This window comes from Tamandua tetradactyla, chromosome 26 (assembly GCF_023851605.1).
Source record: "Tamandua tetradactyla isolate mTamTet1 chromosome 26, mTamTet1.pri, whole genome shotgun sequence".
Lineage (NCBI taxonomy): Eukaryota > Metazoa > Chordata > Mammalia > Pilosa > Myrmecophagidae > Tamandua > Tamandua tetradactyla.
In genome coordinates this window covers 46212370-46284458 of record NC_135352.1, presented here as the reverse complement: position 1 = coordinate 46284458, position 72089 = coordinate 46212370, and the positions used below count along the sequence as shown (strand labels likewise).

The 72089-nt window shown below is 39.0% G+C and overlaps 1 long non-coding RNA gene across 1 annotated transcript; it reads left to right on the top strand.

Moving 5' to 3' along the window:
- Positions 1–41828: 41828 nt before the first annotated feature.
- LOC143669728 (uncharacterized) lies at positions 41829–46971 on the top strand. Its single transcript, XR_013169020.1, has 3 exons — positions 41829–41958; positions 44410–44504; positions 46716–46971. It is a non-coding gene; the product is annotated as an uncharacterized LOC143669728 (long non-coding RNA).
- Positions 46972–72089: the final 25118 nt, after the last annotated feature.

Below are 72089 nucleotides of genomic sequence, written 5' to 3'. Positions count from 1 at the left end.
TCGTGAAGGCTGTAGCGGGTCGTTTGGCCCCTTTTCCTCCTTCCTGCAGAAGCAGCCTCATTCCCGTCCCAACCTCTGCTTCCTGTGGCACGTGTTCCTTTCTCCATTTCCTCCTGACCTCTTTCCACTATGAGGACACTTGTGATTACTTTCAGACCACCTGCATGACGCAGGGCACGTGCCCATGCCCAAATCTAAGTTTAACCTGATCTGCCCAGTGCCCTTCTCCAGCTGAGGGGGCATATTCACAGGTTTCAGGGAGTAGGGCATGGACATTTACGGGGGCTCCAATTTTTTTTTATATATCTTCCCTGCAGAAAATAAAAAGATTATAATTTTTATATATTTTAACCCCAAACCATCTATGGTTACACCTGAACACCAATTCAAAGATATCTAGGATTATTTCTGTGTCTCAATGGGTAGCAGTAATGTTACATTAATATGACTTCTTTGTTCTATTTTAAACTTTAATTTTCTTCACTAAACAACTTCATTCAAAAATCAAGATAAAGTAATTTTCAAGATTCTTTTGCTACTCTATCAATTCTGAAATATCTTTTTTTTAAAAACTTTCTTGCAGTAGAACTCATACAATTTTTTAAACCTGAGAAATAAGATGAAGAATGAACATCAGTAGCTCTTGGGAAAGAAAAGGAACAGACACATTTTAGAAAAGGAGCGAGGGGGTGGGGAGTAGGCAATCTCCAGGGCCTCAGCCTAATTTCATCTCAGAGGCAGTGCCACTGCAGGATGATATCAGCCTGACCTCAATACTGCAGCCCAGAAAAAAGTTAGCCAGAAACCTCTGGTGTTTACTCCATTCAGTGTGGAAACTCTGCATTGGGAATTACTGCCTTGAGGCAGCATGAGCAATTCGGGTCTTTATTTTTCCTGAAGATTTCCAGATTAATAACTTCATTTTGAGATATTTAATTTTAATTTTGCATTTCCCTCATTTGACACAACTGGATAAATGTAGTTTTATGATTCTAGCAGTAAAACTTTTTTTTTTTTTAATTTTTTTATTAACGGAAAGAAAAAAAAAATTAACACAACATTTAGAAATCATACCATTCTACATATGCACTCAGTAATTCTTAACATCATCACATAGATGCATGATCATTGTTTCTTAGTACATTTGCATCGGTTTAGAGGAACTAGCAACACAACAGAAAAAGATATAAAATGTTAATATAAAGAAAAGAAATAAAAGTAGTAGTAATAGTAAAAAACAACAACAACAAACAAACCAACAAGCAAACAAAAACAAAAAAAAACCCTATAGCTCAGATGCAGCTTCATTCAGTATTTTAACATGATTACTTTACAATTAGGTATTATTGTGCTGTCCATTTTTGAGTTTTTGTATCTAGTCCTGTTGCACAGTCTGTATCCCTTCAGCTTCAATTACCCATTGTCTTACCCTGTTTCTAACTCCTGCTGAACTCTGTTACCAATGACATATTTCAAGTTTATTCTCGAATGTCCGTTCACATCAGTGGGACCATACAGTACTTGTCCTTTAGTTTTTGGCTGGATTCACTCAGCATAATATTCTCTAGGTCCATCCATGTTATTACATGGTTCATAAGTTTATCTTGTCTTAAAGCTGCATAATATTCCATCGTATGTATATACCACAGTTTGTTTAGCCACTCTTCTGTTGATGGAGATTTTGACTGTTTCCATCTCTTTGCAATTGTAAATAACGCTGCTATAAACATTGGTGTGCAAATGTCCGTTTGTGTCTTTGCCCTTAAGTCCTTTGAGTAGATACCTAGCAATGGTATTGCTGGGTCGTATGGCAATTCTATATTCAGCTTTTTGAGGAACTGCCAAACTGCCTTCCACAGTGGTTGCACCCTTTGACATTCCCACCAACAGTGAATAAGTGTGCCTCTTTCTCCGCATCCTCTCCAGCACTTGTCATTTTCTGTTTTGTTGATAATGGCCATTCTGGTGGGTGTGAGATGATATCTCATTGTGGTTTTGATTTGCATTTCTCTAATGGCCAGGGACATTGAGCATCTCTTCATGTGCCTCTTGGCCATCCGTATTTCTTCTTCTGGTAGGTGTCTGTTTAAGTCTTTTTTCCATTTTGTAATTGGGTTGGCTGTCTTTTTGTTGTTGAGTTGAATAATCTCTTTATAAATTCTGGATACTAGACCTTTATCTGATATGTCGTTTCCAAATATTGTCTCCCATTGTGTAGGCTGTCTTTCTACTTTCTTGATGAAGTTCTCTGATGCACAAAAGTGTTTAATTTTGAGGAGCTCCCATTTATTTATTTCCTTCTTCAGTGTTCTTGCTTTAGGTTTAAGGTCCATAAAACCACCTCCAGTTGTAAGATCCATAAGATATCTCCCAACATTTTCCTCTAACTGTTTTATGGTCTTAGACCTAATGTTTAGATCTTTGATCCATTTTGAGTTAACTTTTGTATAGGGTGTGAGATATGGGTCTTCTTTCATTCTTTTGCATATGGATATCCAGTTCTCTAGGCACCATTTATTGAAGAGACTGTTCTGTCCCAGGTGAGTTGGCTTGACTGCCTTATCAAAGATCAAATGTCCATAGATGAGAGGGTCTATATCTGAGCACTCTATTCGATTCCATTGGTCGATATATCTATCTTTATGCCAATACCATGCTGTTTTGACCACTGTGGCTTCATAATATGCCTTAAAGTCAGGCAGCGTGAGACTTCCAGCTTCGTTTTTTTTCCTCAAGATGTTTTTAGCAATTCGGGGTACCCTGCCCTTCCAGATAAATTTGCTTATTGGTTTTTCTATTTCTGAAAAATAAGTTGTTGGGATTTTGATTGGTATTGCATTGAATCTGTAAATCAATTTAGGTAGGATTGACATCTTAACTATATTTAGTCTTCCAATCCATGAACACGGTATGCCCTTCCATCTATTTAGGTCTTCTGTGATTTCTTTTAACAGTTTTTTGTAGTTTTCTTTATATAGGTTTTTTGTCTCTTTGGTTAAATTTATTCCTAGGTATTTTATTCTTTTAGTTGCGATTGTAAATGGGATTCGTTTCTTGATTTCCGCCTCAGCTTGTTCATTACTAGTGTATAGAAAAGCTACAGATTTTTGAATGTTGATCTTGTAGCCTGCTACTTTGCTGTACTCATTTATTAGCTCTAGTAATTTTGTTGTGGATTTTTCTGGGTTTTCTACATATAGTATCATATCGTCTGCAAACAGTGATAGTTTTACTTCTTCCTTTCCAATTTTGATGCCTTGTATTTCTTTTTCTTGCCTAATTGCTCTGGCTAGAACTTCCAACACAATGTTGAATAATAGTGGTGATAGTGGACATCCTTGTCTTGTTCCTGATCTTAGGGGGAAAGTTTTCAATTTTTCCCCATTGAGGATGATATTAGCTGTGGGTTTTTCATATATTCCCTCTATCATTTTAAGGAAGTTCCCTTGTATTCCTATCTTTTGAAGTGTTTTCAACAGGAAAGGATGTTGAATCTTGTCAAATGCCTTCTCTGCATCAATTGAGATGATCATGTGATTTTTCTGCTTTGATTTGTTGATATGGTGTATTACATTAATTGATTTTCTTATGTTGAACCATCCTTGCATACCTGGGATGAATCCTACTTGGTCATAATGTATAATTCTTTTAATGTGTTGTTGGATACGATTTGCTAGAATTTTATTGAGGATTTTTGCATCTGTATTCATTAGAGAGATTGGTCTGTAGTTTTCTTTTTTTGTAATATCTTTGCCTGGTTTTGGTATGAGGGTGATGTTGGCTTCATAGAATGAATTAGGTAGTTTTCCCTCCACTTCGATTATGTTGAAGAGTTTGAGGAGAGTAGGTACTAATTCTTTCTGGAATGTTTGATAGAATTCACATGTGAAGCCGTCTGGTCCTGGACTTTTCTTTTTAGGGAGCTTTTGAATAACTAATTCAATCTCTTTACTTGTGATTGGTTTGTTGAGGTCGTCTATTTCTTCTTGAGTCAAAGTTGGTTGTTCATGTCTTTCCAGGAACCTGTCCATTTCTTCTAAATTGTTGTATTTATTAGCGTAAAGTTGTTCATAGTATCCTGTTATTACCTCCTTTATTTCTGTGAGGTCAGTAGTTATGTCTCCTCTTTCATTTCTAATCTTATTTATTTGCATCCTCTCTCTTCTTCTTTTTGTCAATCTTGCTAAGGGCCCATCAATCTTGTTGATTTTCTCATAGAACCAACTTCTGGTCTTATTGATTTTCTCTATTGTTTTCATGTTTTCAATTTCATTTATTTCTGCTCTAATCTTTGTTATTTCTTTCCTTTTGCTTGCTTTGGGATTAGTTTGCTGTTCTTTCTCCAGTTCTTCCAAGTGGACAGTTATTTCCTGCATTTTTGCCTTTTCTTCTTTTCTGATAAAGGCATTTAGGGCAATAAATTTCCCTCTTAGCACTGCCTTTGCTGCGTCCCATAAGTTTTGATATGTTGTGTCTTCATTTTCATTTGCCTCTAGGTATTTACTAATTTCTCTTGCAATTTCTTCTTTGACCCACTTGTTGTTTAAGAGTGTGTTGTTGAGCCTCCATGTATTTATGAATTTTCTGGCACTCCGCCTATTATTGATTTCCAACTTCATTCCTTTATGATCCGAGAAAGTGTTGTGTATGATTTCAATATTTTTAAATTTGTTAAGACTTGCTTTGTGACCCAGCATATGGTCTATCTTTGAGAATGATCCATGAGCACTTGAAAAAAAGGTGTATCCTGCTGTCGTGGGATGTAATGTCCTATAAATGTCTGTTAAGTCAAGTTCGTTTATAGTAATATTCAGGTTCTCTATTTCTTTATTGATCCTCTGTGTAGATGTTCTGTCCATTGATGAGAGTGGTGAATTGAAGTCTCCAACTATTATGGTATATGTGTCTATTTCCCTTTTCAGTGTTTGCAGTGTATTCCTCACGTATTTTGGGGCATTCTGGTTCGGTGCGTAAATATTTATGATTGTTATGTCTTCTTGTTTAATTGTTCCTTTTATTAGTATATAGTGTCCTTCTTTGTCTCTTTTAACTGTTTTACATTTGAAGTCTAATTTGTTGGATATTAGTATAGCCACTCCTGCTCTTTTCTGGTTGTTGTTTGCATGAAATATCTTTTCCCAACCTTTCACTTTCAACCTATATTTATCTTTGGGTCTAAGATGTGTTTCCTGTAGACAGCATATAGAAGGATCCTGTTTTTTAATCCATTCTGCCAGTCTATGTCTTTTAATTGGGGAATTCAGTCCATTGACATTTAGAGTTATTACTGTTTGGATAATATTTTCCTCTACCATTTTGCCTTTTGTATTATATATATCATATCTGACTTTCCTTCTTTCTACACTTTTCTCCATGTCTCTCTCTTCTGTCTTTTTGTATCCTACTCTAGTGCTTCCTTTAGTATTTCTTGCAGAGCTGGTCTCTTGGTCACAAATTCTCTTAGTGACTTTTTGTCTGAGAATGTTTTAATTTCTCCCTCATTTTTGAAGGACAATTTTGCTGGATATAGGAGTCTTGGCTGGCAGTTTTTCTCTTTTAGTAACTTAAATATATCATCCCATTGTCTTCTAGCTTCCATGGTTTCTGCTGAGAAATCTACACATAGTCTTATTGGGTTTCCCTTATATGTGACGGATTGTTTTTCTCTCGCTGCCTTCAAGATCCTCTCTTTCTCTTTGACCTCTGACATTCTAACTAGTAAGTGTCTTGGGGAACGCCTATTTGTGTCTAATCTCTTTGGGGTGTGCTGCACTTCTTGGATCTGTAATTTTAGGTCTTTCATAAGAGTTGGGAAATTTTCAGTGATAATTTCTTCCATTAGTTTTTCTCCTCCTTTTCCCTTCTCTTCTCCTTCTGGGATACCCACTACACGTATATTTGTACGGTTCACATTGTCCTTGAGTTCCCTGATACCTTGTTCAAATTTTTCCATTCTTTTCCGGATAGTTTCTGTTTCTTTTTGGAATTCAGATGTTTCATCCTCCAAATCACTAATTCTATCTTCTGTTTCTTTAAATCTGTCATTGTAGGTATCCATTGTTTTTTCCATCTTTTCTACTTTATCTTTCACTTCCATAAGTTCTGTGATTTGTTTTTTCAGTTTTTCTATTTCTTCTTTATGTTCAGCCCATGTCTTCTTCATGTCCTCCCTCAATTTATCGATTTCGTTTTTGAAGAGGTTTTCCATTTCTGTTCGTATATTCAGCATTAGTTGTTTCAGCTCCTGTATCTCATTTGAACTATTGGTTTCTTCGTTTGACTGGGCCATATGTTCAATTTTCTGAGCATGATCCGTTATCTTCTGCTGGCGTCTGGGCATTTAGTCAGATTTCCCTGGGTGTTCGACCCCACAGGTTGAAAGATTTTTCTGTGCAATCTCTGGGTTCTGTTTTTCTTATCCTTCCCAGTAGGTGGCACTCGTGGCACACGTTTCTCTACGGGTTCCACCAGTTAAAGTTGCTGTGGGTCCTTTAACTCTGGAAAATTCTCGCCGTAGAGAGTTTCGGCAGCCGAAGCGTCTTGGGAGAATGCCAGCCGGCCTGGGGTTCCGAATGCGGGGAGGGTCGCCGGCCGTCGCAGCACAGGAGAGCGTCCGGCCAAATTAGCTAGTCGGCCCGGGGCACCAAGCGTGGCAGGAGGGCGCCAGCTGTCGCAGCCCGGAAGAGTGCACTATTCCCAGCCGACGGGGGAGTCACGTGTTTGGAAGGGATCCCCCGGTCACTGTTCTCCGCAGTCTGGGGATTTCCGACCCAACTATCTCAGTTGTTCCGGGGGGGCTCGTGTGGTGGAGGCACCAGCCGCCGCGGCCTAAGGGGACCGCCTGTCCAATTCTACCAGCTGGCCTGGGAAGGTGGAAGGGAGGGACTCCGGTCGCTTGCCGTCCCACCCAGGAAAGCCCGTGCCCCTTGGTGATCTCACCGGAGCTGGTTCTCCCAGATAGTCAGCCGTTCCAGGATGGGGTACGCTGTCCCTTTGATCTCCCTCGTGGCTCCGGGAGCTGCTCTGTATTATCTCCACTCCCCCAGTAGCTGTTCTGGAGGAGGAAAGGTGAGAGCGGCAAGGCTGTCAAGGCTGGTGGCGGAGGAGCACGGTGAAGGTGGGGGAAGAGGGCACCGTGGTGGTTGGAGAGCAGCCGAGCCGCCCGAGAAAGAGAGGGGGGAAGGAGGTCGGGCGGCTCGGCTGCTGCGGGGCGTGGGCGCCGCGCGGCGGGCCGGCGGAGAAAGAGAGGGGGGAAGGAGGTCGGGCGGCTCGGCTGCTGCGGGGCGTGGGCGCCGCGCGGCGGGCCGGCGGAGAAAGAGAGGGGGGAAGGAGGTCGGGCGGCTCGGCTGCTGCGGGGCGTGGGCGCCGCGCGGCGGGCCGGCGGAGAAAGAGAGGGGGGAAGGAGGTCGGGCGGCTCGGCTGCTGCGGGGCGTGGGCGCCGCGCGGCGGGCCGGCGGAGAAAGAGAGGGGGGAAGGAGGTCGGGCAGCTCGGCTGCCTGATTCTAGCAGTAAAACTTTTATACAATATATAATTCTGAATATAGTTTTAATTGTCTAATCTATGTAACTCAGGGTTTCCATCAGCCTTGTGAGATGGAGAGAGAGAGAGAGAGAGAGAGGGAGAGAGAGATGGAGAAAGAATAGCATTTGACGTCAGATTACCTCTCAGATAAAGAATCGTTTTTTTCAGTAACATTTCATAATGCATCACAAATTATTGAGGGATGGGAAAGCCCACAACCAACACCAGTATATGTTCATCTCTTAGTATGTGTAAGGCTTACCTGTGAAGAGTACAAGGAACCCTTAAAAGATACAGAGATGAGAGCTATCCATTGAGCAGGACCGTCCCTTTGACGTGGTTGGGTGCCTGGTCCCGAGAAGACTCTCTGGAATGACCAGAGAATTGTATTAATTGTGATGCCCGATGCTCAACATGACGCTTTCGGCTTTGCTTAATAGAAATGTAACCCACTTTTATTCCTCACTCTCCAATTACAACTAACTCACGCATAGCGTTCAGCCCATTTTACCTTGAAGAAAGAACTTGGGCAGTGTCTAAATTGTGAAATCCATGGATCTGAAGAGAACAAAGTTAAGCCACCGGCCGCCTGTGGGTGTCAGGAAGCGGCCAGCAAGGCACGTGCCCGCAATGGCCTAAGCGCAGGAGGCTCAGGCAGGGACAGGACCAAAACCGCATGCAGCTCTGCGTCTCACACGTGTGTTATAGTGTAGTGTGTCCTTTATCCAGCGGCTGGCTGGAATTCCTGGGCCACGCCTCCAGGCTCCTCAGGACCCTCAAACACTCTAACTTCTTTTCATTCATGTAATTATTTTTCAAATTAACCTGTCACTTGGCTCTTTAAGCGTCTTCTCCTCTTGGATTCTAAGCTACCCAAAAGAAGCAGAAAAAAGTACTCTAAAATGAAACAGGATTTGAAAAATAATGAGGAAATATGCCTTTATTACAGTAGGAACAAGCTTGTACGTATTCGTGGGAAACTGTCTAGCTCCTCAGAGCAGGCGCGTTTATATGCCTCGCAAACCCAGAACTCTCATCTCATCCAACCAAAGAGAACAGTCTATGGTCCAGGATGAAGAATCATGCTAAGTATAAGAGGTGAGACACCTCTGCATGGCCGCTGGGATCCTGGCTGGGAGTTTGTCACCAGACAAGACCAGGTGGCCCCCTTAGCCTCTCCCTTCTGCCCCCAGTCCCACAGGTTTCAGCGTCCAATGTTCCCTCTCTGTGTGTGTCTCTCTCTGCTGGATTTCATTCTGCTGACACAGGGCAGGAGTGACAGGTTAGAGTCCACGCTGCTCCAGGTGAGCTGCCTCTTCACGGAAGGCACCTCGTCCAGAGGCCCACCTTGCAGGAGGTTCACAGCACAGGAGGGAACTGGATTCATGAGACTTTCTGGGGACATACAGCTTCAAACCAACACAGTGGGCGACAGAAACGTTCCCAAACTGGATTGTGGTGATAATCACACAACTTGGCAACTTTACTAAAAGCCACTAATTACAACCATGAAATGGGTGAATTTTATGGGAATCAAATTACAACTCAGTACTGATAAAAAGATACTCCTATTTTAAAAAGAATAGGCTTTTCCCCATCGATAGCCATTAAGATCCTCGTAAGGGAACACATTAAAGAACAGAAGTTTATAAAGAATAACAAAAAACCACTTAGAATATTCCTCACTCACAATTGCCTACAATTAAAATCATAACATCTATTCTCCATTTTTATTTCTATGATGCAGAAGTTTCCTTAAAATATATTGGTTCCAATACATCATGAAGTTGTTCTTTCTATCACGTACTATTATTACAGCATGAACATTTTAACTTCCCAAGATACATCTTTTTAAAATATGATTTAAATTGTTACATAGTTTTCAAACTGCTCTAATTAAATGCCCCTTTTCCTCAATTAATTAATTCCTCTAATTAAATGTCCCTTTTCATTTATAATGTATATAATATTTTGATTGTCTGTATGCTGATGAAATTAACCCCTTTGTGTTTGTTTACTGTGCATTTGTCTCTGATTATTTCTTTACCTGTTTTCTTGGAATAGATGGCGTATATTTAGAAGCATGTGGTGGAGACAACACCAGAGGTATACCAGGTTGTCTCTGGAGGCAAATGGTCCAGTGGCTCAGTTGGGAGGTGGAGAAGGACCGCCTGCCTCACATCAGGGATGGTAGCTTAACCCCACATCACTTATTCTAAATGCGTAGCATCGTGATGGCCAAGGATGCTGAACGTCCCTGCAGATTTGGCATTTATACTTTTAATTCTGAACAACACATTCTCATGCCCTCACATCATTTGTGCTTTCTTAGGTTTATCTTTATGTTATAACTATAAATCTATTGTCTATATGCTGACGGATGTACCTGCTTTTAACATATGTCTGTCTTGCTTGATATTGTTCATGGAATTGTTTTTTCCTCGCAGAATTTAAAAAATTGACTATGTTCACTTTTTGCCAGTCTTTCTTTCATTGTTTCTTTCATAAGTTTATAACTTAAAAAGCCCTTCAATAATACGAACTCAAATAAATATATTCCTGTTTTTTCTTTATTATTTTGATTTCATTCTTAAATTTCATCTGGAGCTAACTTGTCATATTGTAAGATGTTCGACTCTGTTTTTATTTTATTTGAATTTCTGCACACAGTGTTTGCAGAATAGTTGTCCCAGAAGGGTACTCAGTAATTCACTTGGAAACATTATTTCCATCACACAGCAAACGCCTGTGCTTCTGTCCATTCTGCTCTGCCACACTGCATGTTTGCTCACGCCAAAGTAATCCTCTTTCCTTATTGGACACTCACAAAACAGTTTATGATCGTCACTTTACATTAGCTCTTAAGATTATTTTGAGAATTTTATTGACAATTTTATGCACCGAGAGCCCAAAATAGGTAGAATAATTTTGTCAAATACAAGAATTCCTATAGGATGTCGATTGTAATTGATTTTCCACATCAGTCTGCTATTTGGAGAATGAGAGCCAAGCTTTAATCTTGAAATCAAGATTAAACTGGAAACAACCTCTTAAAATCTCCATTTACTCATCTTTTCTCTTTTATTTATAACTGAGTTCTGGATTTTATTTGTATAGACCCTGCATAGAATTTTTTATTTGGTTTAAATCTACATATTTGTGCAGGTGCTATTTTAAATGGGACAGTATTTTAAAGTAGCTATTGTTCTTAAATATACTTTAATTTAATTGATAAATGTCTTTTATATACACTGTTTCACTAAAAGTTCTCCATGTATTCCACAGTTCAACATATACTTACTGAGTGCCTACTTTTCTGACCAGGAAATCTTATCATCTAAAATTGATAATAGATATGCTGGCATAGAGTTCGTAATGGCTTCCCGATTTCAGTGTGCCCTGCACTTGTGTTTATATGCTATGCGTGGAAAGCAGTGGTTGTACAACCCTAGGAGTCAGCCCAGGCGAGAGCTCCTGAGCAGCCCTGTGCACCTGGGAAATAACGTGGCCACCTTTTTCCCCAGGGCATGCTCCTCTCCCCTGACAGAGTTCCAGCCTATTATAGCAGGGCCGCCTACCAGGGAAGGAATGAAGACCCTGTTGGTTTCGGTTTCTCTCTCTTTCCTACTTTTCTACTCTTCTTAACCGATTAATGGAATCGGTTTCTGGTATGTCCAGGATTAGCTATGGAGGAAGGATAGGGGAGGAAAGTAGGACACTTCCTTTCTTGACCGTCAAGGTGGCAGAATTTCAATCTTGGGACACCCTGGCAGGGACAGGGTTTAAATCTGCACCTATTTCTCCTGGCCACAACCCAGGCAGCCTTCTTCAAGAGACTGTGTGACACCAGGTATCATTGGTGGTTGCTTTATACCTGGTCCAAAGGGAAAATACATCTTCGCCCTGGCAAAGTCAGAGCAGACATACACATGGACATCCAAACCAACAATCCTCGGCTCTGCCGGTGGAGCAGACAACTAGTCTCCCAAGCTCTTGATCTCCTACAGAGAAGTCGACCTCATCTTTGCCCTATCTGTCACACTGAAAGAAGCACATCCTAAGTGGTCTCCACAAAGCACTTTCTCTAGATGTGAACAGAACATTCTACAGAAGAAAATACACAACTGTCCCTAATGCCTCTGGGTCATTCTACTAAAGTTAAGTTTCAGGGTATGATGGCTTCCATAGACTAATATCTAGGAGGGAATGACACCAGTAGACTTATATCCAGGATAAGATGGCCCAGTAGACCTATATTCAGGATAGGATGGCCCAGTAGACCTATATCCAAGATAGGATGGGTCAGTAGACTTATATCCAGGATAGGATGGTCCAGTAGACCTATATCCAGGATAGGATGGGCCACTAGACTTATATCCAGGATAGGATGGCCCCAGTGGTCTATATATCCAGGATAGGATGGGCCACTAGACTTATATCCAGGATAGGATGGCCCCAGTGGTCTATATATCCAGGATTGGATGGGCCACTAGACTTATATCCAGGATAGGATGGTCCAGTAGACCTATATCCAGGGTAGGATGGTCCACTAGACTTATATCCAGGATAGGATGGTCCACTAGACTTATATCCAGGATAGGATGGCCCCAGTGGTCTATATATCCAGGATTGGATGGGCCACTAGACTTATATCCAGGATAGGATGGTCCACTAAACTTATATCCAGGATAGGATGGCCCAGTAGACCTATATCCAGGATAGGATGGCCCCAGTGGTCTCATATCCAGGGTAGGATGGTCCACTAAACTTATATCCAGGATAGGATGGTCCACTAAACTTATATCCAGGATAGGATGGCCCAGTAGACCTATATCCAGGATAGGATGGCCCAGTAGACCCTTATCCAGGATAAGATGGCCCAGTAGGATAGCCCCAGTGTTCTCATATCCAAGATAGGATGGCCCCAGTGGTTTCATATCCGGAATAGGATGGCCCCAGTAGACTTATATCCAGGATAGGATGGCCCAGTAGACCTATATCCAGGATAGGATGGCCCAGTAGACTTATATCCCAATGTGAGGGGTCAACATTTGTTGGCTATGAGCAATAACATACTTTTACCTATGCTTCTAATAGCAGCTTTGGAGAATGTTTCATGGACCCTGCACAGCTCAAAGAAATATTAGATACTTTGGACAGGCAGGAATTAGAATAGAAAATACAGATACAAAGTCATACCTGGGTTCTGTAATTGTTTTTGAGGTTCATAAATCAAGCATGAAGGCAACTTTCCAGTGTAAATAAAGCAAATTTTAAGCCACGTTAGAAGCAGAATGGAGAAAAATAATCTAGTAAGCAAAGACCAAAGGGATGTGATGAATGGGGAGAAGAAAACTTATGGAACAATTTTAAATCAGATAATTTAAAAATGCCAAAGTGTGAGCATGAGCAATTATCTTTAATGCTGATGTTTTCTCTGTGGTAATTAAAAAATGCATATTTTGAACTGACCCCAGATGAGTCAAATTATTTCCTTTTTTACTAAATGCTTGATGTTTTATAAATGACTAAATGACTGATGGATAATCAGTATAATGATACTAAGCTCTTGTCTTAGGTAATATATTTCCATTTTTGAGACTTAAAAATTCCATAAAAATGGGTATAATAGGAAAAATATTTTTTTATTAATTGAAGAAAAAAAGAAATTAACACAACATTTAGAAATCATTCCATTCTACATATGCAATCAGAATTCTTAACATCATCACATAGATGTATGATTATCATTTCTTAGTACATTTGCATCGATTTAGGAAAAGAACTAGCAAAACAACAGAAAAAGATATAGAATGTTAATATAGAGAAAAAAGTAAAAAAAAATAATAATAATAAAAAGAAAAGGAAAAAGAAATAAAAACAAAAGACACAAACAAGCAAACAAAAAAAAAAAAAACTATAGCTCAGATGCCGCCTTCATTCAGTGTTTTAACATAATTACATTACAATTAGGTATTATTGTGCTGTCCATTTTTGAGTTTTTGTATCTAGTCCTGTTGCACAGTCTGTATCCCTTCAGCTTCAATTACCCATTATCTTACCCTATTTCTAACTCCTGCTGGTCTCTGTTACCAATAACATATTCCAAGTTTATTCTCGAATGTCGGTTCACATCAGTGGGACCATACAGTATTTGTCCTTTAGTTTTTGGCTAGACTCACTCAGCATAATGTTCTCTAGGTTCATCCATGTTATTACATGCTTCATAAGTTTATTCTGTCTTAAAGCTGCATAATATTTCATCGTATGTATATACCACAGTTTGTTTAGCCACTCGTCTGTTGATGGACATTTTGGCTGTTTCTATCTCTTTGCAATTGTAAATAATGCTGCTATAAACATTGGTGTGCAAATGTCCGTTTGTGTCTTTGCCCTTAAGTCCTCTGAGTAGATACCTAGCAATGGTATTGCTGGGTCATATGGCAATTCTATATTCAGCTTTTTGAGGAACCACCAAATTGTATTCCACAGTGGTTGCACCATTTGACATTCCCACCAACAGTGAATAAGTGTGCCTCTTTCTCTGCATCCTCTCCAGCACTTGTCATTTTCTGTTTTGTTGATAATGGCCATTCTGGTGGGTGTGAGATGATATCTCATTGTGGTTTTGATTTGCATTTCTCTAATGGCCAGGGACATTGAGCATCTCTTCATGTGCCTTTTGGCCATTTGTATTTCTTCTTCTGATAGGTGTCTGTTCAAGTTTATTTCCCATTTTGTAATGGGTTGGCTGTCTTTTTGTTGTTGTTGAGTTGAACAATCTCTTTATAAATTCTGGATACTAGACCTTTATCTGATATGTCATTTCTGAATATTATCTCCCATTGTGTAGGCTGTCTTTCTACTTTCTTGATGAAGTTCTTTGATGCACAAAAGTGTTTAATTTTGAGGAGTTCCCATTTATTTATTTCCTTCTTCAGTGCTCTTGCTTTAGGTTTAAGGTCCATAAAACCGCTTACAATTGTAAGGTTCATAAGATATCTCCCTACATTTTCCTCTAACTGTTTTATGGTCTTAGACCTAATGTTTAGATCTTTGATCCATTTTGAGTTAACTTTTGTATAGGGTGTGAGATATGGGTCTTCTTTCATTCTTTTGCTTATGGATATCCAGTTCTCTAGGCACCATTTATTGAAGAGACTGTTCTGTCCCAGGTGAGTGGGCTTGACTGCCTTATCAAAGATCAAATGTCCATAAAGGAGAGGTCTATATCTGAGCACCCTATTCGATTCCATTGGTCGATATATCTATCTTTATGCCAATACCATGCTGTTTTGACCACTGTGGCTTCATAATATGCCTTAAAGTCAGGCAGCGCGAGACCTTCAGTTTTGTTTTTTTTCCTCAAGATGTTTTTAGCAATTCAGGGCACCCTGATCTTCCAGATAAATTTGCTTATTGGTTTTTCTATTTCTGAAAAATAAGTTGTTGGGATTTTGATTGGTATTGCATTGAATCTGTAAATCAATTTAGGTAGGATTGACATCTTAACGATATTTAGTCTTCCAATCCATGAACATGGTATGCCCTTCCATCTATTTAGGTCTTCTGTGATTTCTTTTAACAGTTTTTTGTAGTTTTCTTTGTATAGGTTTTTTGTCTCTTTAGTTAAATTTATTCCTAGGTATTTTATTCTTTTAGTTGCAATTGTAAATGGAATTCGTTTCTTGCTTTCCCCCTCCGCTTGTTCATTGCTAGTGTATAGAAATGCTACAGATTTTTAAATGTTGATCTTGTAACCTACTACTTTGCTGTACTCATTTATTAGCTCTAGTAGTTTTGTTGTGGATTTTTCCGGGTTTTTGATGTATAATATCATATCGTCTGCAAACAGTGATAGTTTTACTTCTTCCTTTCCAATTTTGATGCATTGTCTTTCCTTTTCTTGTCTAATTGCTCTGGCTAGAACCTCCAACACGATGTTGAATAATAGTGGTGATAATGGACATCCTTGTCTTGTTCCTGATCTCAGGGGGAAAGTTTTCAATTTTTCCCCATTGAGGAGATTAGCTGTTGGTTTTTCATATATTCCCTCTATCATTTTAAGGAAGTTCCCTTGTATTCCTATCTTTTGAAGTGTTTTCAACAGGAAAGGATGTTGAATCTTGTCAAATGCCTTCTCTGCATCCATTGAGATGATCATGTGATTTTTCTGCTTTGATTTGTTGATATGGTGTATTACATTAATTGATTTTCTTATGTTGAACCATCCTTGCATACCTGGGATGAATCCTACTTGGTCATGATGTATAATTCTTTTAATGTGTTGTTGGATTCAATTTGCTGGAATTTTGTTGAGGATTTTTGCATCTATATTCATTAGAGAGATTGGTCTGTAGTTTTCTTTTTTTGTAATATCTTTGCCTGGTTTTGGTATGAGGGTGATGTTGGCTTCATAGCATGAATTAGGTAGCTTTCCCTCCACTTCAACTTTTTTGAAGAGTTGTACTAACCCTTTCTGGAATGTTTGGTAGAATTCACATGTGAAGCCGTCTGGTCCTGGAGTTTTCTTTTTAGGAAGCTTTTGAATGACTGATTCAATTTCTTTACTTGTGATTGGTTTGTTGAGGTCATCTATTTCTTCTTGAGTCAAAGTTGGTTGTTCATGTTTTTCCAGGAAACCATCCATTTCATCTAAATTGATGTATTTATTAGCGTAAAGTTGTTCATAGTATCCTGTTATTACCTCCTTTATTTCTATGAGGTCAGTGGTTATGTCTCCCCTTCCATTTCTGATCTTATGTATTTGCATCCTCTCTCTTCTTCTTTTTGTCAATTTTGCTAAGGGCCCATCAATCTTATTGATTTTCTCATAGAACCAACTTCTGGTCTTATTGAGTTTCTCTATTGTTTTCATGTTTTCAATTTCATTTATTTCTGTTCTAATCTTTGTTATTTCTTTCCTTTTGCTTGCTTTGGGGTTAGTTTGCTGTTCTTTCTCCAGTTCTTCCAAGTAGACAGTTAATTCCTGCATTTTTGCCTTTTCTTCTTTTCTGATATAGGCATTTAGGGCAATAAATTTCCCTCTTAGCACTACCTTTGCTGCGTCCCATAGGTTTTGATATGTTGTGTTTTCGCTTTCATTCGCCTCGAGATATATACTAATTTCTCTTTCAATTTCTTTCTTGACCCACTTGTTGTTTCAGAGTGTTTTGTTGAGTCTCCACGTATTTGTGAATTTTCTGGCACTCCGCATATTATTGATTTCCAACTTCATTCCTTTATGATCCGAGAAATTGTTGTGTATGATTTCAATCTTTTTAAAATTGTTAAGACCTGCTTGGTGACCCAGCATATGGTGTATCTTTGAGAATGATCCATGAACACTTGAGAAAAAGGTGTATCCTGCTGTTGTGGGATGTTACGTCCTATAAATGTCTGTTAAGTCTAGCTCATTTATAGTAATATTCAAATTCTCTATTTCTTTATTGATCCTCTGTCTAGATGTTCTGTCCATTGATGAGAGTGGTGAATTGAAGTCTCCAACTATTATGGTATATGAGTCTATTTCCCTTTTCAGTGTTTGCAGTGTATTCCTCACGTATTTTGGGGCATTCTGCTTTGGTGCATAAATATTTAAGATTGTTATGTCTTCTTGTTTAATTGTTCCTTTTATTAGTAGATAGTGTCCTTCTTTGTCTCTTTTAACTGTTTTACATTTGAAGTCTAATTTGTTGGATATTAGTATATCCACTCCTGCTCTTTTCTGGTTGTTATTTGCATGAAATATCTTTCCCCAACCTTTCACTTTCAACCTATGTTTATCTTTGGGTCTAAGATGTGTTTCCTGTAGACAGCATATAGAAGGATCCTCTTTTTTAATCCATTCTGCCCGTCTATGTCTTTTGATTGGGGAATTCAGTCCATTAACATTTAGTGTTATTACTGTTTGCATAATATTTTCCTCTACCATTTTGCCTTTTGTATTATATATATCGTATCTGATTTTCCTTCTTTCTACACTCTTCTCCATACCTGTCTCTTCTATCTTTTCGTATCTGACTCTAGTGCTCCCTTTAGTATTTCTTGCAGAGCTGGTCTCTTGGTCACAAATTCTCTCAGTGACTTTTTGTCTGAAAATGTTTTAATTTCTCCCTCATTTTTGAAGGACAATTTTGCTGGATATAGAAGTCTTGGTTGGCAGTTTTTCTCTTTTAGTAATTTAAATATATCATCCCACTGTCTTCTAGCTTCCATGGTTTCTGCTGAGAAATCTACACATAGTCATATTGGATTTCCCGTGTATGTGATGAATTGTTTTTCTCTTGCTGCTTTCAAGATCCTCTCTTTCTCTTTGACCTCTGACATTCTAACTAGTAAGTGTCTTGGAGAACGTCTATTTGGGTCTATTCTCTTTGGGGTGCACTGCACTTCTTGGATCTGTAATTTTAAGTCTTTCATAAGAGTTGGGAAATTTTCAGTGATAATTTCTTCCATTAGTTTTTCTCCTCCTTTTCCCTTCTCTTCTCCTTCTGGGACACCCACCACACGTATATTTGTGTGCTTCATATTGTCATTCAGTTCCCTGATCCCCTGCTCAAATATTTCTATTTTTTCCCTATAGTTTCTGTTTCTTTTTGGAATTCAGATGTTCCATCCTCCAGTTCACTAATTCTAGCTTCTGTCTCTTTAAATCTACCATTGTAGGTATCCATTGTTTTTTTCCAGCTTTTCTACTTTGTCCTTCACTCCCATAAGTTCTGTGATTTGTTTTTTCAGTTTTTCTATTTCTTCTTTTTGTTCAGCCCATGTCTTCTTCATGTCCTCCCTCAATTTATTGATTTGGTTTTTGAAGAGTTTTTCCATTTCTGTTCATATATTCTGCATTAGTTGTTTCAGCTCCTGTATCTCATTTGAACTATTGGTTTGTTCCTTTGACTGGGCCATATCTTCAATTTTCCGAGCGTCATCCATTATTTTCTGCTGGTGTCTGGGCATTTGATCAGATTTCCCTGGGTGTGGGACCCGGCTGGTTGAAAGGTTTTTCTGTGAAATCTCTGGGCTCTGTTTTTCTTTTCCTGCCCAGTAGGTGGCGCTTGTGGCGCTCGTCTGTCTGCGGGTCCCACCAGTAAAAGATGCCGTGGGTCCTTTAACTTTGGAAAACTCTCGCTGTGGGGGGGGGCGCCGGCCGCTGCGGCTTGGGGGAGTGCCAATCCAAATCTCCCAGCCGGCCTGGAAATCCGCGTGTGGGGAGGGTCGCTGGCCTCTGCGGCTTGGGGGAGCGCCTGTCCAAATTTCCCAGCTGGCCTGGGGCGCCAAGTGTGGCGGAGGGGCACCAGCTGCCGCGGCTTGGGGGAGTGTCTATCCACCGTTCCCACCCGGACCGGGAAGCCACATGTTTGGAAGGTGTTCCGGTTGCCGTTCTCCGCGGCTTGGGGATCTGTGATCCAATTCTCCCAGCTCGTCCGGGGGGCCGCACATGGGGGGGCGCCATCCGCCGTGGCTTGAGGCGACCGCCTGTCCAATTCTCCCAGCCGACCCGGGAAGGAGGGAGGGAGGGAGGGACTCCGGCCACCTGCTGCCCTGGCCTGGGGAAGCCCGTGCCCCTCGGTGATCTCACCGCAGCAGGTTCTCTCAGCCAGTCAGTCGTTCCAGAATGGGGTACGCTGTCTTCTTGGTCTCTGTCGTGGCTCCAGGAGCTGTTCTGAATCGTTTCTACTTCCCTTGTAGCTGTTCTGGAGGAGGAACTAAGACCTGCATGTCTTACTAAGCCGCCATCTTCTCCGGAAGTTGCTCTATGTCCAGAATAGGAAAAATATTTTTAACTGATGAATCAGATCCTTCTATTCTATCTGTATGAATCTCAGGAAAAGAGAAAAGATCTCTGCCCACAACATACATATACTCATAGAAGCTAAGCACAAAACAGTGAGACGTTTTCTCAGTTTATATTGCTTTCTGCTTCATGTTACTGTACTCTAGAAAATGATGGAACTGTGGATGCGTCATCTGAGTGCTGAAAGGTACTGCTGTGAGCCATCATATATAAAATACTGAAGAATAGAATGGCATTAGTGTGTGCTGTTATATGGGCATTTCAGATTTTAGCATCCTGTTGATTTTTAAATTCTGTATCGACTGTGAATGTGAAAATAGGTAAAAGTGAATGAGCCATTTATTAAAGTGCAGAGACTTACTGGTGTGCTGCTGTCTTCTGTTGTCCCCTGTAGTCATGGTGATGGTATCTACTGTGCAAAAAGGCATTGGGTAGTAACAACTACCTACTATTTTTACGTCTTTGGAAAGGATGCAATCATACACATCGTGGACTGGCTTAAATTTAAAAATTTATTAATGGAAATAATAATGCTAGTTTGCTGCAGAGTGGCTGTTATTTTTAAAGAGATATAATGGAAGGGAAATAAAATGCAAGCCTATGAATAATTAGTAATGAAAGTCACAGATTTCATGTTAAGCTTTTCAGTAACTTTCTTAATGCGATTCTTCATGATCTGAACAGCAGTAATGAATTCTTTGATCAAAGAAAGAAAAATGACAAAGCAGTGCAATGTATTTTGATTTTTCAGACTGCATTCTACAGATTTATTTTGTGGCTGACCATCTGCCTAATAAAGCTACAATGCAGCACATAAACTCTTGACTGGAAATTTCTATTTGTTTCAAACACTGTTGAAAAAGTATATATACCTATGGGCTGTGCACCGCATTTGGAACACTCTATTATTTTCTCTATTTTCAATAGTAATCCAATTCCCCTTACTTTCAGCCCAGTGGGTTTTGAATAACAGAAGGTATGAAGTTCAGGTCACAATGAAATACTTTCTATTGCTTACACACTATTCGTATATCACATAGTGAATGCAGTTATACCCCATGAACCATATATCCCCAAGTACATTTTCACTCCCACATGTTCAAGCCAGTAAACCGGAACACTGAGTCGGGGAGGGGTGGCCCCGAGTTCTGTCTGTCCTGATGGACAGACATGATGATGTTGTGGCCACAGCCCTGGCTGAGTCCTGCACTTCCTCTAACGCAGGTATTCTCTTGCCCAGGTTAGTGTGGCCTGAGAGGAACACAAGGTCATCCTGAATTCATGACCAAGCAAATCAACTGGACATTATCATTTCCTGACAATCATGTTGTATTTTCCCATCTAGATAACTATTTCACAACTTCTTTTCCTTCCCTCCATTTCCCACATTTCCCTGTCTTCACTTCAGCTGAAAAACTAGTTTCTTCTTTACCACAGGGCAGATCAGAGGGAGAAGAGCCACTGCAAACTCTCCCCAGCACCAGCCACATGCCAGCACCCATCCCTAAACTCTGCATCTGCCTTTTGCTAGGAGGGACATCTGGGTCTCCTCGAGGAATTCCCTCATGTGTGCCCCAGTTCATCTCTCCTACACAAGGACAATGTCACAGAAGGTCTCCCATTTATTTCTTTCATTGCTAATTCCATTCTTTAATGAATCATTGTAAACAGTTGCAGTACAACGATAATATAATTGATACTATCCTTTAATAATTCTCGTGGTCCCACTTCCTGTACCAGCTGTCAATCACTTCTCTGATTTTCCCTGCAGCAGCTGTTTCGGCCTTCTGCCGCTCATGTCTCTCCTTCCAGCCTTTTATACCCATCCTTACTGTGCTCCTGGGAAATAAGTATCGGTAAACTTCAGGGAAGATTTTTGTTCAAGTGAAAACATGTCCATTTCCAAATGCAGTCCAGATTCTAGAAGTGTGCTCTGTACATATTTCTACTCATGTTCAGCAATTATGTAAGTAAACCTATAGTCCACCAAAAACAAACCAAAACGCAAAAGGTTTTGTTATGCCATAATCTCTACAAATATTTTTGTTTCTTTACATTTCCTTGTTGAGTTTCCTTTTTTGGAAAAGTGACAGGATTAACCTGGAATACATGTGATAGGCATTCAGTCCCTACTGATAGGCATTCATTCCACCAAATTTAAATCTCTGCTTAGGTACATACAGACATAAGAAAAATGTATGTTTGTACTATTTCATTCATTTATTTAAAAATGATTAGGTATCAGTTACATGAGAGGTACTGACTAAATGATTGCTTGTGGTATGAATTGAGAAAAGCAACATATTTTCAGAAGTACTTTTCTAACTGAAAGAAATGACAAAATCTCTGGAGAGTTGGGGAGAGACACACACAAACAAATAATTACAATACAATTTGGAGGATTGCGTTGTACAATACCATAAGAAGAACCAAAAGTAAAGAGAGAGAGAGGCAAGTATGACTGTCAGGTTTTTTATTAAATGTGATATAGAGTTACAGCGTTGATCAGGATGGGGAAGTCTACAGCAGCAGCTGATTGTTTTAAGTGAGGCCTGTTCAGTGATCTTGATGGGCTGGTGGGATTTTTTGATGAACATTTCCATTAAGAGGCTTGAAATGTTGATATGCACTTAGGGAAGGGAGTCTGTTGTAGAGACAGGGTTTAGGAGAATCACCTTTGGAGACAGAGGGTGGATAGAATTGACTCAAAGTGTCAAAGTAAACACGGTGGTTGTTATCAAGCAGAAGCCACATTGCACCTTGGGGTATGTAACTGAACCTTGTGAGTACATAGGGTAAAAATAATGTATGTTTTATAAAAGGGCATGTGCTAGTTCGAAATGATATATGGACCCTAGAAAAGCCATGTTTTAATCTTAATCCCATTTTATAAAGGGACCTGTTTCTTCTAATCCCTATTCAATGCTGTATGTTTGAAACTGTAATCAGATCATCTCCATGCAGATGTGATTTGATCATGTGTGGTTGTTAAACTGGATTAGGTGGCCACATGTCTCCACCCATTTGGGTGGGTCTGGATAAGTTTCTGGAGTCCTATAAAAGAGGAAATATTTTGGAGAATGAAAGATTCAGAGAGAGCAGAGAACGACATAACCACGAGAAATGAGAGTCCACCAACCAGCAACCTTTGGAGATGAAGAAGGAAAATGCCTCCCAGGTTGCTTCATGAAACAGGAAGCCAGGAGAGAAAGCTAGCAGATGACGCCGTGTTCACCATGTGCCCTTCCAGCTGAGAGAGAAACCCTGACTGTGTTTGCCATGTACCTTCTCACTGAGAGAGAAACCCTGAACTTCATCGGCCTTCTTGAACCAAGGTATCTTTCCCTGGATGCCTTAGATTGGACATTTCCATAGACTTGTTTTAATTGGGACATTTTCTCGGCCTTAGAACTGTAAACTAGCAACTCATTAAATTCCCCTTTTTAAAAGCCATTTTGTTTCTGGTATATTGCATCCTATCAGCTAGCAAACTAGAACAGGGCATTAGGTATCATTATTGGCAAGTTCTACTTTGAAAAGAACATAAACATGTTTTAATGTTGTAAATGCATGAAGTACAGAACAAAAATAGAAACAATGTTGTCTTAGATGATGGGAAAAGAAGATAAATAGTGATTTTCAAATAGATTCTCCATCCATTATTGCTCTCCATGGGTATCAATCAAAAAATACTGTGGGTAATTTTTTAGTAAACTTTCATTAAAAATAGCAATGAAGCTGGAATCATAGGAAATTAACCTTTAAGGTATAATTGTGGGAAAAAATGATAAACTAACCAAAGAAAATAAGAAGAATGGGACACAGGAGATAAATATCAGAAGTTCAGTCCAAGAAATAAGTAGGATATGTTTAAGATGTCTAAAGTGATCAAAATTTGAATCTTTATTTTATCAATTGAACATTGTAGCATGAAGATTGTCGCATATATGGTAAATTGGTGAGCTCAGAGTCCATCCCTGTATCTTTTTGGCTTCTTTCATTGAAGGGCTGAAAAGCTAAAAACTGCTTTCCCTAAACTCTTCTGAATCTGAATTCTGGGTGTACTTAAGTTTCCTCTCATCAGAAGTGCTTGCGCTGGAGTTTGACGCTTATGCTGGAGGTAAGTGGACGGAGAAAATTCAGTGTATAACAGCACTAGATGGAGTGGCACTAACAGGAATTATTAGAACAAAGGAGATAATGTTTCAGTTTCCTAGTTGCTAAAACAAATATACAATGGGTTGGGTTAACGAAAGGAGCGTTGGCTCACAGTTTCAGAGGCTGGAGGGCTCGGTTCCTCCTAGGGTCAGCATCTTCTAGATGGCCAGTACACTTGGCGGTTCCTTAGCTTTCCCATCACTTGGCAGTGCGCACGGTGGCATCTTCCCCTTCGCTTTCAGGTTCCGTTGAGTTCCAGCTTCTGGCTGCTCTGGGGCTTCTCTTTAGTGCCCAGTTTCCCCGAAGGACTTCACCATATTGGATTGAGGCTCACCTTCATTCAGTGCAAACACACCGTAATCAGCTACATCTTTAATGGCCCTATTTACAGATCTGTTCACACCCCTAGGACCAGGGGACGGGACCTAAGGATGCCCTTTGTGGGGACATGAATCAATCCCCAACAAACATATTGAAGCAAACAGTTTTGGTAGCAAGATTCTGTTCCCTGGACCATTGGAAGGTAGTATTGTCCCACAGCCAAAGTTACTTGAGATGGCTTACTAATTCTCAAACTTCACGCATAGTACTATTTTCCTAGAATCAGTTATCGTAGTAGCACCAGCCTCATCCAAGATTTTGGCTGAAGTGTTTGATATTTGAGCCAAGAGTTGGGAAATAAGCCCCTTATGCATCAGCTGAGGTGGCAGTGTCCTTGGAGGACTGAAATGCACTCTTTCTTTTTCTTGGAGTCGGTCCTGGTTTCTCGGTTTAGAATTTGCTCTCCCAAGCTCTGTAATTATTTGTAAGTATCTGACACCCCTTACTAAATTCCCTTTTATTCAAAATAGCTCACATAATTTATTTTATCTGAAACTCATTCTACATTTTGTTCCCTACGTGGATTTAAGTAATAGATGTTTTTGGAAAAGAATCAAATCTTTATGTTTTGAAGTCGATGAGTGTCTTGGTTTGCTAGCATTTCCATGACAAAGTACACAAAATGGATGGCTTAAAACAATAGAAATTAATGCTCCCCCCGTTCAGGCAGCTAGAAGTCCAAATCTGCAGGGAAGAAGCCTTTCATGCTGCTTCCTAGCTTCTGGTGGGGTCTCCTGGGGCTCCCGTCCATGCTTCATCCCTAGCAGTGCATTCTCCTCTATAGTAAAGTTCCCCCTTTCATACAAGGAGGTAGGCATATTGGATTAGCTCTCACTCTATTTCAGTTTTGTCTCCTCTTTAACTAATAACATCTTCAAAAATCCTATTTCCAAAAAGGTCACAGTTACAGGACAGGGGTTTAGGCTTTGAAGATGTCTTTTTGGGGTCACAATGCAACCCATAGCCCTGGGGATCTGTTCGCTGTCATAGGATCAGATATTAGTGCTACATGGAACCTCACAATGAGACAGTTATTTAAATGTCATTTGTATTCAGCTTGAATAAAGGTCTTAACATGAGGTGGGCTGGCCCACATCTCAGTTCTGTGAAAAGCTGAAATAAATAAGATGTCAGATTAAGTACCTTGAAGTGTTGTCTTAAGGGATGGTTAGAGACCCAGGAATTTTCTGTGGCCTCTTTAGCCATCTAAAGAGAATCTTAAATATTGCAGGTGCGGGACTTATACAGCCAAAAATAAGACAGAGTCTCATCCAGCAATCAGAGTGAGCTCAGTGCCTGCCAGGCCTTTTAGGGGATTGTTGTGGCATTTACCACATTGGGAAACTGGTATTTGGAAAGATTTGGGAAATTCTGAGTACACTGAACACCAAATACCTGGCTTCTATGTCAGCAGTAGAAGTCCTTCGTCCTCTGTTGGAGAGATTTGCATGAAGATCCTCCAACGACCATGCATGAGTTAGTTGTAAATGGGTACATCTGGAAAGAGTTCTAATCGTTTGCTTCATTGCATTGGTGTCAAGAAATCTAGACTCAACAGTGGCCTAAGCTGACTTGCTGGGAAGGCAGAATCCAAGCATTCTCCAAGATGATAGTGGCTCCCATTATGGTCAAGTGGGCACAGGGGCATCGTGGAGAGGACATTGCTACATAAGTACTAGCCAACCAACACAACACATCCTATGGGTGTCACAGAGACTGTTGCCACCATATGTTTATATAAAAGAAACGTAATGATTCCTATCATGTCATCTTTCTACTCACTTGTTTTGCCTGTGAAGCAGACATTTGTTCCTTAGCAAATTAATGTGGATTAGTCAAAAATTAATCAGATCGTGACTCCAATAGAGGTTGGTTTCTAACCTGGATAAAATGATACACGTGTTGACCAGAGACATCAAACATTAAGTAGATGACTCTTCTTTCACTTGATGAGAACAGCAGAGTCCATTCACTGTCTGTCCCGAGCCAACCTCTGCTCCCCTGAGAGAAACGGATTGCCTCCCGTTGGCAGTACCCAGTGCAGGCCCTCCACGGCATCCTGAGGACAGAGCTCGATGGGCAGGAAACACCCAGGATCTGTGTCTACTGCATACACGTGTGTGGCCAACAGGGTCCTGCAGCTTTGACAACGCAGCTGGGTGACCAGTGCCCTGGGACTTGAGACTTTGCTTCCACAGCAAAAGGCAACCGTGCTGCGTTGTAAACCATGATGGAAAAACTATGCTTGCATTTAGGAAGCTGCATAGGCCATATTTGACACGGTTCTTTGTCTCATTAACTTTATTGTAAGATTCATAACGATTGCACAGTTTACATATTTCTTGGATCACTAAGCTGAGGAGGAATTCCAGGACACTTCTAATAGACGCCATGAGAACAGGCCTTTATTTCCTGCACATTTTTAAAGGGTTTTGGAATTTTTACCATTTAGTATGAAATTTGCTCTAGGTAATTGCCAGACACATTTTATCAAGTTAAAAATGTTCACTTTTATTCCAGATTAATAACAATGTTTATAACAAGTGAAACTTGTTTTAAACATATGTTCATTATTCAATTTTTTAGTTTATTTATGGGTACAATTTTTTTCCCATGGTTTTGACTTTCTATTGCTAAATCAGTCTTAAATTGTGGGTATCAATCCCACTTGTCCTCAGAGCATGATCTTTTTACTTATTGCTTAAATTATGGGGCTAATATTCTGTTTAGGACTTTTCATATCTATATTTATGAATGATTTTGATTATAATTTATTTTCTTGTGGTTCTGACTAATTTTGAAATTAAAGTCACACATTTCTTTTAATTATTAGTAGAAATGTGACTGTATAAGTATTAGGGCTATAATATTTATGGGGAATTATTTTTTTCAAATGCACCTATTTTAATTGTGTTTTCTCAATATGTTTTTTTAATAACATTAAAGTTGGATGTGCTGCATTACTTTTAGACCTTTTCCTTTAGGCATTATAAAATTTTAGATCCTAAATTGTCTATTAAATATGAATGAAGCCACATTTCACAAGCTTTGATAGGAAATATCATTATCTACTTCTATGTACTTTATAACTTTATTTCATTTTTGTCTTAGGCACTAATTATACAGACATTTTATAATTTGCAAACATTTATTTTTGCGCTTTTTCTTGGTCTCTTTTGTTTTTCTTGATGTTGCTTGCTAATTCCTACTTTAGTTTCACTGAGATTAGAGAATGTAGTTTGTGATACATTTTAAAGTCTTTTGGGATGTCCATTGTTTCTTCATAGGTGGCAATTGTTGTTAATGTCCTGTGTGATCTTGAGAAAAATGTTTAATATTTATTGGTCATATGCAGGGTTCTGTCTATTGGGTAGATGATACTTGTCACTTCTGTTGCTCAAATTTTCTCTGCCATTACAAATTTTTTTATTTTCTCTGTTTAACCATTACTAAGAAAAGTAAGTTAAACCTCTTATTATGGGAGTAAATTTGTCAGTTGCTCCACTAGTTATTTCAACTTTTGCTGTACAAATCTTGAAGCCAATTTTATCATAAAAGCTAAGGATTGCTTATTTTCTAGGAGATTTGGACATTTAGTCATAATGTTCTAGCTTTCTTTTTAATAATAATAGGTTATTGCTGGAAAGTCTATTTTTATCACATTTAATAGAATTTTCGTAGCTTTCTCATTCTGAAGCTCTGCTGGTGATGATTATATTCAGCTTTTGTCTTCTTGAAAAAATACTTTCGTTAGACTTTATTTTTACTGAGCATAGAGTTCTAGGTTGAAGTTTTTTAATTATTATTTTGTTTTGTCACATTTTAATTTTCAATACTTTAAAAATTGTTTCATTGTCTTCTGATTTTTATATTTCATGACAGGAAGTTTGCTGTTATTCATACCTCTGATTTCTTGTGTAGACTCTGGCTTTTATTTTGGCTATGATTAGGGGTATTTTATCTGTCACTGATTTTCAGCAATGTAATTATGAGGTGTCATGTTATTTTCTTCATGTTTCTTTTACTAGAATTTTTTTGAGTTTCATGAATTTGCAAATTTATGTTTTTCATCAAGTTTGTAAAATTCCAGTTATTATTTGCGCAAATATCATTGCCCCATCCATACACATCTGCTCTCCTTCTGGGACTCGAGTTACATGGAAAGCAGACTGCTTGACTTTTATATCACATTCTACTCTGCTCAATTTTTACAGACTTTTCTTCTCTGTGTGTTTTATTTTGCATAGTTTCTATTCCATATCTCCAAGTTTTACTAATATTTTCTATAATAGTATCAAATCTTCCATTAATTCCATCTAGTTATTTTTTTCAGATATTATAAATTCAATTTGGGTCTTTTTTGCATAACTTCCATGCTCTCCTCATCATGTCCACGTTTATTGCTATATTCTCTTTTTTCAGTCGCTATGCTCTTGAATATGTGGAATGCATTTATAATGGCTGTATTAATGTCCTTATGTGTAATTCTACCATCTGATGCATTTCTTTTTGGTTCTATTCTATCGAATGACTTTTACCTTGGTTCTGGATGATAAATTCGTTTGAAGCATTTGAGACTTGTTGTGAGACTTTTTAGTGTGAGTTAGTGTGGTCTCGGGTCTTGGCCTCGTGTGGCTCACCGCTGAGGCCATGCCCCTCTGCAAACTCGCCTTCGCGCCCACGCGCGGCAGGTCTGCGCGTCTTAGCGGTAGGAATACAAAATGTCGTAGGCCCGTGTAGGTTAAAATTTTCTACCTGCTTCTCTCTGGTGGTTACAGGTTTTGCCCATCACAGTTTCCTCACAACATGGACAAATAAAAAGTCAACCAGACTCTGTGTCGAGCTCTCTGGGGGCCTCTGAAGTGCTCTCTCTGTGTCTCTCACCCTCTTTGTATTTTGCCCTGCACACCCTCGCCCCTTGGCTTTCTGAGACTTTAATCTCAGGACGTTTGCTCACCAGGCCACCAGCTCCACACGGCTTTCTTTTTCTCCGCTGCAGCCTAGAAAGACTCTCTAGGCAAGGAGCCCAGGGCATTCGGAGGGTTCACTCATTTGTCTCTGTTCTCTGAGGAATCACTTCTGTCCATTGATTATTTTACAGTGATCAAACAGCATTTAATAAGGACTGTCTGTGCAATTTATCAGGCCAAATGCAAACTAAAAACGTGGACTGCTCATTCAGAAAACATGAAAGAGTGCTATGTTACCAAACTCCACAGCTTCCGGCTTTCTTGTGCAGGTTTTCTCCAACCTGACTTGGTTTTATTTGAAATTTAATATTGCATTTCCATGCACACAAATCCGCCTGTCCAGTGCAGACCCTCCCAGTGCTGAGTTGTGCTGCCCTCCAATTTGGGGTGCACACACCCACACTGCTCATAAGCCTCCAGCTTCCTCTCCCACCAGCACGGGACCTGCCCAGTATATTCAAGCTGGGGTGGGGAAGCTGAGGCAGGCATCTCGTTTCTCAGCCCCATGGGTCAATCACCTTAACCCATATTGGTTGGGAAACCACCGAAAGCATGACTCTAGGTACATCATCAGACGTGGGTGAGGGCTCCGAACCACCAGATCATCCCCTGAATGGACGATTGTGCTGCCCACTCACAACAGGGGTAAAGGCTGCCCGGCCCCAGGGTGACTCAGGATGTGCACAGGCGCAGCACAGCTACCCTTTGGGGGTGGAGGGGAAGGTGTGGCCTGAGGCACCCTGAAGCAGAACGGGTGGGTAAAGAACCTGGCGCCTAGGGCAGTGGGGGGCAATGGGGTCACGCTTGAGCTGCGGTGCTGAGCTCCCAGCTCTCTCCCCCTTGCCCACCAGACTTCTCACCAAGCCAAAGACAAAGCCACTCAGAATATGGCAGTGGCAGCCAAGGGCACTGCCCTGCAAGCCTGGGCCCACTCCGAGAATGCCCGGCAGCTGCCCAGCGGGCACAGGAAGCCACTCGGTGCCTAGGGCTGAAAGCTAAACCCAATCTCTGCCACTCCATCATGGCAGGAAGCACAATAAAGCACAATAAAGCCAGCTCCTATTAAAATTCAATTCTATTTTTCCACTTTAAAATTATTTTTTGGGAAATGTAAGGAAGAAACGCCCTCAAGATCCCTTACATTAAAAAACCCCATTAACCATATTTAAATAGCCGATGACTTTTCTATGACATGTGTCTCCACTCAATATCTGACGTCAAATATAGATTTAAGAACTATATTCCTTCTATTTTTAGCACACCAGCTTTACACATTTAAAGTAGCTTGGTGGTCAATATGTAACATTTCAAAATCAGAATCCCTTTGTTCAAAATTTGACACACACTCTACTTTGAGTGGGTCTGAAAGTTACTCTATTTTTTTCCAATCATCTCATCTCAGATATGTGAGAAATAATAATTCTGTGAGGATTAAGTGGCAGGGTATGTTACATGTCTTACATAGATCTTGCAAAACAATTTCTAAAAATAAAAATAAAAAATGCAGATGGTTATTTAATTGGCTGACCCTTAGGTGTCCTGTCCTAAATTTTTACTATAAAATTGAAATTGGGGTCTATATGCTTTCTCTCTCTTGCTTATGGATTCCATATAATCCACAGCTTAAAGCAATAACACTAGTAACTCATCAGAAAATTCAACCACAAAATAGTTGTGATTCAAACTTGTATCACAGCCGCATCTCTGTTAGAGGCACACATTAAATTGATTTCTGTCAATGCCCCTATTTCTGGTCCTTTATTAATGTAGATATATACTTTTTAGATCATATAAAGCAACTAGTTCCATAATCACACATTTCAACATTCTCTAAGTTGAATTTTAGCATTTCTGCCTTTGGTATTCAATCATCTGTTATTTGCAAAACTTTTTTTTCAGATAAATATTAGATTTCCTGGTGGCACCTTAAAAGGAAACAAGGAAGAAACAGAGCTAAACAAGTTAGAAATTACAAATTAACGAGTCAGGTTAAATCAACATTACAGTGTTGATAAATGTGTACTGTTTACACACTTTTTATTTGCGTATCAGTCACCTGCGTGTTGCTGTTTGTTGAGATTTATCTAATACCTAAAATCCAATTACAAGATTTTCTTACTATTCATTAAATAACCAATAATGTTTAGATTTAAGTTCTGCACATTGTCTCTTATGAGCAGAACATTTTACCCTTTTTTATTCCACAGCATTCATATGCTTCATATTCTCTCTGATCAATAGAACTCTAAAAGTATAAAAACTCAATTATATTAAAACTAAATTGTACATGAATGGATGTTGGTGATGGCAGCACATCATTGTAAACATAATCAACAGCACTGAAATATATATCTATCTGACTGTGATTAAAAGTGGAAATGTTAGATTGTACATGTGCTAACAGAAAAAAAAAATTTTTTTTAAATCCATGGAATGACAGAGAAGATAGGATTTAACAAATTAGTGTGACTACTGAGCCATTATATTGATTTTAGTCTCCAGTGTCTTGGAGCAGCTGGGAGGAAAAACCTAAAATTGTGGGATTGTTATCCATACCAAACTCTGAAATCTGTTCTACAATTAATTGTTGCGGTGTGCTTTGAAACGTCTTCCTTTCTGTATACATGCTGTTTTTCACAATACAAATTTTAAGAATCCATGGAATGGCCCTACACAAACAGTGAGTCATAAATTAAGCCATGGACTCTGGTTAAAAAAACTCCTACAAAGCATGCTATCAAATGCAACAAATGTGCCACACCAACGCAAGTTGCCTGTAATAGGGTGGAATCCTGTGATCTGTAAACCCACACCTTCTCAGAAAAGAAAAAGAAACTAAATGTTCTCTATGTGTCATTTTGACAAGGCATCTGTGAAAATTTGAGGTTTAACAAAGTGACATGGCATGCCACTCGAATACCAAGATTCTGTGGTTTATAATCTTAATTTTACTCAGATTTCATTAAAGAAATATTTACTTGAAAAATAGAATCTGCATTTTCTGAAAAAATGCCAAATCTATTGTTTATTATGCTACTCAAATTCTTTTATATATCCACATAATGACTTCTCGGATTTAGTGATTCAAAATGAAATAAAAATGGAATGTTTCCACGAAGCAGATAGTAAAAATTATGCTACTCAATGGTTTGATTTTGTTTTGGTCACTGGAAAATTCATCTTCCTTAGCTAAGTTTCCATGTAATGTTAAATGTATTTATTTAATTCTAATGTTTTCAAATGATTTATACATGGACTACCTCAAGAAATTTGAGCATAAATGTTTTAAGCTACATAAAATAAAAACAGTGTATATTTTACTGTCATGCGAGAAGACTGTGTCATCTCACTGCCTTACACATTTAATTCACTTTTTTTAGGCATACGGCCTAGTTTTTGAGTAGCGATGGAAAGATAAACACATTGCATCAGTAGCTTTCTGTATAGATCGGTGGATGGATAAGACAGATGATGCTTAAGACAGACAGATTGAGATAGTTACTCTATTTTCTGTTGTTTTTTATTTACCACCCACATTAAGAATCATGAAGACGCAGAGCGCACATGTGCAAGGCGCTCATGCACACACGACGGAAGTGAAGTGAAAGCCATCTGTATCCTTTTAGGTCATGGGGACGGCAGCCAACAGAGGGTGACCGTCAAAGATTCCCCCTTCCCAGGCCCCAGAACCTGTTCTACCGGCAAAGGGAGACCCTGCTGGCTGAAGAAATGCAGTTGGGTCATCGTCTGACTTGAAATGAGATCACCCTGGACCGTCTGGTGGCCTCAATGCGATCACAACTGTCCTTGAAAGTGGAAGAGGGAGACAGAAGAGTTGGGGCAGGGGCAGAGGGGGCGTGGGGGTGGAAGGAAGGCAGGAGTGATGCCCTGCGAGGGGCAGGCCAGTGCCTATGTGGCTCTGAGCGTGGAGGAAACGGGGCTCCCCGAACCCCAGAAGGAGCCTGGAGGCACCATGGTTTAGCTGAGTGACGCCCGGTCTACCTTACAGAACCAAGAGATTTATTATAGTAGTCATGGAAACTCACACGGAAAGGGGCGGTTAAAGCATCTGGCCAGTGGCCAAACAGTGAGGCAGGGGGCTGACAGGGGATGAAAAATAACTAACTGGTCTAATTTAGTTGTCAACAAGTTACCTTGAAATTTGGGTAGAGCAATGAGATATATATATAATTGTATGAGAACTGCCCTTACCTATGGAAATCTCTTAACAACATGTCCCTGGACAAAGATTGATCATATTAAGTAAATCAATATTCTATGTTTTATGAAGCCTCGTTTCTAGGAGAATATCACAGAAGCCTCACAGCAGTCTTAAGATATTTTATAACGTAAAGTCTCCCCAGCCGTAAATGACCTTTGTGCCTGACTGGGGAAGCCTCTTCGCCTGGGACAGAAAGCGTGTTCCCACGCGGGAAAGAAGGATCTGGGAAGCAGTGTACCCTGAAGCTACTTTCTATAGTAGCTGAATGAGAAACTCCATTCTCGTTTTAAATGGATAAGAACTACTGCATGACTTTATTTCTGAAGAGAGGTGCACTTTCCTATCAGATAAAAGGCCCTGCAGTTGGAGCAGGTTTACTTTCCTCCCACTTCCGCCACATGTCCAGTGGGAGGCATCGTCAAGGCTGCCTGACAGGTTGGAGAAGCCCCGTCTGCCTCTACACGTACGCGGTCAGATAAGGCAGGGCCGTAACTCCGCAGGAGCCAGCCGGCTTTGGCATGTGCAGTTCATGACAGGATGAAGCGCGGCAGCTCCTTGATTTGCAGAAATTCGAGCTTCCTCTTTTCCATTCCAGAAGCAGAGAAGTAAGGTTTGACGGGAACTGATAAATAGAGCGGTCAGTTCCGAGCAGTGGCAGGAGAGAGCATGAAAGTGAATGAAGGACCACCTGAAAAGCAGTATAAACTGCAGGAACTGAAACAGCCGAGTAGAGAAATGGGACAGCCACGCGAGCTGGGTTTCACGGGTCATTGACAAGGACCCCATAAGGCACAGTGCAGCCACAATGGGCCCACTGGAGACGGAGGCATCGCCGTATCTACTGAGGGTGACAGGCAAGGTTCATTTCACGGCAAACTTAAAAGAAGAGAGAATCTGGTAAAATTAAGTCCAGGTGATAATACATTTGCTTTGGACACTCTAAAGTCTCCCCAGGATTGTGACGTTCAATACACAGGACTGATTCCTTGCTGTGAGAATTTCCCACAGCGTTGACACCGTTATATATTCAGTTTCAGAGCAGACGCCCTAGTCTCGCACTTAAAGGTGAAGGAGGTCCGTTAGGAGGGCCTGGTATGCCGTAACTCGGGGTCTGTCAGAGGAAAGTGAAGCTGGCTGCCAGGGGCATCAAGTGGACGTCACGGAAATGTTCTTATGGCAGTGTCAGATCTCAGACTTCACGAGGCCTCCGTCTGGGGAGTCAGAATCGGGGATTGTGTCCAGGGCTGCTGCCTGCCTGGGAGCAGAACCGTCATCAAAACACTGAATTGGTATCAGACTTAGCTGCAAGACCTAAAACCCTTCTAGATTTCCAGCCCCAAACTTCCATAAATTCAAACTTGTCAGCTCAGGGTGAGCCTTAGCACCAAATGTTAAAACTCTTTAGTGCTTCTCCTGCAGCTAGAGCATCAGCACTGACCAAAGGGCATGGGGGTGGGAGCTGGGGTGAAGGAAGAACTACAAAGCAAAATTGCCAGGGAAGGTTTTCCAGATATTACGTGATGCCCCACCCACACCTAGCAAGCTGTCTTTGGAGTTAGCACGTCAGCAATTTGGGAAGTTTTGTAGGATTTGATTTCTTGATAAGTGAGTTTTAGTCTTCCTCCTCACTTTACCACCCTGAACTGAGGATGCGGGAGGTGTAAGGCGAGCAGTTCTCAGGAAAATAAGTGTACCTAGGTGAAATAAATCACTCCCTAGAGCTCAGCCAAGCCCAAATGGGAGGGCAGCATGTGGAACACGGAGAGATTCTGAGAAAAAGGCTGACAGTGGGAAGCTGGAAGAAGAGTGAGCACGAAGCCTTGAAGGGACAATGACAAATTCATGGTTCAAACAATGACATATTTATAGTTAAGAGTTCTGAGGCCTCTTAAAACATCTCTTGGTTTCCTTCTGCAATCTAGCAAGGTCTGAAGTCTCCAATCTTCTTCTACAGTAAAGAGGCTACGGTAGTGCTAGGAAAGGTGAGCCGTGGACGACTGACTGCTCCTGAGGTTTTGTAAGAGAGAATAATGAGGGAGCTCTGGCATTAGAGTAAGCCTTTAAGGGTTTTGATTATGGGGTACTTTAGTTCTGTTATAAAAAGACATTATGATAACTTAAGATCTTCAATCATAGCTCATTCAGAGGTGCTTTAGGAAGCAAATCAAGGTTTTCTGACCTACTAATAAAACTTTACCTAAGTTGAGCATACTCTGCAAGCTTTTTATGAAAATAACTTCTTACCCATGTAAAAGGGCATTGCAACTTCTCACTGCTATTTCTTATACTCAGATATTTAAGCAAGAGAAAGGGAACCCAAACCATGAGGAGACACGCTGAGAAACTGTCTGTGAACCAATTTTGGAAAAGTTTTCTTCCTTTTGATAGAAAAATCTGAGCTGCAGCTCTGTCATGCACAGACTGCTGTTCCACCGGAACCCTCTCCCGGATCCCAGGGACAGCACATTTGTCCAGATTTCATTTACACTCAAATTCCCTGCTCTGCCGCAGACAAGAACTCCGTAGATATATATGAAGGCAGCTTTTCTGAACACGTGGTTAAACCCTGGTTTGATCACGTATCTGTGAGTGCCGAGAGACTCCTTATGTAGCAAAGCATGCCCTGGAAAACCTGTGGTGTGCACAGAGAGCTTGTTCTTCAGGTATAGCGCAGCCCATGCTGCCAGCTGTGACCCTGCCCCAGGCCATCTTCATTTTAGGACCAAGGCTTTTTCCACAGCCTCTCCCTGGAATATTATGAGTTATCACGACCCCATGAAAAAAGGAAAAGGAGAAAAATATGTATATTTATGGATGCATATGCATGTAAAACTACAAGTATGCGTGTGTGTAGGATAAAGCCACGGTAAGACTGACAAAGCTACAGCTTCAGGGTCCACAGGGAAGCCGAGAACCACACGCGCCTTACATCAGCGACGCGCTGGCTCCAGGCACCGGGTGGAAGACCGCCCGCCCGCAGTCACCTTTCCGCCCAGCTCCGCCTTCATCCGCAGCGTAGCTGGTGGGGGGAAATCCGCCCAGTTCAGGGCCCCTCCCATCCCAACCCCACCGCCTCCAGCCGCTCCCGCCAGAGCGCAGTGAAAGCACAGCTCGCTGGTCAGCTTTGGAGAAGAGCAGGGCTCAGAGCCCCTGGATGGCATCCGGGCAGAAAGCACAAGGTTGCTCCCGGGCCTCCACTGACCCACGGGAGAGGGGGCGGGGACCCCAGGCTCCAGGGCCGCGGGGGCAGCCAACGCCCGCCGCCACACGTGCAAAGCAGACAGCGTGCCCGGACTCGCTCAGCTCGCTGGGGAGTCCACATGGGGGTCCTTTCTCTATGCCCCCTGATTCCACCTTGCAGTGCGGCTAACCTCAACAAATTAATGACCTTGTAAATTCAGGGCAGAGCTCAGACCTCTGGTGCAGTCCATCATGCTACAATGCTTTTCTAAGATGTTAGTTTTTGAAAATGTCCACACTCTCTGCCTCAGGATGTATTTCTCAGGTAAAGCTTTTCATAGCCCTCACCACTATTGAATAGTAAATATTTTTAATAACTATCTTGCAATACATTTCAAATGCACTTATGTTTATTCTTGTGTAGATTCAGCAGAGACAAAATACATTTATAAGCTGCATTTTAAATCATTAAAATTCTACGTACTTTTAATTACAAAGTTGTTCAAAAAGTTTCCTCATCAAAACCATTCCTCAAAGGTAACTATATTAACAACTGTTGTGGATCTAAGACTTTTGTTTTTAATGTAATTTCAGCAGATATCCCTCTACATATAGGTATTATTTAGAGAAACTAACAGCCATATATATGCGTTTTAGAAAATGCGATAATTTTAGACATATTTATTGAAACTTTAAAAAACTAATGTTAATCTCCATATTCTCTTAAATAAATAATATTTCATTTTATAGATGTATGCCAATTTATTTACAGGTGCTGATTTATTCGTAATTTGTTTATGAGCTATTTCAAAATGTCAGTATTCATAAACAGTGGCAAAGAATTTCTTTATGCCTATATCTTTGCATGCCAATGTTATTGTTGCTGTAGAAAAAAATCTTGGAAGTAAAATGAAGAGAAGATTCAAATAAGTGCAGACTGGAAGCATTTATGTAATTAGTTTTCAATGTATCAGCTTTCTCCGTGTTAAACACTTGTCATGAGGGAACAGTTTGCAGGTGCGAAATCACTGTTTAACTTCACTCATGTCTCATGTCGTAAATCACATATACTACTACATGCATATACTGATAAGATCATGAAAATATCTAAATAAAATAATTAGATATCATTTAGGGATGGCAGAAAACCACTATTCTATTTCCTGATTAAGGGTATGTAGAAATGTGTTACATTACCACTTGACAAATGCCCTACTTAAGATTCTGAATACTTATCAGTTTTGGAGATTATAGGGCTCTGAATTGGGACAGGAAGAGAATTAATTGTAGCATTGTGTTGAAACTCTTGAGAACTTTTTTTGGAAAAATGAAACAATGTAGGTTAGGCCAGATGAGGGAAAAAAAACTGACTTAAAGCATGGAATAAAAGGGTAGGTATAATGTAGATACAATCCCAACATATCAGTAATTATCTTTTCTTTTTTTTGCATGGTCAGGGACCAGGTTTTTTATTTATTTATTATTTTTTAATTTTTATTTTTTCAATAATTATCTTAAATATATTAGCTAAGTACTCTAAATAAAGGGATTAACCAGTCAGAATGAATTAAAACAAAATGAACAACCAGAAACTCTACTAAAATGCCCCTGACAAGAGAAACAAATTATTCAGATGTACAGAAAAAAGAAGATACATTCCCTCAACTCTTTTTGTGAGGTCAGAATACATTTGATATTAAGATCTGACAAGCAACATATTGATATTTCTCATAGATCTAGATAAAAATAATTTATCAAATATTAAAAAATCTGAGGAATTAACAAGTAGAGGTTATTCTAAGGAAGTCTGTGTATGCTAGAATTGAAAAAGACTAATTGAGGCTTTTCCCACAAAGGTAAAGGTGATTTATCACTGGAAAAGCAATCAATGTAATCCACTACAAAATAGAATGTGGGAACAATTATGAAAATGTGCTATCATCAGTTGTAATGAATGCTCCACACCTGTTAGTAAAAGGGTGCTATATGGGAACCCTGTATTTTATGCATGATTGTTCCGTAAATCCACAATTAAAATAAAATTTAAAATATTTAAAGGAAAATGGGAGAAAAAAGTATAGGCTTATCTCAAAAGATGCAGACAAAATTATTAGTTTCAAACCTATTAATGATAAAATCTTTCGGCATACTGGAAGTAGTAATTGGCTTCTGTGATGGTTAGGTTTGGGTGTCAACTTTGCCAAGTGATGATGCCCACTTGTCTGGTCAGGCAAGCACTGGCCTGACCATTGTTTGAAGGATATTTCATGACTGGTTGATTAACTGGAAATTTGGTTGATTAAATCATCAGTCAGTTGAGTGCATCTGTAGCTGATTGCATCTATGATTAACGAAAACATGACTCCCACAGCAAGATAAAGTGGAAGACTCTTTCATGGCTTCTTCAGCCAGGGAGCCTCTCCTGTGGCGTTTGTCAGACCTTTCATTGGAGCCGCCAGCTTCACAGACTGTACCCTACGGATTTTGGACTCTACCATTCCCACCTTTATAAATCTCATATTTATAGATCTCTCCTGTTGGTTCTGTTTCTCCAGAGAACCCTGACTAACACAGCTTCCATAATATGGCAAGTTATGACAGAGGATATATACAAAGTCCTACAGCATGCATCATATTTAGTGGTGAAAATTTGAAGACTTTTCTTTGGAAATCAGAAATGAGATAAGTTCATATAATAATTTCTATTAAATAATACACTCAAGCCTGTGTAATTACAATAGAAAGAAGAAATAAAAGTCACAGAAATTGGAAAGTGAGAGATTAATACATCAGTAATTGTATATATATATATATATATATGAATGTGTTTGAAAATTTACCAAAATAGTATATAAGGTATTAAAAATAATAAATGAATTTAAGATCATGAGGCATAAAATTTCTATATAAAAGTATACAATAAAAAACAAAACTTTAAAGAGAGATGCCCTTTACAAAAGGAGCATAAAATAGCAGACACCTAGAAATAAACTTAATGACAGTTACATTGCAAACTACACAGTTTTCAATGAGAAAACTATGCAGAAAACTACCCAGTTTTCAATGAAAACAAAATAAAAGAGAAATTAAAGAATCTAAATAAAATGAAGAATATGCAATATGTGTGGGTTGAAACTTGCAACATTGTATAGGTTCATTGTGATCTTACTCAAAATCCCAGCAGAAAATGTCATGGAATTTTGCTAAAATCATGCAGGGAATTCAAAGTGTTAAGCAAACACTGGGCAATCTAAAGCAAGAACAAGTCTGGAGGATTTATTGTATTTGAAGACCTATTGTAAAGCAATTAATATAATGGAAATAGACATGAACACAAACAAACCAACTACGGCAACACAATAGAGTCTAGAAACAAACACATATATATGGTTACCTGTATCATGACAACAATGACAATTACTGCATTGGAAAGAATGGCTTCTCAATAGCTGGTTCTGGGTTAAATGGATCTCTATATGGAAAAACTGTCTTGACACCTATCTCACAGCAGGAAAATGAGTTTCCAATATATTGCATGCTTAAAAGAGAAAGGCGAAATCTCAAATATTTTGGGTGAAATAAATCTAGGAGTATGTTTTTGTGATCACCACCAGCCCCTTAGATGCCCCCAGTAAAATGAATTCTACCAATTTCATAATCTTACCTGTCCCCTTTCTCATTGGTTAAACTCCAATGGAAGTCTAGGCAAGAGACTCATCTATCTGCTCCACAGAAGTCATTCTCGTGGGGCTCAGAGCGGAGAAGAGAAGGGAGAATCACAGATCTGGAAACCTAAGGGAAGTTATCCAGCCCATATAAGGCTAAGTTATATTTGCTTCATTTAAATGCCATGGCTTGTCCGCAACTGGGGAAGAACCTGAAGAGCTGATGAGGGCGCAGCAGAGTGGACTTCTCAGGCTCACTGACCAGTGTCTGTTTTTCGCATAAGGACAAAATTATGGTCTCTTCCCTTCAGCGTAGGCAGGATTCCTGAAGATTTTTTGCTTCCAAGCCTTATTTTCTTAGACCTCTGCAGCAATTTCCTTCCAAGATGACACTGTTGTGGTGTTTTCTAGTAAGAGTGGTTTCAGGTACCTGCATCCTCTGAGCTGCCCCCCACCATCATCAGCCTACGCCACCCTCACCCTGCTGTTTCCTCTCAACCACGTGGGTTTTTGCTTTCCATATTCTGCTCTCAGGACGAGGCACGGGTGTCTCCAAGATCTGGTAACCCACCGCAGCAGGCCAGCAGGTCTGCACCAAAGCAGGGCTGAGGCTCCTTCTCGGTTCACCAAGGGTCTTGACACACTCTTGTTCTGAAGAAATTCCCTGGTTTCCTGTTGGGAGTGGGTGGTTTTTTGTTAGCATTATTTGTACTGTGGATTCTAGGCTCCCTTTCACTCATTGCTCTCAGAAGCTGCAGCACAGCTTCCCTGCAGGCACTATTTCCACTACAGTAGGTGCCTACCCATCCTTGGTACTCCTGGCACATAGATTTCTCTGCCTTTGTTTGTGTTTGTCATCTTGCTTGATCTGTTTGGTCTTCAGGAGAAGTTTTGGGAAGAGTTAAAAACTGTGCTGTCACCATGCTCTACTGCCTGAAATATTCTTCAGGGGACTAGATATTTGGGGAGAACATTATTACTCTGGTGTCTGATTTAAATAAATTAGGAATATTTGTACACATATTGGGCATATCACATTACATAATATATTATACATCACATGTTAGATACATCATGAAAAACAATAATTTTAATAAGTTCAAGATGATTTTTTAAAAAAATAGAACTATTTCAAAGCTAAATACCTAAATAATGGGTAAATTGATACATTGATTTTAGTGATTCATTATAAAAGAGATTAAACATTCATTAAAAATTAGGAACTAAAATAGAGTTTCCTTGAATGCAGTGCACTTATCTCATAATTCTTTTGAATTTCAAGGGTTCTTGGCATTACTCATTATTTAATCAATATACTAATTGACCAATAGACCACAGACTAAGCAGTAGGATGTGGAACTACTGCAATGGGTACGTAGACTTCAGGTTCAACTGGACACTCACATTTTTAATTCTTGCAAGAAAAATAATATAAATGTCTACTTCTGACAGCCTAGGATTCACCACAACCAATACTCTTTGCTAAAATAACTGCTTCTGTTACTGTTGCAGTTTGCTAAAGCTGCCAAAAGGCAATATACCAGAAACGGGTTAGCTTTTATAAAGGGGGTTAATTAAGTTACCAGTTTACCATTAAAATGTCCAAACTAAGGCATCCAGAAAAGATACCTTGACTTAGGAAAGGCCAATCTGGAAAGGCACATGGCTGGCATCTGCTAGTCCTTTGGCATCTGGTTTCAGACAGCCTCCCCAGGGGTTTTCTTACTGCATCTCCAAACATCTCTGATGGTGTCAGCTCTGAAGCTTTTTTCCAAAGTAGTTCCCTCTTAAAGGACTCCAATATGCAGATTAATACACACTTTGAATGGGTGGGGACACGTCTCCATGGAAACCACCTAATCAAAATGTCCCACTCACAATTGGTGGGTCACATCTCCATGGAAACAGTCTAACCAAAGCGTCTATCCTAAACAACAGGTCTGCCCCACAAGTAAGGGTTAGGACTGAAAGAACGTGGCTTCAGCGAGATGCACAACAGCTTCAAACCACCACATTGTCCTATATAGAACATTTGAGTCTCCACTATGGTGTCCATTCTAAAGGTCTGCAAGAACTGTGATTTATGGAACGATAATCGGGGAGAATTGATTTGGCAATTTATTTTTATTAAAATGTCACAATCCACAGTTATTCTTCATATGTATGTCTTTAAAAAACACCATTTTCACAGCCATTGATTTTATTCTTGGCTGTACATAAAGTACATTCCTAATCTGTTACATTTCACTTGTGGGTTTATTTCTAAAATCAGTTCATTTAGATTAGCTGTTCATCTTTACTAATGAACATTTTTTAATGTCTTCAAAATTAAATTGCATTATCAATTTAATGATGTACTTGAGGGTATTAAATGTCCCACATACATTTTTGTTCTTTCTTTCTTCTCACTTTTTCCAGACATGTACAATTTCTGTATATGCATGTATTCACTAAATGCTTGTTATGCGAATAAAGACAACAGTTTGTCAAAATATAAATAATCCCATTCTGTCATGTAGAACACATATATACCTCTAACTGGAACATATTACTAGGCTTTTTTGTGTAGATATTTCTATCACGTGCTATTTGATGAAGGCAAACCATCCATACGAGCTATTTTATTAATGATATAACATATGTAAGAGGTAACAATTCAGTTTTAAATTATCCACTAATTGCCTTACAATGATTTATGGGGAAACTGTTGAGTGTCTCACTAATGTTGCCATTTTTATTTATTGCTACACATTTAAGAGGTAGTCAGGAATGCTCTACTTTCCCCACCTTGGCAGGTTTGCATTCTCTCATCTATCTAATGACTGTACCCTGCCCATTCATAACCGTCCGTTCCTGAGTCACATCAAAGCTATTACTTGCTCCCTTTCCTTACCTTCTGTTCACTTTTCTTTCTCACTCGGTCACTTTTCAAACACTGTCTTTTATTGCCAATTATAGTATAAATAGTTGTCATCTCAAAATGAATAGTGAACGCCTTGAGTGGAAGGAAAAGTCATGCTGAAACACCAGTAATCTAGCATTGTGTTATGAACAGAGCAATCGTTTATTTAAAATAAATTGATGTGTAGTATGTGGTTACAAAACATTGATCATTTTCCCAAGAACTAATGAAGGAAACGATTCTACAGTTATCAGAGACATAATAACATCTCTTTGAAGATAGGGTAAAAAGGTCTATTTAAATTCCAAATAATGGACACCAAAATAAGGTGTGGCTCTGAAGAACAAAAATAAAATCCATTAGAAAATAAAATAAAACTACTTAATAATCATCCAGAGACTGCAAAATACTAAAATATTGTGGAAAATTCAACCTACTCCATTTATTTGCTGGCATTTTCCAAAGAGTTTGAGACATCATATCTAATAAGTTTCATCAACCATCAGCGAAGCACTGATGGTTAAGATGGAAAGAAAGTGACTTGTTCATAGGCATTATAGAACATTCCTGCCCTTAAATTATTCCACTAATGCAATTATACAGAAATGCAAAAACACAGAAGGGTAAATGCAGATATTCCTTAAATGCTAAACTGGGGTTACTAACCTTTGAAGAGCTTAAGCTTGTATCTTTACAATAATCATAAGCACATTACTGCTTTACCCATTTCACAGAAGATATTTTTCACTTTATAGGTACTTTACAAGTAAAAAGAGTATTAGAAATAACCTGGAGAGATAAATTATTTAAATGAAAATATTTTTTCATTTCCTTCTCTATCTCTTTGCTTTCATTTTAGATACTGAAGTGGTATGGCTAAAATGAAGTAAAATAGCATCAAATCTTTATCACTGTCATTCCCAGTTTGGGAGGTTTTAAAATTTCATTCATGAGAGAAAAAGTCCTTTATAGCAGTGAAAACTCAGGTGTGTATTAGTCACATCATAGGAGTTTTAAGCACCCATTTGGGTACATTTTACTAACTAGTTGTAATTAAGAAAAAAAAACAATTTTTTTACAATCTGATATTCTAGTAGTGATATAAGAGCTACACTCATACTAAAGAGACTAATAAAATAACTAGGAAGTAAAATAAGTTCCCAGTAGTCAAATAGAGACTATACGTAAAACTGGTTTCTCTAGTATAAAACAGATATATCTATATTGATTTTGTACGGTAAAAAATCACAAAGCCACACAGTCCCTGGATTTGGGTAAAAGAAGGATGGTTTAAACATCTGCAGCGAGAGTAAAGTCTGCAAGTCTTGAGAAATATTCTCTTTTCTCTCATTGTATAAATTTTAAAGGGGCACAGATGGCAACCCTCTACAGATTTATAACAGGCTGAAATAATCAGGCTGAATGCTGGCAAATGGTTATAGATGTCATGATTTGTTTCAGCTTTTAGATTTTCCCCAGAGCATTCCACATGCATATGTTCTATATATAACACACTGCAAACATCAAAGGCAATTGCAAATACGTGAGAATTGTCTCCTTCCATTCTCTTCCTTTCACAAACAGGGTAATTTAAAAATATTTATTTTCACAGTGATTCATTGATGGCTTCCAAAGTAAGCTGGACTATCTTATTACTGACAGAATCACCTGTGCCACACACAACATAGGAATGGAAAGTAAGGATACGTAAGTAAAAGTGAAATAGTCTTCATTTCAAATGCATAAATTATCCCTCAAGAAAAGTTTTCTAAAAAGTAAATTAATTGAAAAGCTAAATTGAGCTAAAAATTTCTTTTATTAACTCAGTATTTGTCCAATAGTGGAATAGTCAATACTATTCCAGTATATTGATTTAATTCACATATCTGCTGTTGTATAAGTATAGTGTAAACTGCCTCTGACTGCATCATTTTCTGGATATGTTTTTCCACATAACAGGTTCATCTTTATGTATCTCTGTAGACCCCCTTGTGCACAATATATAGACAAGGTCTTTTCCCCATTAGCACATTTACTATTTCCTATAAAAATTTATTGTAAAAAATATATTATAAATGGTGTCATGAAAAGTTAAATATCTATTGAAATTTTAACATTTGGAGATTTTCATATCTGAAGTTTTTTCATATTTGGAGATTTTCTCTTATCTCTTACTATGAAATATAGTTTATACTTTGAATTTTGTGCAAGTTATCTAATTCTTTGCAAGTTTTATATGCAAAAATCAGTCAAAACAATTAATATATTAGTGAACTGGAAATAGCAACCATTTTTAGTTAGAATATAATTTCTTCCCTTCCTGCTCCCCAAATTAGAGTACTAAAAGAGCCAATTATGCAGTCACCGTATAATTTTGATACCTCTTTTGATTAAAAACTCTAAGAATAAAACTTTAACAGCACATTTATAGATAAAATATATTTAACCTAATTAAAGATTATGTTGAGCTATTTATCTTTTAATTCTAGGATTACTTTGGATTAAACTTTAGCAAATGTATGTCTTAGTCTACAATGTGAAGATGTTATAAAAGGGAGAAAAAAATTCTTCATTTTCCCTCAATTTCTAATTCCTTCTGGGCCAAAGTGTACATTTTAAAGAGTGAAAAGTCAAAACATATTAAATAGAAGATTTTACATGTGGTTTTGAAGAAAACCATAGACTTAGTGTCCGTCCTTCTAATGTCATTGACTCAATTTGCATCACACAAGTAGTTGCCTGTTCCACATACGGGACTAAGAGAGGGAATTCCTGTCCAAAGGATGCGTCCCTAACCATCAGCCGTGCTTGTTTTACAAGGTGGCTTTCACGAGTCACTTCATCCAGCCTTGACTGACAGCTGTCATCTGTGAATGGTCCATATGTAACTGAATAAAGTTATAGGCTATACATTGCTCAAAGGAATGGGCGTGATCTCTTGTTAGAGATTCAGTCAGGACCCTTCCTAACAATTTAGCATTCCTTATAAGAAGTGGTTTGGTCCCAGGAAATGAAAACACTGTAAATGGGAAACAGCCTTAATAATCTGCTACTACTCATGGCGCATTAGTAGTGACTCAGCATACGTACATTTTATCCTAATTTCCTTCCTCTCCGCAGAATAACAGAGGAAGGAAGATTAAGAAAAAGCAGAGGCTGCACTCAACAGAGATCCTTTATAATCTGGTTTAAACTTGATATAGATGCAACAGCTTGAGCAGAACTCAAGTTTTCTTGAAAACTTTTTTTCCGTGAAGAGCCAGTTAGTAAATATTTAAGGTTTTGAGGGTCATGTGGGCTCTGCCTCAGTTACTCAGCTCCCCCCGTTTGATGAAACGACCACACATCATACACTAGGAAATGACCGTGGCCATGTTCCCATACCATTTTATTTACAAGATACGCGGAGGTCCAGATTTTGCACGCAGCTATAGTTTAATGCCCCTTCTTCTGGAGAACAGCGGGGTTGAGTTTAGCAAAACCTGTTTGCCTCCTGCCAAGGGGCGAGCGAGTTGGGACGACATAAATTAGTGAAAAGAAAACTATCACGAAGGGAAAGGGAGTTTTAACCTAATGAGGTGTCAGTCGTTCAAAAGGCTGCCAGGACCAGAGAAGGAGAGGTGAACCGCGTCCTTCCGTGCTCTGACTGTCTCTCTGGCATTGTCAGGCACTGGGGAAGAGTCGCCTGCACACAACGCTTCACGGAGGAAGGCACCTGCAGTCCCAGCACTAAGGCTCTGATCTGTCTAGGTGTTTCCCGAGAGTCCCTGAGCTCTGCTTGACGCCCTCGGTACAGGAAGTGTCCAGGACTCGAGCCGGCCAAAGCGGCTTCTCCGGGGCTGCTGGCCTTCGGTTGTGTAAGCTCATCTCGTTGATGTTCAGGCTCGATCCTCTCATGCTTTATTCATTTGCTTGTAGGTTTTATTTCTGCTCAGAGGTGGTGGAAGTGACCATTCCAAAGTTTATCACTCAGAACCGGAAACCTGAAAACAGAAAGAACAGAGTTCCTCAACAGTACTGCACCGGATGACCCACCAACTGATGTCGAAGAGAAACCGGGAATTAACAAAATAATTTGTATATGTTTTAGGTTTTTATTTTTAGCAGAATATTTATATTACGTATCTGGATACAAGTCTTCCCTAATATTGTGAATTAAATCATTTTCAATGAATCTTTTGATTTTTCTTCATAAGTCATTCAGAAAAAAATGTGCTGAGATAAAAAAAAAAAAAAAAAAAACCCTGAACAAAGAAGATTGCAGCTAAAATACTAGTTTGTTTTGCCAGAAAGGAATAGTGCCGGTTTCTGAATGCCTCTTTAGCCAGATATATTATTTTCTGAGTCTCTACACAGTGCATGTACTTGTACGGCAAGGAGTGCAAAAAGAATATAGTTTTGCTTTTTTTTGATTTGTCTCACCAGCATCATTCATTCATTTGTGCCTTTATAGATATGATATGCGCAGTAAGGTATTTTTGTACATTATAAAATGTACATTTACAGTAATGATATATATGATAAGGATATGGATATGAGATGGATATATATCATTGATATAGTTATATCAATAATATAGATACAGATATATCAATAACTAATCAGAGCAGGTCATATACATCAATACTGTGACAGCTCTTTGAAACACCACAAGTCATTACTGGGCCAGATGATTACAGGGGCTGGTGAATATATTGAAAATGACATGGGTTTCGGCAATACAGCTCACACATCTACTTCTTCCCTTAAATGACTATGACTGGGTATGAATCCCCTCCAGCGACCATCACTTCAGCCCTGAGCCCTGTCGTGCCAGGATACTTCATGCTGGTACCCGACAGTAAACTCGAGTCATGGTTGGGTGGAAGTGGTAGACAGACAAACTGTCCCGCGTCAGCCACTACATAACTGCAAAGTGCCATGGGAATCTAAGTGATGTGCGTAACCCAGTCTCAGAGCCCAGGAAAGCAGCACGGGAGGGAAGCAGCACTATTTATCCAGGTAAGCAGGGGAAGAAATGCGTCTGGGCCATCGCAGGCATGCTGTGACTCAGTCTCTTCCAAGACAGAAAACAAACTTCAGAGAAAATCTCTAGTAGAGAAGCCCTTGAAGAGTAGTTTGTTCCACCATTATTTTTTGTTTGTTTGTTTACTTTATGGTAGGGTCACATTTCATTATTTTTCCAAGTGAGTAGCCCATTATTGTAACACCATTTTTTGAATTTTTATTTATTTCTTTGTTTTTGGGCAGTGCCTGCACTGAGAATCGAACCTGGGTCTCCTGCATGGCTGGCAAGAATTCTACCACTGAACCACCCATGCACCCCATTGTTATCTTTTAACATTTCTCCTTAAGAGTGGAAACATTAAAAAATAATAATAACCTCCTTTAAATCTGAAGTATCTTTAAATACAATATAGGTCTTCTTTACGGTAAACTCATTTGAACATGATGGTCACAGCTTATTCTAAGACCATTGTTTGGTACTTACAAACAGATATTGTTCAGATAACTGCGGAAAGAATCATTCTCATGACAGATTCTAAAACTCTCCAGAGTTAATAGATCACAAATAACTTTATGAGAATAGTGCACATACTATGATTCAAAGACCTTTTCAGAATATATTGTGATAATATGGCACAGTTAAACTTTGATTCTCCTTACTCTAAATTTCATTGTCTGCTTTATTTGCTATGATTTCCTGTAATTGTAGCATATCCCAAAGTAGAACCCTCTTCCACTCTTACCATCATGATTTTCTAATAACATTAATGATGGGCGATCATTTACAGTGATGCAATGAATAGTGGATACTCCTTTACTCTCAATTTTCCAGTGAATGTTTCTAAAACTCTTTCCTAGGGGAGTGTGATTCTGAAAGCTCTTGAATCAGCATACTTTGGCCTTCATGCTTATTGAGAAATATCTTACTCATTTAAAATTGTGGTATTAATTTTACCTGAGTTCAACTCTTTACTGCATGTGTGAGCACTGTTGCAAGTTAAATGGAGGATGTTTTTGAAATTATTTTTTCCACAGAGCTCCTGAATGCGCATTGGGATAGAAACATCATAAATTCATTGATGTATTTAAAACAGTACATTGGATAGCTCAGCTCTGACTCCGAACTATTTATTACAGTGAATTAGTTAAATGCAGAAAATCCACCTACACTTTAAAGTTCAATATCTAATTGCTAATTTGATTTTGAAAATTTAGAGCATTAATGGAAGTTTCGAAGTCTACTTGGAGATTATCTCCAGAATAGCAATAAGCTGTGTATAATACTATTTATATAGTGTAACGTAAAATTAGCACAGAAGAAACAAGTGCATTTACATATGATATATGACTTCTTTTATCACAAATTCAGGAAACATTCTTAAATGCAACACAAAATTTGTGTTGATTTTTGGTATTCATTATAGTCAAAAGTGAAATTATAATATCTTTATAAAATATTGCTTGTGTACAAAATATCACTAAAGATAAGTCCTAAGAAAAAGGGAAGATAATGATCCAACTGGAAAATTAGGAGCACAGCAGGAGCTTCTTCAAATTAATGATATCGTTTTTCAACCTAAAGAAAACAACATTTGGTTATTTTTAAGGATGTTTTGAGAATTGCAAGCTTTCCTGTATGTAACTGTTAAATTCGTACTCCCAGACAGAGGATCTTTTTTTCTCAATTGTTCTATTTCTCAGTGTATAAGAAGAATGATTTTTGTTGAGTGCATGTTACACATTTAAACTGATACATTTGGCTAATTTATTGTGGTCTGGACAGATAAATCTTTACGTCATTATCTTTAAATGGTTGACAAACATAGAGAACATAAAAAAGCTTGTCAAGTTTTAGTTTAAGGTGCAACTCAATCAAATAAAAATATTTTCAAATGTATTTCTCTAAATCCAGAAGTAGAATGATGTACTTTAATTCTAACTACGAGTTTTATACTTTATATAATCTGTTTGGAGAGCCTATCTTGGGCAACAGACTCTAATTTTACTTGTGCTAATCCTAAAGCCAGATTTAATTGTTTTTCCCTACTACCTAAAGGAAATCTATACCAAACGAGCATGAAATGCAAGTGTGCTGAAGATTCCCTAAGGCAGATTGGATGGTGAGTTACCCGCCAAATATACTACTTTTTCACTTTTTAACATGCACGTGCAAAATTCTCTCTCCCTGTCTCTTTTGACAGAAAGACTGCTTTACACTCTTCCATTTGAATCTTGCAGTCAGAAGACATTTCCTCCAAGTAACATCAGTGATTCCTTTCTCTGAGCATGTATGTGTCCCCTCCGTAGACTGAAGCTCTGAGTTTTACTGAACCTATGCTCAGTAGAAAGTAGTTTAGGAATTATGTACTCCTACCTGAAAGATTCCTCCTAGGCAGTCTCATTGCTCATTCCATGAAAATTTGCAAAAAATGGGCAGTTCTTTGTATTACTATAGTAAAAACACATGGAGGAAGAGAAAGAAAAAATACATATAATATTTTAAATAAAAATATTTCCACCATGCTTAAAATCTGTCATATTGTTCTTTACTTTATACATTCAGCTTGCAAATGCCACACCCTTAAGTCTTGCATTCCTCAGCATTTTCTTTCAGTATTGGTGCAAGGCTTGATTTATAGTCTCTACTTGATTCCTCAATTTGACTTATCCTTTCTTTGCATGCCAAGATTTTTTTAGGACAATATTGAATAAATGAAGCATTTTATTTAATCAAAGATTTTAAATTATCAAGTGTGTATCACATCGCTCTGCTGGGAATGATAATCAGATGATAATTCAACTTTATTTGACTCAATCTACTGAGAAGGACTTGTCCTGTATTCCTTGTCAAGGAAGGCAGGGTCCTATTGTACTTAAAAAGCAGACAAGCAAGCAAAAACACTGGGCCAAGTAGACTGTTTTCGGCTTCACTTATCCAAGAAATTTGCCAGCATAATTTCAATCTTTTTACTTGCTGCTTTCCCTGGATAATCTAAAACCTAGTTAAATCCCACCTCCCATAATCCAAGTTCCCTGTCAGATCTCTGGTAATTACGTTTGTGTTATCTATGGCATATACTATTTCTATCTCCTTATTAAACAGTTATTGAGCTACCTGATTTATTTTCTTTTTATGCAGTTTCTCAAACTAATGGAAGAACTTCTTGCAGGCTGGGGTACATATTTTTATACTTATTATTCGTATCATAGTTCATTGTTTACATGTAAAAATGTTAATTGTCAACATCATTTCAAATGCAAATCACTCCCCTTATAGTTCACTTTCACTTGGTAATTTTAGATTAAGATGGAAAGTTAGTGTTGACAACAAAAACAACAGGAGAAAAAGTTAATAGCTTTCCTGAGTGTCATCTGAGTCAGTCCCTTATGCTGCACATAGGGTCCTTCAGCTCTGCTTAGACAGATGTCTCAGAGTTGGTGCCACTTCTCCAGCTGGGACCAAAAGGTCTTCGGGGGCAGGGCACTCCTGGAGGCCTGGCCCTCCTGTGGCTTCTCAGACCCCAGTGGGGTGACAGCCAGCACGGTTGAAGACACTCAACTCAGCATTATGGTAGAAATTTGTTTAAAACTGAGACTCTTCAACCCACCAGTGTTATACACCCAAAACTGCTGAATGCATATTTTCTTTTGCTGTTGTAAAACTTCCCCCTTTTATTGTGAACACTTAAGGAAATCTTGACTAATCACTTATTTTAAGTAATAAAGTTTAGTCAAAAATCTAATCCATTACATAAAAACAAGCAAGGATTATAGCATCAAACAGGATACCATAAAATATACTATCTAACTGCTAAATAAACTACAATGGACATTTTATGCTAGACATACAATTTTGTAAATAATTATAGAATATTGATGCCTTTGGTGCTTTGAAGCTGCACATACCCTGATTGAAATGTTCTCAAGCATAATCCATTCCTGTGGGTGTGAACCCATTATAAGTAGGACCTTTCCAGGAGGCTACTTCAGTTAAGATGTGACCCATCTCAGTCAGGATGGGACTTACCTCTATTACTGGTGTCCTTTGGAAATGAAATGAATAACAAGAAGAGAGAGAGAAGCAATGGAAGCAAAACACTGAAAGTAAGGAAATCTGGAAGAGAAAGGAGAACCTAGCAGAGGCTACCATGTGCCCACCCTGTGGCCGAGAGCCAAGGACAGCTGGTCTTTGGAAAGGAAACATCACCTCGATGAAGCCTTGATTTGGGCATTTTCACAGCCTTGAAACTGTAAGTTAATAAATTTCATTGTTTAAGCCAAGTCATTTCATGTTATCTGCTCTAAGCAGCCTAAGAAACAAAAGAGTGCCTTAAAGTTTTTATCACTTTTAGAGGAGTTTCTATCCTAGCCTAATTAATACTCAGGAATATAACTGCATGAGATGAGTCCAAAATACTTTATAAGAATGTATTTAGGCAAGATAATTGTTAATAAAATGAAACTGAGAGCATCTATCAATACCAGAGCATGCCTATTTTAAAAAGTGCTTTGCAAATATTATAGAAAAATAATTACAACACGTTGTAATTAATCCAGTGTTTCAAACTGTTTTAAGCTCTCTATTAAAGTTATGATACTGTTTAAATTGCACATAAACCACATAATTTGGCTATTATTATGGTAATTATTATGAGGCAACTGATTTTCAGAGTTGAGCAGTTTTCTAAAGTCATGCAGCAAGAAAAAAACAAAGCTCAGATTTATATATATCTGCCTGATTCTAAATCCTATGCTCCATCTACAGTGTAGGAAATTAACTACTCAATTTCAAAGGCAAGTTGCAAAGGTTTGTTTTTTCCTTTATTATAGAGGATAACGCTGCCACTTTTGACTCCCCAATTCCATGGCAATGTGGATAAGAAATGGGAGTGTTATTGACGAGTGTATTCTTAATTGAACAAAAACCCTTTGTTATCTGGGTCTGATTTCTTCCATCAAAAGGTTGCCCTCTTTGAGGAGAGCCTGGGTTACAGGGCGTTGTCACATCAAATGGGAAAGAATCATTCCTGAGCAAAGCACAGATATACGCCCTGTTTGGTTTTGTTTTAAAATATTTTGAAAGTGGCTCATTTAAGTGGTTAAAACAAAAGAAACACAAAACCTGCCTCAGCAAAATTTCTGGGGATTTTTACTCCCACCCGAAATCCCTTCCAGGCAAAATGTTAGGTTGTTCACCCCCTTTTGTGGTACGTAATTCCACCCCACCACCTTGTCATCTTAATTTGGGCATCTTTCTCTCCCCAACACCAAGGATGTAGATTAAAGTTGTCTTGGCTTTGCAGTCTATCTCTGCTTCATTTAGATTACCCTTCCATTGCCTTGTCCTTGCACATTCACATCTACTCAATTACACCTCTTATTTGCTGTCAGTGTTGTCACAATTAATGGGTAGAAAGAAAGTTTACAAAGAACAGAATCCCGTTTTCACAGTGGGCTCTCAATAAGCGATGATTGCTCCTTTCTCATTCCCTACTTATTTTCAATTATCACTGCTAGTACAAGGCAGCATGTGTGACGGTTTGCATGATTGCCTTTTAATCTCTAATCTTGTTAAACTCATTTGTTTGTTGAAGAAATGTTGTTAGTTCCTTGAGATTTTCCACTCAGACAATCATGTTGCCTGGGAATAAGGACAATTTTGTCTTTTCCTTTCCAATCTGCAGCTCTTTATTTCTCTTTCTTACCTTATTGCATAGGCTTGAGCACCACATTCATTTGAAGGGATAATAGGGCATTAAGACATCCTTCCTTTGTTCTTGATCACAGGCGGGAAACTTTCAGTCTTACGCTGTTAGGTATAATGTAAACTCTAGAGTGGCTTCACTTTTTGTAGTTGTTCTTTATTAAATTGAAGAATTTCCTTTTTATACTGAGTTTTCTCACTTTTTTTTATCATGAATGAATGCTGAACTTTCGAAAATGCTTTTTTTTCCCTACTTCAGGTCACTTGATCATGCGGTTTTACTTCTTTTGACCAGGGATGGGTAAATTGCTTCTGAAAAGGGCTATTTTAGACTTTGCAGTTTATAGAGGACAAATTATATGTTCAAAAAGTGAATATTTGTTTTTATAAGCAGCTAAGATTTTGGAATTTCTTTTCCCTAGCTTTGCCTGGCGAATACACTGTTTCCTTCCTTGTCTGCCCCACGACTTTGTAGCATCCATTCTATGTTTCTGGAATGGGAACATAATTCAATAATATTTTCTTATTTGCATAAGCTTCGAAGAACCTAGGTGAGTGCAGTATGTCTAGCATAATTATTATACACCATTGTGACAGCCTTGCCTGAGGTAAATACCTGCAAAAGATGGTTTACATCTATTTAATCCATCTACAAACTCAAGCTGTAAATTCTTTGGTTTCTTTAGCAACTTCCTCTTGAGAAAATGAAAAAGCCTAGAATGATTAGATAATTAATATGTATAGTATGTGAGAAGTCATCGAAGCTTCTAAAAAATCATTGGTAGCTATTTATAACTGTGCTTTGGTGAAATGCAAAAATGAGCTCAGCCATCAGGAGGGTGCTTCTACAGCTTTCCCTACCTGAAAATATGTAGGACACATCCTTGGAAGCCTCTGAAATTGATGCAGCATTTAAATAGATCAACCTGTAATTTTATCAATGTTCTCCCCTATGTCTATAGCACACTTAGGAGAGTCACGTGAGTTTCAACGTGTTAGGGGCTCCCACATGCCTCTTTGATCTGTAAGAAGCATGAAGTTAGTGACAGCTGGCAGGGAGAGGCACGGTATTTACTACAAACCTGCTGTGTAAGCACATTGGCTGTGTTGCACATGCAGCTGGCACTGCAACCAAACATGTATCTTAAGAGCCAAAACTGATCTCTCATCTCTTCCTACGGTGTGTGCTAAAGTTGTAAAGAGAAAGCCCCGTGGGCCCCTCCGTGTCAGAAAAAGAAAGAGAGAAAAAACCCTCTTGAGATTCCTCTTTGAATTTGAAATCCCCACCAAGGTTGAGCTAGACAGGCAATAAAATCCCCGTGCCCGCAGGTGGCCCTGTAAGGTGAGCAAAGCCTTGCCCAATCAGTGCGAGCCAGGCTAACTCCTTTTCTTTGACACCTGAATCCCTTTATTGGGAGGGGGAGACTCTGGGTGGCAGGTGGCCTGGAGAAGGGCTCCGTGCACAGGGTCTCAGGAGTGTCCCTGCCCAGAGAGCCGCACCGGGCAGCCCTGGGGAACCACCCACTGGAGAGGTGCACTCCCCCAGGGTCCTGCGTGGTGGGTGGGCTGGCTCGCACAGCACTGCTGAGGTCACCCAGTTCCAAGCAAGTGCCTGGTGTACTTGCTTACGATGGTCACAAGGGATATGTGCTGGGGTGACAGCATAAGCAGACCTGCAGACCCCACCCAGCAGCTGCCCTTGCCCCCCACAAACTCGCAACCTGGCCTGCCCCTGCCAGTTTCCTTTGATGTCTGTGAAAATCATCTGCCATCCTAGATCCCTGAAACTACTTCCATTCAGGCTTTCTTTGCTGCAGTAAAACTTTGGTGTCCCAAATAAAAATGTCAAAATCTGCAAACTCAATTCTGATTTGTCTTTCACATGGGTGAAATGGGGATCATAAAAGACACATCCTGATTGAGAGGGAATTATTAGTAAAGGACTTTCAAACCTATCAGTGACATCCATCCAAGAGGAAGCATCCCTGGAGTCCACAATTGTTCTAGTTTGCTCGCTGCCAGAATGCAACATATCAGAAACGGAATGGCATTTAAAAAGGGGAATTCAATAAGTTGCTAGTTTACAGTTCTAAGGATGAGAAAATGTCCATAGAAGTCTGTAGAAATGTCCAAAGGCATCCAGGGAAAGATTCCTTGGTTCAAGAAGGTCAATGAAGTTCAAGGTTTCTCTCGCAAGTGGGAGGGCACATGGCAAACACAGTCAGAGTTTCTCTTTCATCTGGAAAGGCACAAGGTGAACACGGTTGGGGTTCCTCTCTCATCTGGAAGGGCATTTTATTTATTTGGAAATTAGGGGAAAAATTTATGTATTGGTGTGCTGGATTGAAGGGGGTATATGTCCCTAGACAGCTAGCAGGTGAACATGGCGTCATCTGCTAGCTTCTTCTCCTGGCTTCCTGTTTCATGAAGTTCCCTGGGAGGCATTTTCCTTCTTCATATCCAAAGGTCGCTGACTGGTGAACTCTGCTTCTTGTGGCTATTTCATTCTGCTCTGCTCTTTCTGAGTCTCTTCCACTTTCCAAATATTTCCCATCAAGACCCACCCAAATGTCATCACCTAATCCAGTTTAACAACCACACTTGATTAAATCACATCTCCAGGGAGATGATCGGACATAGTTTCAAACATACAGTATTGAATAGGGATTATTCTGCCTTTATGAAATGGGATTTTGTTTAAAACATGGCTTTTCTAGGGGACATACATCCCTTCAAACCAGCACACCAATACATAAATTTTATCCCTAATTTCCAAATAAATAAAATGCAGAAAAATAAAGACTAGAAATAAAAGCATAGGGCATCAGAGAGCCTTGGTGCAACTTCAGGTGGCCTACTATACATAAAATTGGAGTCTTTAAAGGGAGACCAAATTTTTTCAATGAATAATACCTGATGAAAATTATAAATCCACATATCCAAGAAACTCTGTGGCCTCAACACAGAAACCTGAATAACGCAACACCAAAAACAATGATGATGAAATTGCTTATAACTGATAATAGAAAGCGTAACTTAAACACAACCAGAGAATAATGACATATTGCATACAAAGATGAGGATGACAAGGGAATTCTTGTGAGAACCAATGCAAGCTAAAGGATAGTGGAACATGTTAAACATGCTAAAAAAAGGTCAACTATAATTTTCTATCCAAGGAAATTAATTTTCAAAACCAATATTAAATAAAGAACTTTTGGCACACACATACAAAGACTGAAGGAACTAACAGCAGACCTGAATAAAAGTAGTTGTAAAGCAAGTCCTTTAAGCAGAAGCAAAATGATACCAGATGGAAATCTATCTCTACCAATGGGGTGAAGAATGGGTTACTTAAACTTTTCCTTTATAAATCTAAGGAGAGGTGAAAAATAAAATCAAAACAAGCATTAAAGAGGAAGTAATAATGATCATAAAGATCACAGCGGTAATCAAAGATACCTGCCAAAGGATGAGCTCAGAGTTTACAAATGGGATCCTTTACTGAGAGCAAGAAGGTATTGCCTTCTTCCCTGGCATCAGAGAGCAGTTCTTTCAGCATTTATATTTCAAATAAGTAAATTTGAATTGAATATGTAATTTATAGACTTTTACAGTTGCATTTTCAACCCCCTAAATTTACTTAATAAAGGAATGGGGATATTATAGCATTCTGGTACACTGCTTGTGAAAATGCCTGCCCCAAACTTCTTTCACTCTTATTTGCACACCTTCCCTTGAATCTGAGCTGGTCTACTGACTAGTTTGACCAATATTATGTGAAAGCTTTTAAATTAAAATCTGTCATTAATGTTACATAATCTTGGAATATTGAGCCATGCTGTCATGCTTTGAAGAATTCCAAATTGAAGATGCATGGAGATGCCACATGCAGGACAACGCAGGCCCACGGTCCAGGCACAGACACGGGCTGGGTGTGGATACCAGGGATCCAGGCCGAGAGCAGCCCAAGGGCCTCCTTGTTCACCTACAGGCTTATGACGAATAATACAATGTTGTTGCTTTAAACCTAAGTTTTGACCTGTTTGGTTATACAACAATAATACCTGATTCAAACAATATTATTTTTATTACAGTGTGGATAAACAAAATGACCTAGCAAATACAGAAATCATAATTGAGTGAGAATTTGCCATATACCGGCCACTGTGGCAATTATTTTACAGACACTCTTATTTAATTATACAACAAATTTGTAGTTAACAAAAATACGCTTAATGTGTACAAGTTTACGTATGTAAATTATATCGTGATAATTATGTTTTATTCATCTAATTAAACTATTTTTCATAGAATTTATGACTCCATTATTTTCATAAAATTTGATAAGGTTATATCTTTAGAAAACCCACAGCTTCTTTGTTAAATTCCATAAGACAAGTAAATTTTAAGAAACTTACAGAGAATGGCATTTGTTTTAATAGTCAACAATGAATAAACTTGAACATCTTTCAAAGAAGAAACACCCTAGAGAGACCACTGCGCTGGTAAAATACACACATAAAAATATATAAAATGCACAAATATAGTTGACAATAATCTGGCTCCTACATATTTTTTCATGCCCATACTAACTTGTTTCCCAGTCACTTGGTCAAATTCTCCCACAGAAAGTAAGTATTCCATGTTTTTGCATGACCTGTGCTTTTGACCTGCGTCGGCCAGCGCTGCAGGCTGAGATTATCCCTCTTTGAAGTCCACGCCACGGCTGCTGAGTAATGCCCTAACCCAGAATATCCTCTAGCACAGGAAGCTTTCACCTTTGCTTTCTCCAAAACAGAATGAATTTTTCTGATTTTTTTCGTAACCATAAGCTTTTTGATCCCTGAAAAAAATGACATGAGATATTTTACATTTCTGAATGAATTTAGGATTGAATTTTTTGAGGGCAGGATCTACGACTTGGTGATTTTAGTTGATCTAGTCTAGAATTGTACATTAGGTAACCAAAAGAAATATGACAAATATATGAAATCATAGCAAAAAGTCAATACAGCTAAATAATTAATGATTAAAATAGAATGCATTCAAGTAATGCATGTAACTTTCATAGGATATAATAAAAAAGGTGTCTGATGCACAGCTGATGATATTTATCAAATTCATTAGCAAAAACAAGGAATGGGCTTCCATTAGAGGGAGAAGGAAGTTGTCATGTTGGGGCAGAGTCAGATGTTCGGGTAAAGGTGGCTGTGTGGAATGCGTGTTTAATACAAACAGCAGAGTGAGCTTCTTGGAAAAGAAATCAGGTGCAGTTTAGGACAACCTAAGACGACACAGGCATGCTCTCATTACAAATGCTGTGTGGATAGAGCAAGGCACCACACATCAAAAAAAAACATTTTCAGATGATAAACTGATCTACAGGGAGTCCTAAATGTTACATACCATGGAGTAAGTCTTCCAAAATGTGAATATAATGGGAAGCAAACTACATGAAAGTCATCTTGTTCATTTCATGTGCAGCTTATCAACTTAAACCCGATTTCCATTAGGTGAATGAACAAAGATACCCTTCTCCTAAAATCAATGTGTATTAGAAATGCCCATTGCTGTGATCTAAAAAAATCACTTGAGGCTAAAATAAACCTCCTGGAATGTCCATACTGACAAACAGCCCAAGTGAAAGACGAGTGCAAACAAAAGAAGAATTTAGGCAACCGTTCATCATATCTGTACTTGTGCCATAGACTGAGGGAGGGCAACTTCTTTCTCTAAATAATGTATTAATCCTCCCCTCTGTGGTTTTCATTGAACACCCCTGATTGATTTTGTTCCTTGCTGAAATACAACTTATCTGACTTAATCATTTCATTGCTGGGTTTCCTTGCTGTATTTAGAAAGAAAAGGGCATTTAGGGACACTGCTTCATTTATATCAAAACTGCCCGAAGAATTGGATTATATAACAGTGAGTTTTTCAATTATAAATATTCTGACCTGCAAAAAATTGACCTCTGTTCAAGTTCAAATCAGCTGTTACTGCTATCCTTTATGATTTATTTCTCTCATAACTGTGTCTGCATTAATGCAATTTGCTCTCTGTGTAGCCTTAAGATATAAGACAAGAGAAGTGAGTAGTGAAATCTATATATTTGGACATATTTCAAAAGGGATGGGTGTGTAACAACAGACTTTTAATGGTCTGCACATGTGAAACCATGGGGTGGCCGCAGCAATTCGTACTTCACGTGCTTCTGTGGGCCTTACAGACACTAAGTTTTATTGCATACGTGATATTTATGGGTACAAACCCTATGATATTTAAAGATGCTGTTACAAATATCAAAATACATATTTCACATGTAATAAGAAAGAAATGTATTAGAATTAAAACTCAGATTGAAAATACAAAATTAATAAATTATTTTAGATATATGCTGTTTAATTGTAGTCATAAAGTTAACAGATAATAATAGATAAGTCTCTTGATCATAGACATGCTAACATGCTCTATTCCAAAGCAACAAATGTCAAAATCCTAGGAAATGAGTGCTCAATTGGAGGTTTAAAGGTTGCAAAAGAAGGCAAGCAAGGAAAAATATTAGTTGCCTCTTATTCATGATTAGTCAATTATCCTATCTCAGTAGATACAACTTAGTAACTCACTATTTCCAGGGGTTGCACCCTGAGTGTACTAAGCCTGTCTCATTCTAAAGTTTAACTTATTTCCCAAACAGCTTCAGTTTATCCCGAATTAGTAACTGAAAAAAAAACAACCTTGGACTTTGTAGGCCATGATCATAAACATCTAATATAACCCCGTCTCAGTGTGAATTCTGGCCAAGCCTGCCTCTACCAAACCAATAAATTTGGAACCTCAGTCACAAATCCAGAGGGCTCACTGCTTTTCTCTCCCTCACTTTAACTGCTCTTCAAACTCACCTGCTTGGTACCATCTGAAATCTTGGCTTTGGTCATGGCTTTAAGATAAACACAAACATGTATTCTAGAACAAATCACCACTCTTTTGTGAGAGTGAGAAATTTCTAAAAACAAAACATGTAATGGAATGCTTAAAACAGACTCTCTCCATCTCTGTATTCATTTTTACTGATTTTTCTCAAGATGCAAAAGTTGTATGTAAAAAAACTAAATAAAGTTGTCTGACTCATGTCTGCATAATTTGAGGTTTACAACGGCAACTTTGACTATAAAGTGAACTATAAAGGAATTCTGCTTTATAAAATATAAGTTGATGCTATTAGATGTTAGTTTTGTTGTTGTTTTTGTTATAATTCCCTAGTTTTCCTTCATCCCAACTTTCCCTGCCATTGAGGGGCCTCAGGTAGAGTATGCAGTAGACCGCACCCATTCCTTCTGAAACAGAGAAAGGCTTTGAAGATTAGAAGGTTAAATCCTGAGTGGACTCAAGAGCATGGAAAAGGTTGGATGGGTTAAAGTTCTTCCAGTCTTGAGACTTGGCTGATTCCCCAGGCTGGCAGATGACAAGAGAAAACAATGAGTTTGGGTGTAGCAGGCTCAAGGCTGTAGAACCTGGCCGGGCAGGAGCCATCTCACCCACGAGATCGAGCGCTCGTTCTTGGGTGCTGCCCCAGAGCCAGGCCAGTGCCCACCCTGTTCAGTCCCCCTTCTGTAACGCATCTCCTGGGTCCGGGAACGAAGTTACCTGTCCTTGCCGTAGCTCAGTGACATTGCTCGTTCTAGAGGAGACAACACTGTTCTTTAACCATCTATGTTTCAGGAATCCATTTGTTTTTAAGGTGTCTTATAAAACTGTATGGAGGAATTCTGAGAAGATGGCAGAATAAGATAGGCTGGGTTCACCCCTGCTCTGGAACAATTGACTGAAAAATTATCAGGACTTCAGTTCCAGGATGTGAGCGACCAGAGAGACTCATCTGCACTGTATAGGGAGGTTCTGGAAATAAAAACAAACAGATAAACTGGGAAGGGGATAGCAGGGTGAATGTGCTCGGACATGACCCCACCAGGGACAAGCAGGACACACAGGAAAGTTGGGGTCCCAAAGGGGCAATGCCTCCCTGCCTTCCAGCTACCCCAGCAGCTATCTTGGGGACCCTCCCTCACAGCTGTGCAGCTGGGGGTTCCTGTGGTAAACCTGGAAGCCAGACTTGATTTCCCTGCACCAGTGCACAGTGCCTGTTTTGGACCCCATGTCAGGCCACCGTGGGTGCCTGGGTCTTTGGCAGAGACTGGTGGGGGGGCCTCTCCTTGGGAGGAGGGGGAGATTCAGGTCCCCAACACTGCTTCTCTTCCCCATGATGCCCAGAGACCTCAGGTGTGCAAAGACAAGGAGGCCGGGACAAGGAAGTGCCCCCTGCTGCTGTCAGACACTTCCAGGTTGGCTGCGGACAGGGGCAGCTGAAATACTCAGTCCCACAGCCCAAGGTCATCCCAAGCAGGAACCTGGGGCGACCAGATCCATTGGGCCCACAGGCAGCCTCTGTAAGGTGCACACTGCTCATGCCCCAGCCTGGGGTTGGAGGCTTTTGGTGCACACTGAGACCAGCCAACCTGGCTGGAATTGCACTGGGTCTCCGTCCTGCTCAGCCAGCTGCAGCACTGAGAGGCGGGCCTTAGGGAAGGGGTGGCTCCAGGGCACCACTTGTGAAAAGGAGCAGAAAGTGAGGGCTGACAAACCGCCTTTCAGGTTAGCTGCATCCCCTCAATGAGGTCTGGGCCTTGGTTTGGTAGGGAATTACTTATGAATTCAGTGCAAAATAAGACCTTCAATGCAAACGCAAGAAAATCAACTTTCACAATTAACTTTATCAAAATCAAATGTCCCAAAAGCAATGGAAAATCACAAAGCACTTGAAGATGCAGACAAATATGGCCCAGTCAAATGACAAATTTTAAACACTGGAGAAGACACAGAATTTGGAACAACTAATCAAAGATGTTCAAACAACTCTCCTAAATAAACTCAGTGGGTTGGCAAATGACATAGAGGATATGAAGAAGAGACTAGAAGAGAATAAAGAAGAATTTGAAAGAATAAATTGTCAAATAGAAAATATCACTCAGATTAAAGATACTATAGACCAAATTAAAAATATACTAGAGACACACAACAGCAGATTAGAAGAGACAGAAGAAAAATAAGCAAGCTAGAGGACAAGACAATTAAATTCAGGTGCACAAAAAGAACAGATGACAAGAGAGGTGGAAAATTAGAATTGGATCTCAGGGAAATGAAGGACAACATAAGGCACACAAATAGAAGAATCACTGGTGTCCCAGAAGGAGAAGAGTAAAGGGCTAAGAAGATTAGTTGAATACATAATGGGGGAAATGTTCCTAACCCTTATAAAAGACATAAATATGTAAATCAAAGAAAGCCAATGAGCCCCAAATAGAATGAACACAAGTAGGTCTACTCCAAGACACACACCGATGTGGAAGAGAAACAGAAAATCCTGAGAGCAGCAAGAGAAAGGCGATTCACCACACACAAGGGTAGCCATAGAAGACTGAGCTCAGACTACTCAACAGGCATCATGGAGGAGAGGAGGCAGTCGTATGATATATTTAAGGTTCTGAAAGGGAAAGATTTCCAACCAATAATTCTTTATCCACCGAAGTTGTACTTCAAAGTGAAACAGATACAAAGTGAAACAGACAAAGCCTGAGAAAATCTGTCAATAAGAGACTCGCCCTACAAAAAATACTAAAGACAGTTCTGTTGGCAGAAAACAAAAGCCAGAAAGGAGAGGTCTGGAGGAGGGCACAGAACTGAAGAGTATCAGTAAGAGTAACTTAAAGGGTAAAAAGAGAGAGAGGAAAAATTATACTTTGAACTGACAAATATAAAACAAGGACAAAGTGCTAGACTCAAGAACTGCCTTTACAACAGTAACTTTGAATGTTAATGGGCTAAATTCATCAATAAAAAGGTACATATTAGAGAATGGATTAAAAATGTGATCATTCTATATGCTGCTTACAAGTGAATCATCTTAGACAAAAAGATACAGATAGATTGAAAGTGAAAGAATGGAAAAAGATGTTCCATGCAAGGTGTAACCAAAGAAAGTAGGAGTAGCTCTACTAATATCAGACAAAATAGACTTTAAATATAAAGATGTCATAAGAAACAAGGAAGGAAACTACTTGTTAATAATAAGGGAAATTCACCAAGAAAAAGGACGAAATAACAGTGATAAGTGCTTATGCTGCAATCAAGAGCTCCAAAGTATATGAGGAACCATTGGCAAAACTAAGCAATAGACCTTTCAACAATATTAGTGGGAGACTTCACTCCCTTTGCAGATAGAACAACCAGAGTATCAACAAGGAAATAGAAAACTTAATGTGATAAAAGAATGAAACCTAACAACATATATAGATCATTACACACAAAAATACTAGGCTATATATTCTTCTTAACACTTAAGGAATGTTCTCCAGGATAGAGAATATACTGGGGGCACAAAACAGGTCTTTACAAATTTGAAAAGAATGACATTATTGAAAACATTTTCTTGACCGTAACCAAATGAAGTCATAAATCAATAACCACCAAAGGACCAAAACTTTCACAAATATATGGAATTTAAATAATGCACTCTTAAGCAATTAATGAGTCAAAGAAGAAATTGCTAGAGAAATTGGTTAATATGTATAGACATATAAAAATGAGGATACAACATATCAGAACTTTGGGATGTAGCGAAAGTGGTACTGAGAGGGAAATTTATTTCTCTCTATGTCCCTAAATAATATAGACATTTATTTCCCTAAATGTCTACATTAAAAAAGAAGAATGAGCAAAAATCAAGGACTTGATGGCTTACCTGGAGGAACTAGAGAAAGAAGAACAAACTAATGCCAAAACAAATGGGAGATAAATAACAAAGATTAAAACAGAAATAAATGAATTGGAAAATAATAAAATAGAAGAAATAAATCAAATCAAGTTAGTTCTTTGAGGAAATCAACAAAATAAACAAACTTCTAGCTAGGGTGGCCAAATAAAAAAGAGAGAGAGATGCAATTAAATAAAATCATAAATAAGGTGGAGATTGTTACCATGGACCCTGAAGAAATTTAAAAAAATCAGAATGCTATAAACAATTATACACCAACAAACTAGACAATTTAGATTAAATGATCAACTTCTCAGAAACACACAAACAACTTACACTGGCTCTAGAATAAACAGAAAATCTCAACAAACCAATAACAAGTAAAGAGATTCAATTGGTCATAAAAAAAAACCTTCCTGCAAATAAAAGCCTATGGCCAGATGGCTTCACAGGGGAATTTCAACATTCCAAAAAGAAGTAACACTAATCCTGCTTGAACTTATCCAAAAACTGAGGGAAAATGAGCACTGCATAACTCACTTTATGAAGCTAACATCACTCTAATACCCAAATGGATAAAGATGCTACAAGAAAGAAAAAGTACAGATAAATCTCCATAATGAGCATAGATGCAAAAATTCTCAACAAAATACTAGCAAATTGAATTTAAAAAATGGATTAAAATAATTATATATCATGACCAAAAGGGGTTTATAATAGGAATGCAAGGGTGGTTCAACACAAGGAAATCAATCAATTTAATACAGCACATTAAAAAATCAAAAGGGAAAAATCACATGATAATCCCGATTGAGGATGAAAAAGCATTTGACAACATTCAGCATCCTTTTGTGATAAAAACACTCCAAAAGGTCAGAAGCAAAGGAAACTTCTTCAATTCATAAAGGGCATATATGAGAAATCCATAGCGAGCATCATCCTTGGTGGTGGGGATTGAAAGCATTCTCCCTAAGACTGGGAATGAGACAAAGATGTCCATTGTCACAGCTATTACTAAACATCGTACTAGCTAGAGTAATCAGGTAGAAGAAATAAATAAAAAGCATCCAAATGGGAAAGGAAGAAGTGAAATTTTCATTATTTGCAGATGACGTGACCCTATATTTGAAAAATTCTGACAAATCTATGATAAAGCTACTTGAGCTAATAAGCAAATTCAGCAAAATGGCAGGACACATGATTAATGAACAAAAATTAGGAATGTTTCTGTACACATGTAGTGATCTAACTGAGGAGACAATAAGGGAAAAATTCCATACAAAATAGCACCGAAACGAATCAAACTTCTAGGAGTAAACTTAACCAGAGATATCAAGGACCTGTACACAGAAAACTACAAAGCATTGCTAAAAGAAATCAAAGAAAAACTAAATGCGTGGGAAGACATTCCATGTTCATGGATTAGAAGGTTAAATTTTATTAAGATGTCAATTCTATCCAACTTGATCTACAGATTCAATGCCATACCAATCAAAATTCCAATAACCTACTTTGAAGAGTTGGAAAAGCTAGTTATCAAATTTATTCAGAAGGGAAAGAGACCTCAAATTGCTAAAGATATCCTAAAAAGAAAAGCAAAGTGGGAGGAATAACACTTACTGACTTAAAGCTTATTATAAAGCCGCCATGGTCGAACAGCATGGTATGGGCACAAGGGTAGAATTATCGATCAATTGAATTGAATCAAGAGCACAGAAATAGACCATCAAGTCTATGGTAGATTGATCTTCCACAAGGCCCCTAAGTCCACTGAAAAAGGACAGAATAATCTTTTCAATAAATGGGCATGGAAGAACTGGATATCAGTAACCCAAAGAATAAAAGAGGACCCTTACCTTACACTCTACACAAAAATTAACTCAAATTGGATCAAACAACTCAAAATAAGAACCAGCACCATAAAGCTCCTAGAAGAAAACTGTAAGGAAACATCTTCAAGACCTGATAATAGGAGGTAGCTTCCTAAACTTTACACCCAAATCACAAGCAATGAAAGAAAAAAAATCGATAAATGGGAACACCTCAAAATCAAATGTTTCTGCACTTCAGGAGATTTTGTCATAAAGGTGAAGAGATAATTGGAGAAAATATTTGGAAACCATATATTGGATAAAAGTTTGAAATCCTCTATACATAAAGAAACCATTCAACTCAACAACAAAAGATTATACTACCCAATTATAAAATGGGCTAAAGGCATGAATAGACATTTTTCTGAAAAGCAAATGCAGATGGCTAAAAAGCACATGAAGAGGTGTTCATTTTCAGTAGCTGTAAGGGAAATGCAGATCAAGGCTACAGTGAGATACCACCTCACACCTATAAGAACAGCTGCTATTAAATACACAGTAAACTATAAATGTTGGAGAGAATGTGAAGAAATTGGGACACTGATGCACTGCTGATGGGAATATATAATGGTGCAGCCACTATGGAAGACAGTTTGGCAGTTTCTTAGAAAACTAAATATCAAGTTGCCCTATGACCCAGCAATACAGCACTACTTGGTATATACCCAGAGAAGCTGAAAGCAATGACACAAACATACATTTGCACACTGATGTTCATAGCAGCATTATTCACAATCACCAGAAGATTGAAACAGCCCAAATGCCCATCAACAGACGAGTGGATTAACAAGATATGGTACATGCATACAATGGAATATTATGCAGCAGTAAGAGGAAATGACATCCTGAAGCATATGACGAGATGGGTGAGCTTTGAGGACATAATGCTGAGTGAAATAAGCAGACACAATAGGACAGATACTGTATGATTTCACTAATAAGATGGTGGTTAAAGTAAACTCAGTGGGTACAATGTAGAATATAGGGGAAGTAGAGATACACGGAGGATAGAGATGGGTGAATGGTTACCTAAAGAGGTTGAACTTAACTGTAAGGGAATAGATAGAAGTGAAGGTGGTTCATTAGTTGGCCTATAAGTAATATTGCCGTACTGAAGGTGAACATGATTAAAAGGGGTTGTATGGAGCCATGTATTCCACTGAATAACACTAGAAATATAAATAAGTTGTTCCGTGAGCTATTTCAAAGCTATAAATCTATTGACAAAGAGTCAATGGGGGAAACTACTATTGCATGTCGTGGGCTGTGTTTAACAGGAAAACATCACCAGTACCACAGCAACACCAGGGTAAATAATTGGTGGGGAAGGACAACAGTTAAAGGGAGGCTTAGATTTCATATTTGGTTAGGGCATGTTTATCTGTTATTTTTCTCTCTGGACTAATTAAAACAGCCTACAATTGAGAGTGTTGATGATTGTAGATCTAAGTGGGGCTACTGTAAGTCTTAGACTGTTTATTTTGGACATTATTCGTGAGGCCCAGTGGATGGAGGTAGCTGAAGGAAGGAGAAAGGCCAGCTGAGCTGTGTACACAGGATGGAATGTTGTGTGGCTACAGAAAGGAAGAAAGTCGTGAGGTATGCAACAAGTGAATAAACATTGCAGACACTATGCTGTGCAGAAAAAGCCAGAAACAACATAATAAATTTCAAATGGTTTCTTTTAGAAAATACTTATAAGAAAGGTGGGGCCCAGATTGTAATCTCCAGAGCAGTCACATTTAGTCTGGAGTTGTTAGTATATTTCTAGATTCTAAAATGCTGTGCTATATGTATAGAATATTGTATATCCCTGAAACTGTGGGTTCCTGTGTGAGACCTAAGACTCAGAATTGGAGCTCTGCAGCTCCAAAAGTCAGCATTGTTACATGCAATAACTGTTAAAGAAACAAACGACAAAAGAGACCAGGCTTCAATTAGAGATAAGAATGAAACAGATCTGGTTGGGACGACGGTAAATCAGAACACAGGCCAAAGTATGATACAGTCTATATTAAATGGCTTTACTTACTGTATGAGTCCAAAGGAAGAGAGGTTTATTTTGTTCAAAGCGTAAATTTTCCGTACCACACAAGCTAGCTCAACCTGTCTGGACAGTTCATTTAAACATCCCAAACAGAGAGCCCAGAATCGGAGTGAGGACATATAATTCTGTATAGCTTAAATTAATGCCCGGATACATCCCAGAGTACATTCATCAGATAAGTTGGCCAAGCCCCAGCTGTCATTTCTGTTAACCCTAATGAACACCTCGGGCTCTATCTGAGATTCTACACAATTCCATGCACTTTTACTTTCCAGAAGCCTACACGCTCCAGGTGGGTCCCTGGGTCAGATAAACCCTGAAACCTGAAAGGGCCAGCCTCTCCAGAACATCGACTAGTTCTGTCCTCCTACCCCGTATTCTTTACACCCCTTTTAACATGAAAAAGTTAGAATGGGCACAGCCCAAATAGCCCTAAAGAGTGGGAGAAGGTTCAAAGTAGAAGAAGGAGTTATAACAGAGAAGGTCAAACTTAAATGAGTATGAATGTTGAATCACTATATTGATATTTCTTTTAGTCTCCGGTGTCTTGAAGTATCTAGAAGAAAAAACCTGAACTAAAGGAACTGTAACCAATACCAAACCCCGAAATCTCTTCTATAGCTACTTGTTACAATGTACTTTGAAATTTATTGCTTTCTTGTATATACACTATATTTCAAAATTTAAGAAGTAAAAAAAAAAAAAAAAACACCTGTATGGATAAGTGTGAACATCCAGGAACTTTTGAAAATCCTAACTATAGTCATAATTCCAATAAATGTAGGAGTGCCGTAGGGGAGAAAGGGTATTTAAGTCAGATTGCAATCAGCTCAGCCTCTACCCTAATATTCTCGGATATTCTTCTTTCTTTCTTTCATTTTTCTTTCTTTCTTTCTGTCTTTCATTTTTCTTTCTTTCTTTCTTTCCTTCCTTCCTTCCTTCTCTCTCTCTCTGTTCTTCCTTTCCTTCCTTCCTCTCTTTCCCTTCATTCCTTCTCTTTTCCCTTCATTCCTTCCTCTCTTCCTTCCGTCCTATCTTCACGGATAATCAGACCGTGATTGAATAAGACCATTGCTTTTGCTTCATCCTGTGTTTTATGCCTCTCTATGGGAAAGGAATTGAAAAAAATCAGGGTGAATTTATTTAAAGGTGGTTTATTACTGTCCTTAAGTCTCATGCACCAAAGTTGCTTCCACATAACGTCCCATGTGTTAAAAGGATGCAATTCTCAATATGTAATCATTCTTCAAAGAAAAGTTTAACTAGCACCTCTTCCTGGACGCTTTCCCTTAGCCCAAAGATCCAATTACCTCTCATTTGTTTTCTGTAATTCTTGACACCATGCGTATCCTGAGCACATACCACTTTTCTTTCGGATTGCTATTGGGTAGGTGCATATTTGTCACCCTAAGTCTAATCCAGAGTCTTAAAGGCAGGTAATGTGTTTAACGATTCATTTTTGTATTTCCCACAGCATCTAGAATGAACTTTTGAACTGAATAAAGGAATCAACGAAAGAGAGTAGTAATAGATAAGGAGTTTTAAATAACACACATTGTTTGTTTTCACTAAATTTTACCCAATTTCAAATAACACACATTGTTTGTTTTCACTAAATTTTACCCAATTTCAGACTGGTTTAGAGTTTCATATTTTAGGTAATGCCATCACGGTGGTTACCTGTACTTCATGGGTTGATGATATTCGACTTCTAGGATAAATATGCATACACTTACGAGTTGCATCTTTTTTATAGTCTTTGTCAAGGATGAACTACATGACAGAAGTTTCCTATTCTACATGATTAAAATAACCCATGTGACATTCTAAATGTGCCAGGCTTTGAAGCCATGAAATTCATAACCCGCAAACAGAGATCTTAAAGGTGAGTAAACGTAAAGACACTTGCTTTACAAGTCTAATGCATACATGTGCACCACTATGGCCCATGTCAGTTAAATATTAAAAGCCATAAAGAGGTAGGAACCCAGTTCAGGGCTCAGGCACACTCCAATTCTTGCATACTCCAACAGATTGGGGTGCCTCCCCACAGCTGTGCCCCTCCCTTCCCAGTCACTGTGCGTGGCTGCAGGTACCCCAAAAACAGGACATGGGAAAGCAGCCCTTCATTTCTGAAATGTGGGCAACACGCAGTGAGTCTGGATCATCTAGACTAAAATGTGGGTTGTTTCTGTTCTTTTTGACATCAGAATGCCTTGTTCCCCCTTCCACTTCCATGTAATAGTAATGGCACACTTGGAGGTTTGTAGGACTTTCAGAAGCAGGCGTAAGTGGTGGTTGGAGGCTCTGGTCTGCCGTGCGTCCAGCAGAGACTGGAGAGAAGAAGAGCGTCTGGAAATTGTGGTGCACAGGGCCAGCTTGCAGGGCGGGCACCCGCTCAGCTTACCCCCTCCTGCCCACCTCCCACTCCCACCACTCCTGGGTCTACCATGAGAGAAGCAACACTTTGTGGGTTTCTCCACCAAGAGTTGTTTTCTGGCCAGAAAATTATTTTAAATCCCTCGAATAAGAACATGCCATATAATATTGCCCTAATTTTGGAAGGGGAGTTTTAGTTAGATGGGGATTAAATGAAGTGCCTGCCTTGGGGTGTCAGCCCAGACCCTCCGTCACACGAGGCAGTGGCCCTCGATAGAGACTCGCTCACCACACTGTTGGGTCTCCTGTTTGTGGGCAGTGATTCCACAACTTTACAATGCTAGTTAATCCTCAACTGGATTATAAATCCTTTAAAGTGCTGTGCTCGGCCGAGCTGATGATTTACTTGGCTCTTGAATTTTGGATTGTAAGACTATTTTTCAAGAAAGACAATTTTCGTAATATTTATTCCTCCTTATTTATTTTACTCAACTAAATCACAACACAATATGTAACTATCATAAAGAGGATTCGTCTCTCAGTCGCCTATGAGAGAGACTGGCTGACGAATCACCACCAAACCTCAGTGCTCTGGGTGCGATTTATTGCCCTCGTGCCTCATTTCTGGTGCTGCACTCACTACATCTGCATCTCGCTGTCGTCTGTGACAGCTGTCTTCGAGGCATGGTCTGCAGTAGTTCACTGAAAGCATTGATTAGGTCACATCATAAATCAAATTAAACACCAATAGGGTCTTTGTCAAAGTTAAAAAGTAACAAAAGGGACACTGACAGCCCAGGAAGGAAGGAGCAGCTCCGTCCGGTTGGGTTCACTCTGGGAAGAACAGGGCAGAGACTGCCCTGTGCATGTGGCCGTTCTGTCCGGCACAGGAGCCTGTCCACGCCCCTGCCTTGCAGAGTGGCCCCCGCGCACAGAGGACCCCGGCACTTCCCACGTCACGGCAGGTCGGGGAGACTCAGGCCGTGCATCTCACCTGGAACCAAGAAAGGCTCCAGAAATGTGGAAATGCTGCCTTAGGAATTTTTATCCTACTGCAAATGTAGATTCTGTAATATACACGAGGATAAGGTTTCTGCCGGTCAGCGCTTCATAGGCAGGAATGGAGGCTTGATTGATTTAGGAGGAAGCCAGAATAAAATGCTCTCTTTCCTCATGACGGCCTCTGTTTGAAGATCCTCCACTGCGATGGTTTACACAAGCCAAGGTTCATCAGAACAAAACTTGGGGGGAGTTTAAAAATGTAGATTTGTAGAATCTATGGAATCTGTATGTTTTAGACCTCTTCAAATAATTTCTCTTGCAGGTAATTCCTAAACGTTATTTTATTTCATGAAAAGTAATTTCTACTATTTGGGAGTTCACTCTCCAGAAAATTCTACCTAGAAGAATTAGTAAGGGATGTTAAATAAATCATTGTTTGAAACCCATGACAAACTCTCCTGTTTCCAAA